At 47.7% G+C, this 60,948-nt stretch overlaps 1 protein-coding gene across 1 annotated transcript; it reads left to right on the top strand.

Annotated features, from left to right (window-relative positions):
* The first annotated feature begins 13,723 nt into the window (after positions 1–13,723).
* Positions 13,724–30,972, top strand: LOC144598196 (alpha-N-acetylgalactosamine-specific lectin-like). The gene is made up of 4 exons (XM_078408088.1): positions 13,724–13,778; positions 17,476–17,630; positions 18,355–18,483; positions 30,733–30,972. The coding sequence occupies exons 1-4, from the start codon at positions 13,724–13,726 to the stop codon at positions 30,970–30,972; spliced, it is 579 nt and encodes a 192-aa protein (XP_078264214.1).
* Positions 30,973–60,948: the final 29,976 nt, after the last annotated feature.

Genomic DNA, 60,948 nt, shown 5'->3' with positions numbered 1-60,948 from the left:
GAGATTGTGGGATATGGTGGGAGTAACTCAACATTACACCACTCTCACCCACTTGGTGTTCTCACTCCTCTCACTCTCGCTTCCTATTTCATTACATTTTAGACATACATTAAAAAACAAGGGAGTAACTAAGGAGAAGGCAGGACCAAACGGACAAAGGAGGAACTTAATGCTTGGAATTAGAAGATGTCAGTGAATTACCAAATGAGCACTTTGCACCAATATTCACCAAGGAGAAGGACCTGGAGATCAGTGTAGGGTATACCGATAGGTTCGGGCAGTTTAATATCAAGAGTGAGTAGGTGCTGTGTTCTTTGCAGAAGATTAATGAGGTGTGGGGTTTGAGGATGTAGCCGTGTCAGCACTCATATTACCCACACGTGCACTGTAGTTTATTTGTAATGACAAGGAAGGTCATGTCTACAAGCGGGCTGTCCCTGGCAATTTCAGGCTTGTTGCGGGAGCTCGGTCCTGGTCTTGAAGGCACTGCGACCTTGTGCTTCCCCCTCCACTTCTGCCTGACCTAAGCCTGATCTTTGGTCTCAATCACTGGGTTTGAACAGGTGGCGCTGGTGGCCCCAGGCTTACCCTGGGGGCTCCGTCCTTGCTCTGTGTGTGGGTGTAGTCCCTTGTACGAGGCACTGGCGTTCTCAGGCTTGCCACGGTTACTTAGTCTTGGCCTCAGAGGTGGTACTGGCTGACTCAGGCTTTTTCTGGCAGTTCAGTGTTGACCACACGTTTGTGCCGATGGGCTCGGATTTGTCCCAGTGGCTGAGCCTCCCTCCAAACCTGCAACAGGGGAGCATTTCTTACTAAACCTGATTGATTTAGAGCTCTGAGCAGGCGACAGAGGTGATTAATGATGGTAGAGCAGTGGATGTTGTGTACTTGAACTTTAGGAAGGCAGATGTTAAGGATCCTCATGGTCAGCTGATCCTGAAGATTCAGATGCATGCGATCCACAGTAACACTGTAGTCAAGTAGTTTAGAATGGTAGTCACATAGATCGAGTGGTAAATAAGCCTTAGGATATGCTTAACTTTCACAGGTCTGGTCTTTGATTTTCTGAATCAGGAAGTCATGTTGCAGCTTTCAATCACTGGCTCGGCTGCATTTGGAGTAATAGACAATAGACAATAGGTGCAGGAGTAGGCCATTCGGCCCTTCGAGTAATGCATGCAGTTGCATAGCTCTTTTGCAGGAAAGATGAAGAGGCTTTGGAGTGAGTGTAGAAGGGGTTTACCAGAATGCTGCATTGACAAAAGGCTATTAGCTCTAAGAAGAGGTTGTACAAACTTGGATTGTTTCCCTGGAGCATTTGAAATTTAGGTGAACCTAACGGAAGGCAACAAAATGATGTGAGGGACAGTCGGAATCTTTTTCCCAGGTGCAAATGTCAAAGAAGAGGGGGCAAGATTAAAGTCAGAGAGTGGTTTTTTTAAAAAGTAGATCACTGGAGCATTTTAGTTTAAAACATAATCAAATCATCTTTCATTGTTCAGCCGCACTTTGCTTTGTCATTTCCTCAAATGGTGTAGATGTCACTGAAAACAACATCCCTTTACTTTGTGGTTAGGTGACCCTTCCATCAAGAGGGGAGCAGGCAACACCAGCCACAGGTTGTCCTCCAAGTTATGTTTCCAAGTCAGGCTGATGTCTCTTCATCCTCACCAGGTTTAAACCCTGGAACATCCATCCCAACAACGTGGGAATAACTTCACAAGAAGAATGTAGTGTTCAAGGCAGTCTCTCCCCACCACCATTGTATGGACAACAAATGCTGGTCTTGCCAGAGACATTGTCAATAAATAACCAATAGTAAACCATAGCAAAGTCTAAACTGGCCCAGTCATGTTCACCCTTGGACTGCCCAACACAAACCAACATTTTAAACCACTGTAACTGGCCCAACTCTCAACCACTTTTCAAAGAAACCCAGTCTTGTGGAACTGCACCACACGGGTTGGGAGACTGCTGGAGTCCAGGAAGGACAGAGATACACAGCATGAGAACACACACTGAACAAACACTGCTACAAACTCCCGCAAGAACACCTGTGTCCTAGATGTCACCTCTGGGGGACAACTGTGCCCTTCATCAAAGGAAACAATCTCATGAACCTTCTCTGTCCTACAGTACAAGTAGATCCTTCCTGAAACCCCGAGCCCACAACTGTCCACGTACTCCAGCGACACTTTCACCGCCAACCAGTAAAAGTGCAGGACTTCCCTACTTAGACTCACAATAAAGGTCAACATCCCATCAGCTTCCCATTTACTTGCTGTACCTGCATGCTAACTCTGTGCTTCACGTCCTCTACTACGTGAATCCTTGGTAACACAACATTCAGTTCTCTCACTCTATTTAAGTGATATTTTGTTTTTTCAATCTTGCTTCAAAAATGGAAAAGCTCACATTGTCCCACAGCAGACTTCATCTGCCAACTCCTTGCCAACTCCACCACATCCCTCTGCAGGCTGTGTGCGCCCAGAACTTGCCAACTCGCTTATCTCCGGATCAACAGAAAGTTTCTCTCAAGACTCTCACACTAGATCCCTTCATCCCAGTCAGAACTGTAGATGAAAAATCGTTGAGTCCCAGCATTGGTCTCTGGGGCATCAGACCAGTTACTGATTGCCAATCCAAAACGCATCCATTTATTCCACTCACTCTTCCATCAGCTACCAATATAGGGTCAGAGAGAATATATAGTCTCTGGTCCTGTTGTGGTGGTAGGTGAACTATAGTGGGTCAAGGCTGCTTGGTAGACTGTTTTTAATGTGTTTCCCAACTAGCCTTCCAAAGCATTTCATAATGGTGGATGTCAAAACCACTGGACAGTTGTCATTAAAGCATAAGCTCTGGGTTTTCTTCAGCACCTGGATGATGGTGGACTTCTTGAAGCAGGTGGGTACCTCAGAACAGAGAAGGGAGAGTTTAAAGATGTTCGTGAATACTAGCTGACTAAGGACTAAGGACATGGCCAGGAACTCTATCTGGGCCAGTTAGTTTCTTCTGATCTTTTTGTTTAAACAATGGCCACGCTTGGACACACTTTCTTCTGTAGTTGATGTTGATGTTTCTTAAATGTTTCTTAAATGGCTCTATCTGTTATGAACTGTGGGTTAATTCTTTAATTGCCACACCATTGCTTCTCTCCTGTCAACATATTGTCCCAATCACCTGACCTACCAAAGCTGGCCCCTGCCACACAGCTTTGTAGCTTGCTCCCCCATCCCCTCACTCTCCCCCTCCCCTCACTCTCCCCTCCCCTCCCCTCACTCTCCCCTCACTCTCTCACTCTCCCCTCCCCTCACACTCCCCCCTCACTCTCCCCCTCACTCTCCCCTCCCCTCACTCTCCCCCCCTCACTCTCCCCTCCCCTCACTTCTCCCCTCCCCTCACTCTCCCCCTCACTCTCCCCTCCCCTCACTCTCCCCCCTCCTCACTCTCACCCCCTCCTCACTCTCCCTCCCCTCCCCCTCACTCTCCCCTCCCCACACTCTCCCCCCTCACTCTCCCCCCTCACTCTCCCCCCTCACTCTCCCCTCCCCACACTCTCCCCTCCCCTCACTCTCCCCCCTCACTCTCCCCTCCCCTCACTCTCCCCTCCCCTCACTCTCCCCCTCCCCTCACTCTCCCCCTCCCCTCCCCTCACTCTCCCCTCACTATCCTCACTCTCCCCTCCCCTCACTCTCTCCCCTCCCCTCCCCCCCTCACTCTCCCCTCCCCTCACCCTCCTCACTCCCCTCACTCTCCCCTCCCCTCACTCTCCCCTCACTCCCCTCCCCCTCACTCTCCCCTCCCCTCACTCTCCCCTCCCTCACTCTCCCCTCCCCTCACTCTCCCCTCCCCTCCCCTCCCCTCACTCCCTCCCCTCACCCTCCTCACTCCCCTCACTCTCCCCTCCCCTCACTCTCCCCTCCCCTCACTCTCCCCTCCCCTCCCCTCACTCTCCCCTCCCCTCCCTCACTCCCCTCACCTCCCTCACTCTCCCCTCCCCTCACTCTCCCCTCCCCTCACTCTCCCTCCCCTCCCCTCCCCTCACACCCCTCCCCTCACCCTCCTCATCCCTCACTCTCCCCTCCCCTCACTCTCCCCTCCCCTCACTCTCCCCTCCCCTCCCTCTCACTCTCCCCTCCCCTCACTCTCCTCACTCTCCCCTCCCCTCCCCTCACTCTCCTCACTCTCCCCTCCCCTCACTCTCCCCTCCCCTCCCCTCACTCTCCCCTCCCCTCACTCTCCCCTCACTCTCCTCACTCTCCCCTCCCCTCACTCTCCCCTCCCCTCCTCTCACTCCCCTCCCCTCACCCTCCTCACTCCCCTCACTCTCCCCTCCCCTCACTCTCCCCTCCCCTCACCCTCCCCTCCCCTCACTCTCCCCTCCCCTCACTCTCCCCCTCCCTCCTCTCACTCCCCTCCCCTCACCCTCCTCACTCCCCTCACTCTCCCCTCCCCTCACTCTCCCCTCCCCTCACTCTCCCCTCCCCTCCCCTCACTCACTCCCCTCCCCCCTCACCCTCCTCACTCTCCTCACCTCCTCACTCCCCTCCCACACTCTCCCCTCCCCTCACTCTCCCCTCCCCTCACTCTCCCCTCACTCTCCTCACTCTCCCCTCCCCTCCCCTCACTCTCCTCACTCTCCCCTCCCCTCACTCTCCCCTCCCCTCCCCTCACTCTCCCCTCCCCTCACTCTCCCCTCACTCTCCTCACTCTCCCCTCCCCTCACTCTCCCCTCCCCTCCTCTCACTCCCCTCCCCTCACCCTCCTCACTCCCCTCACTCTCCCCTCCCCTCACTCTCCCCTCCCCTCCTCTCACTCCCCTCCCCTCACCCTCCTCACTCCCCTCACTCTCCCCTCTCCTCACTCTCCCCTCCCCTCACTCTCCCCTCACTCTCCTCACTCTCCCCTCCCCTCACTCTCCCCTCCCCTCCTCTCAACTCCCTTCCCTCACCCTCCTCACTCCCCTCACTCTCCCCTCCCCTCACTCTCCCCTCCCTCACTCTCCCCTCCCCTCACTCTCCCCTCCCCTCACTCTCCCCTCCCATCCCCTCCCCTCACTCCCCTCCCCTCACCCTCCTCACTCCCCTCACTCTCCCCTCCCCTCACTCTCCCCTCCCCTCACTCTACACTCCCTCACTCTCCCTCCCCTCACTCCCCTCACTCTCCCCTCCCAAAGAGAGTGGGGGAAAGGGGGGCAGTTACAACCGGCCCTTTGAGGGCAACCATAATGCTGATGTGGCCGAGGTGAAAATGCTTTTTAAGGAAGTGTAGGAAAATAACTAGATGCTGGTTTAAATGGAAGGTGGACACAACATGCTGGAGAAACACAGAGGGTCAGGCAGCATCTCAGGAGAGAAGGAATGGGTGATGTTTCAGATCGAGACCCTTGTTCAGACTGATGTCAGGGGGGGGGGGGGGCGGGACAAAGATAGGATGTAGTAGGAGACAGGAATACTAGTGGGAGAACTGGGAAAGGAAAGAGAGGGACAGAGGAACTATCTGAAGTTAGAGAACCAGGGCCCACTGTCTTACAATAAAGGGGAGGACATTTAAAACTGAGGTGAGAAGGAACTTTTTCCACCCAGAGAGTTGTGAACAATGAGCCTTCCTCTTTCTCCTCAGTCACATTTTATCCCACATCACCATTCTGAATACTCTGGCAATAAAGGCTCGGGGCAGGAATTGGAGGAGAGATGATCATTGAGATGAACAGGTTGGACACGTGTGGGATGATCAAGGGGGTAAGTTGGGGAGGGTTTTATTGCAATGGTGTGGATAAGGTTCAAGAAGTTGCCAATTGATTGTGTGGATGAAGAATAGCTTATCTGTGAGTATCTGGAGACTGGCAGACTCAGTGGATTAAACAGCATCCACTATGGATCTGCCAAAGACATCAGCCCCATTCTGTAAGGTTAATGGTACCTCACTGTTCACATGCCAAGGAGTTCTCACCTGGGCAATGTCAGTCTCAGTCCTGGAGGACACTGATACACTCTTCATCCAGAAATTGCCATGATGGTCGTGAGACAAATTTACTGTTACTCCACCAGTCTCCCAGCCCGTGAGATACAGTTCCACAAGGCTGATTTTCAACATGATCTGCTGGTGGTTCAGCACTTCAACTCCCCCTCCCAGTCTGACCTTTCTGTCATGGGCCTCCTCCATTGTCATAGTGAGGCCCAGTGCAAATTGGAGGAACAGCACCTCATATTTCACTTGGGCAGTTTACACCCTAGGGGTATGAACATTGACTTAGAAACAGAGAAACATAGAAAATAGGTGCAGGAGGATGCCATTCGGCCCTTCGAACCAGCACCACCATTCATTGTGATCATGGCTGATCGTCAACAATTAATAACCCGTGCCTGCCTTCTCCCCATATCCCTTGATTCCACTAGCCCTTAGAGCTCAATCTAACTCCCTTAAATCCATCCAATGATTTGGCCTCCACTGCCCTCTGTGACAGAGAATTTCACAAATTCACAACTCTCTGGGTGAAAAAGGTCCTTCTCACCTCGGGTTTAAATGGCCTCCCCTTTATTCTAAGACTGTGGCCCCTGGTTCTAGACTCCCCTGAACATTGGGAACATTTTTCCTGCATCTAGCGTGACAGTCTTTTTATAATTTTATATGTCTCCATAAGATCCCCTAAACTCTAGTGAATACAAGTTTAGTATCCACTAAACTCTAGTGAATACAAGCCTAGTCTTTTCAATCTTTCCTCATATGATAGTCCCGCCATCCCAGGGATCAATCTCGTGAACCTACGCTGCACTGCCTCAATTACAAGGATGTCCTTCCTCAAATTAGAAGACTAAATCTGTACACAATACTCCAGATGTGGTCTTACCAGGGCCCGATACAACTGCAGAAGAACTTCTTTACTCTTTATCAAGGGATATGGGGAGAAGGCAGGCACAGGTTACTGATTGTGGATGATCAACCATGATCACAATGAATGGCAGTACTGGCTCGAATGGCCGAATGGCCTCCTCCTGCACCTCTTTTCTATGTTTCTATGTTAACTGGTCTCTGACCAGTCGTGTTCTGCAGGGATCAATGTGGACTTCAGTTGTTTGGGAATCACATCAACAATGTAGATTGCTCGATTATTAATACAATACAATACAATACAATATATCTTTATTGTCATTGTACCCAGGGGTACAACGAGATTGGGAATGGGCACCTCCCATACGATGCAATAATTTAAGTAATTAACAGCAACCCAACGAAACTAAACAATTGTAACAGTTTTTTAGACAGTTTGCAGACGAGACGAGAATTAATAGACTTGTGGATATTGAGGAAGATTGTAACGCAAGCAGCTGGATAGAGATCAGTTGGAAATATGAGTGGAGAACGAACCAGACCCATAAAGACGTTGGTCATCCCTTCCACAGATGCTGCCTGACCCGATGAGTTTCTCCAGCACTTTGTGATTGCTCAGGATTCCATCATCTGCCATCTCTTTCGTCTCTGAATAATTCCTTGAATCGATTGAACCAATTACTTCACCCTGGAGTGGGTAAATGTTATCTTCTGTGTTGATGTGAGGTTATAAACCCTGTGCTCCAGCGAAGGGAAGTTTAACCCAAAGGGGAGAGGTGTTGTTTATTGAGCGGTGCTGGGAACCAACAGGGAACCGGCAGGAGACACACAACAAGAAGCCCTGACTCATGAACAGCACAAGTATCTGTCTCCAGCTCTGTGTCGTTCAAACAAAGGTTATTGCTGAAAGAAAGAGCAAAACATAGAGATATGGTGGAGGAAAAGAGAGAGAGAGAGAGAGAGAGAAAGAGAGAGATAACTGAGAGAAAGAGAGATCAAGAGCAATTGGGAGAGAGTGATAATGGAAGAGTGAGAACACATGCCTCAGAAGGCAGTGGAGGCCAATTCTCTGAATGCATTCAAGAGAGAGCTAGACAGAGCTCTTAAGGATAGCGGAGTCAGGGGGTATGGGGAGAAGGCAGGAACGGGGTACTGATTGAGAATGATCAGCCATGATCACATTGAATGGCGGTGCTGGCTCGTAGGGCCGAATGGCCTCCTCCTGCACCTATTGTCTATTGTCTAAATAGAGGGAGAGTCATATCGAGGGAGGGAGAGAGGGGGGGAGAGAGAGAGGGTGGTGCAGCGTCCACGCCTAAATCCGGCTTGTTCGGCGGGTAGTTGAGGGTCATCGATTGGATGGTGTCGGTCCAGGAGAAGCCGTTCGAGGAGCTTGTACGGGACACAGAGGAGTGAGATGGGCCAATAATTCCTTGGGTTGTCCACAGGCTTGTTTGGTTTTGGTAGCACAATGACGGTGGCTTTCCGCCAGGTCTTCGGAATGGACTGACCAATGAGGCAAGATGAGTAAAACTCACGGAGCGAGGCCGGGCATTTCGGGCCGCAGTGGTTCAGGAATTCTGGGGGAATGTTATCAGGACCCTGAGCTTTTCCACATTTCAGTTGAGAGATGACAGAAGAAAGTTCTGCAGAGGAAAAGGGTGCTGACAGGTGCCCATCAGCCCCTGGAGCCCATCAGCACCTGGAGACAGGTGCCCATCAACACCTGGAGCCCATCAGCACCTGGAGACAGGTGCCCATCAGGTGCCCATCAGCCCCTGGAGCTTCCCAAAGGTCAGTGGGTTCCTGTTTGACAGAACAAGTATGGTTCTTGTCAGTGTCTTTGGAGTGGCCATTGGCCAGGAACTGGTGGGCGATGGAGTTGGCCGTGACAGGACAATGCTTTGGGCTTTGAGCAGAAGCAGTCACAGAGTCATTCTGCATGGAAACAGGCCCTTCGGCCCAGCATGTACATACCCACCGTCATGGTCCCGCCTGCTCCATATTTCTACACTATTCTGACAATGTCTGTCGCCCCAGGCAGTGTGTTCCACATTCTTACCACCCTCCGGGTGAAAATGTTTTTTTCCCATCAGACAAAGCTATTCCACTCATCATTTCAATCAGGTTGGCCCTCAGTCTCCACCACGCCAGGGAAAACAAGCCAGACTGTCTAGTCTGCTCATAGCTGCAGCTCTCTGACCCAGGCAACATCCTGGTTAATCTGCTCTGCACTCTTGCATTCATGATGAACTGTTGTAAATGCGTGTGTCAAAGATAAATCCATCATGAAGTATGTTATTTTTCCCCATATAATGGTTCTTGTCAGTGTCTTTGGAGTGGCCATTGGCCAGGAACTGGTGGGCGATGGAGTTGGCCGTGACAGGACAGTGTTTTAAAGGTTGTTGTTGTTGGGGATTTTGAAAATTGTATGGAAGCTGAGTAGGTTATAGTTTGGTTAACCCTGGAGCTCATGTACTGGGGAGAATGATGGGAAAATGGCCAAGATAGAATGTAGTTAAAATAGCTAAAGCTGAAGCATTCTGCTGTGAAGCAGGCTTCCTTATCAGTCCAGGTTCTTATCTGTTGCAATCTTGCATCACAGCTGCTCTGCGTCACTGTGTGTAGCAGGCTAGTCTCCCAAAGGTGAAACCATCTCTTTTAAGAGGGGACTCCATTTGGCAAGTAGAACCTGGAGGTTTATGATATTTACATGTTAGATATATGGGAAGGTTTCTAAATAACAAAAAACCCAAGATTAAAGTTAACTTTGGGGAAAGACAAAGATGAAAGATTACAGAGACCTTGATTAATGATGGTTTATTTCAACTCCTCCACCAATCATTGCGTTATGATGGAATAAAGGGGGGAGAGGAGGGTGGTGGAGGAGGGGGAAGGGGGAAAGGTGAGGGGAAGGGGAGAGGGGATGGGGAGGGGAGGAGGGGGAGGGGAAAAAAGGGGGCCGGGGGAAGGGGACGATGGATGGGGTGGAGAAGGGGAGCGGAGGGGGCAGGAGGGGGGAGAAGGATGGGGAGGGGGAGGGGAGGGGGGGGGGAGAGTGGAGAGGGAGGGGGAGAGTGGAGGGGAGGGAGGGGAGGGGAAGGAGAGGGTGCTGCACCAAAGCAGGAGAGGTTTGGGCCCAACTTGGTCTAGTGATGGTATAAACATTCTGCGGTTACTGTTTTTGAAGCTGCTTAGGTTGCTCACACCGCTTCCCGATGTACATCTCTAATAAACCGACTTGTTCGATGGACTCACCATTGATCTGAGTTGTTTTATTTTGTGTCTGTGTCTATCTGAGTAAAGTCAGATATGGGGACGGGTAAAGTACAAAATCCCCTCTTCCAGTTCTAAAATATTTATGTTGAAATATTGTCGGCTCAAGTTGCAAAGTACTGGTCAGTGAAGTCAAAAGCAAAGCTGACGGTGAAGAATGTGCTGGACCAGATTATGGTACCCACAGTGAATGGCAGAGCAATAACTGAAACAGTAGTGTGGTGTTGGAAGTTGGCAGACAGCCTGGGTCGGAACAACTACATTAAATCGATCAGCAACTTACTGACGAAGGGTGGCCCTGAAACAAGTGGAGGAGGGTCATGGAACCGATTGAGAGACCGAGAGAACAAAGGGGAGGATGAACCCTCCAAAGAGTCGTGTGTCTGAACCCGGTCAAACTGTGGCTCAGTGTGGGGATCTGGCACAGAACTGGAGCTCTTTGTTCTGTGTTTGGACCAAGGCTGAGATTCAGAGCCGAGTGATCTTGGTGAAACCGACGCTGAGCGTGGGCAAGTCGATTATTGGAGGGGAAGTGACACTTGCCCGCACTGTGGACAACTCCTAATGATTGGGAGCAGCCTGATTGGTCATCAGCTGGACTGGATTTGTCCAGCTTTATTGTGGGGTCCAATTTATCGGCCAATACCTGGTGAAGAATTTGGAGAGGAAGGGAAGTTTGGAGACAGGGTGGTTGGAAGGAAGGTCAAGGGATGGTTGTTGAGTGGAGGGGTGAAGATGCCGGTTTGAAGATGAAGGGAACTGGTCCTGAGTTTGTCCTCTGGATGGCACCAGTGGGTTTAGCAGCACTAAAGACTAAAGCACTCATAATGCAGATAAGTGAAGGCATTGGCAATGTCCTGGATGCAGCCTTAAAACCCCAAATGCCGACTATATCTTTGCTTCTGCAGATGCTGCCTGACCTGCCAAGTTCTTCCCACAGCTTTTTATTCATCCTGGAGAGTTTGTTTAGAAAACCGTCTCCAGACCCCTCACGACAACAGACATGGTGCTGAAGTCAACAATTGACTTCATAATTGCTTGTTCCAGCTGCAGATTAACTTTCTGCATCTGGTGAACCAACACGCCTGGACCCCTCCACACCACACAACACCTGGACCCCTCCACACCACACCTGGACCCCTCCACACAACACAACACCTGGACCCCTCCACTTCACACAACGCCTGGGCCCCTCCACACAACGCCGGGACCCCTCCACACAACACAACGCCTGGACCCCTCCACTCCACACAGCGCCAGGACCCCTCCACTCCACACAATGCCTGGCCACTCCACACAACGCCTGGGCCCCTCCACACAACGCCGGGACCCCTCCACTCCACACAGCGCCAGGACCCCTCCACGCCACACCTGGGCACTCCACTCCACACAACGCCTGGACCCCTCCACACCACACAACGCCTGGCCACTCCACACAACGCCTGGACCCCTCCACACAACGCCTGGGCCCTCCACGCCACACAATACCTGGACCCCTCCACACAACGCCTGGCCCCTCCACACAATGCCTGGGCCCTCCACACAACAACATTCACTGGCTTCTCACCACGTGAAATCTTCTGTCTTGTTATTTCTCCAATCAAACAGCACAACTCCCATTATCCAACAGTTCACTCCAAGTATAACATTTACACAACCATTGTAAGGTAATTCAGGAGACTTGTCTGTGACCACAACAATCACTGTGGGTACAGGTCTATTGGTTACATGGACAAGATTTATGACATAAGTTGCATCCAATACAAAGAACCAACACGGAGCAAAGATGACAGTCACAGTCTGTTCCTTGAAACCTCAGAGACTGACCCTCTGAGTGACCGTGGTTCAGGACACTTTTCCTCCCACCGTGTCCTGTTCACTGAGCCGGCTGCCTCCATCTGTCATGTGGTTTCTTTGTCCTGATCTGAGCCTCAATATCCCTTGTCATCCAGGTTTTCTACTTTTGCCTTCATTGCACTGCAGTCAAACTGGGATATTCTCATCCTGAGATCATCTGATCTCACGTTGAAAAGTCTCCGACATTACAGACATCCCATTACCGGCTAACGGCCTGGCAAAAACAACCTTTTGCAAGTTCCACTTCAGAGCCCACAGAACTGATGGAGATGCAACTCACCTTTGATCCTGAAGGAACCCCAAAGAGAGGAAGGAAGATCTGGGGAACCCAAGGGCGGCACGGTAGCGCAGCGGTAGAGTTGCTGCTTTACAGCGAATGCAGCGCCGGAGACTCAGGTTCGATCCTGACTACGGGTGCTGTACTGTAAGGAGTTTGTATGTTCTCCCCGTGACTTGCGTGGGTTTTCTCCGAGATCTTCGGTTTCCTCCCACACTCCAAAGACGTACAGGTATGTAGGTTAATTGGCTGGGTAAATGTAAAAATTGTCCCTAGTGGGTGTAGGACAGTGTTAGTGTACAGGGATCGCTGGGCGGCACGGACTTGGTGGGCCGAAAAGGCCTGTTTCCGGCTGATTATATATGATGATATGATGATGAAGTGGAGAAGGCTGAGGGTGGGCATGATTGAGGTTTAAAAATTATGTGGAGAATTGAACCAGTAGATAGGAAGAATATTTTACTAGTATCAGAGATGTTTAAAACGAAAGGACATAGATTTAAGGCACGGGTAGGAGTAATTATTTACACCTAGAGGGTGTTAGGAATGTGAGGTGCCTGAAGGGATTGTCACCAGTCCCCCTACCATTTACAGCTTGGGGGTCACCCTTGACCTGGAAACCTAATGAGCCAGCCCATTGATTCTGTATCTCGGGGCAGCTCAGAGGCTGGGGAAACCTCAGCAAATGATTCACCTTTGATGCCAAATGCTTCCCATCAGCTACAAGTTGTGAGATCAGGAGCATTGTGGAATCCCTCTGCTTTCCTGCTTGAGTGCAGTTCCAACCCTCTGGAGAGCATTCATGATATTGCAGCCCAGTTCAGTGGCAGACCCCTTCCCACCCTGAAGATTCCCTCTCTCCAGCACAGGCAAACCATGGCTATTGTGTGTCCCATCCGCAAAATGGATTCAGTGAAGTAAATAAGATTTTTTTTTCCAGTGTCTGTAGTCACAGAGACTACAAGAGACGATGTTGTGGAAATTTGGGACCTTCACAAACTTCTCAATGTGTAGAAATGATTGTCTAATGAATCAGAGGTGAGGTGATGAGATGATTTCCCTCAGTGAGTGTCTCCCACTTGGCTGAGGTGATGAGGAAACAGATGCTGCTACATGTCACTCCAGTTACTGAGGTCTCAGCCAAGCAGCAGGAGCACGGTCTGCAGGGTGGAGATCAGAGATCAGTGGCAAATGGGCAAAGGGGACATGACACCTTGTTCTAATCTGTCAGTCAGTGATTGGTCATCAGGAGTTTTACGTAGATTGCTGCAGCCAATTGCATTGATTCCAATGGTTCCAAAAGCCTCCAAGATGCCAGAACTACAGGTATATAAGATGCAACAGCATTGGAAACCTCATCGACACAGAGAGCTGGGAGAGAGAGAGGTGGGAACGGCAGCAGGAGATGCCCACCTTCACTGTGAAACTTGACACTAATCATCAATCGTTTTCTTGTGTTTCAGGTTCGAGGAAGGAAACATGATGCTGATGTGGGTTTTGGTGCTGACTGCACTGCTTGCCAGTGATGTGGCAGGTAAGGTCCATTGGTTCCAGGAGCGTTGGAAATATAATAATAATAATAAATGTTATTTGTCATATGTAGGTTGGCACAGGGTCAACGGTACAATGAAATGTATTTGACAAGACAGCGGGTCACCTCAGCAGTAATATTCCAAGGATAAATAAGATTAAAAAATGACATTAGTAAGGTAAAAAGACAATATTAAAAATAGGTAAAAAGGCAATATTAAAAATAATCAGCGTATATAATTTGAAATGTGTTTATGAGTTCAGAAGCCTGATGGTAGAAACTGTTCTTAAGTCTGGTGGTAAGCGCAGCCATACACCTGTATCGTCTGCCTGACGGTAACAAGGAGAACAGCCTGTGTGCTGGGTGGCTGTGGTCCTTGATGATGCTGCGTGCCTTCCGCAGGCACTATACAGTGGCGTGATGAATGAATGCACAGGCACTGTGTTGGGACTGTGGAACATGGGAGTTTGTGGACATTGGGTCTGGTTGGGATGTGGTAGGAAATGTCTCTTGTCTGAGATACTCATCTCAGAGCTGCTGAGTGGGAAGGTGAGTTGGAGACTCTCCTCCACATCAGGAGACAGAGATTTCTCCACGGTGACGTTTCACAGCAAAAAACAGGAGGAGGAAGATAAAGTATAAATAAAGTATAAAGTACCTTTTATATGTGACTCTCTGTCAGGAACCCAGGGGATGCGGAGGAGAAGGTTCTGCAGGCACTGGTCCAATGCCATGGGTGCAGTGTACTTGCCCGCTGTGAGGGTGAGGATGGAGGCTGAGTGCTGGCAATGGTACAGGGGGAGTGAGTCCTGGGGCTGGGGAGTGAAAGAGGCAGAGAATGGTTGGAGATACGAGTGATTTGATCATTAGACTGACACGCACTTAAATGCAAAAGCATTGCTATTGCTGGCATTCTGATGAAGTAATATTACAATATTACTAATATTATAACTACAGCCTGTTTCATATCTCAAACGGCAATACCCATCCCTGGAATCAATCAGGTGAAACTTCATTTCACCCCCCCTACAGCACAGATATTCTTCTAGAGGTCAGGACCCCACATCTGTGAACGATATTCCAGGTGCAGTCTCCACTGGACCCGATGGACCTGCAGCACCATTATTTCCCCGGTGATGGACGAATAAAGGAATATATTATTATTATTATGATTTCTCCAATAGTTGTGCTTAGCTGGTTTCTTTAACCTCCTCCTTGTTGCCCCAGCTGTTGTTCCCTTCTGTTTATGTGAGGTTTTCTGTGTCTTTTTCAGAAAAAAAGATTTATTCTTAATCGTCAGTTTCTCTGATGTCAATCTGCAAGGGATGTTCATAGATATTGATCATCGGAGTTAACTGGACTTAGATAGAGATCTTAGAGCTAGCGGAATCAAGGGATACTGTCCGGGGAGAAGGCAGGAACGGGGTACTGATTGTGGATGATCAGCCATGATCTCATTGAATGGCGGTGCTGGCTCAAAGGGCCGAATGGCCTCCTCCTGCACCTATTGCCTATGTATCTATGAATGTATCTTTTTGTCATTTTCTGTAGTAATATTTATTCCGTTTTTGATTTTCCCACATTATCCATCTCAAATTCTACTTTTCTTTTCGTTCTGAAAACCTTGGTTTATTTTTGGTGAAATTTGTTTTTAATTTTCAGGTCGTGGAAGTAAATTTGGAATTGTTCCCAATTCCCCAGTTTTCTTCTGAACTTTTTGTTTGAACAATAACTTTGGTTGTGCCACATTTTCTTCTGTATTTTAGTGTCTTAAATGGATCTCTATCTCCAATAGTTGTGTTGAGCTGATGTTCATTTCTTTCACAAGGATGCTACATCTGTTGGCATCCGTTTATTTGAGATTTTGGGGGGGTTTCTTCTGAAGAGACATCAACAAAGTTTTATTTTTTAAATATCACTGTCATTTGCTTATTCCCCAGTATAATTTCTCCTGTCTCAATCTGCAATGGATACACATAGATATTGATCAACTTTTTCTTGTTACTCGATATACTTTACGATATCTTTTTTCTAATTTTCCCACACAATTATTCTCAGATTCTATTTAAATTTTCCCAATCAAAACCTTGCTTTATTTATAATTAAATTTGTTTTTATTTGTTCAGGTTGCTGAAGAGCATTTTGAATTGTTCACAATTCACACCTTTCTGCTCTTTTGAAAAAAATACAAACCTTTTGTTCTGATCTTTTTGTTTAAACGATGGCCATGCTTGATGTTTCTGAAATGGCTCTCTATCTGTTATGAACTGTGGGTTAATTCTTTAATTGCCAACCATTGCTTCTTTCCTGTCTTACCTGCGAACGTATTGTCCCAATCACCTGGCCTACCAAGGCTGGCCCGTGCCACACAGCTTTGTAGTTTGCTCACCCTAGTTGTAAGGCATTGGTCTGGATTTGAACAAGACGAGTGGCATCTTTAACATAAAATTTAATTACATTATAATCACTTTACCTGATAGGCTCATTAAGCACAACATTGTTAATTAACACTTTCTTATTGCACAACACTGGAGCTTTCTTGGTCCCTAAACAGGATGACCTAGAAAGCCATCAGGTATACACTCAGTGAGTACATTCTCAACATATTTACCGTTAATTTTTCCCCCCGATCCATATAAAGATAAGAATCCCTACTAATTATGCCATTACTCTTCCTAAATTTGCCTCTAATTTCCTGATATGTACCCTAGACTACCAGACCACAGTGACCACGGACATATCCAACCAATGTCTTCTGCCCATTGCCATTTCTCAGCTCCACCCAAACCGATGCTGTGTCTCCATTTTCTGAACTAAGGTCCTTACTCTTCACTGACTTTATCCCGTCACTTATTGTCAGGGCCACCTCTCCTTTTTCATTTTGTCTATCCCTATACCGAGCTTAACCTAATATTTAATTCCCAAACTTGGTCACGTTGCAAGCACAAGGGAATGACACCCATTGACTTGTGTTTGTGACACAAATTTGTCTGAGGAAGGTGGACTGAGGGAGGGGAATGGGGGGGGTGTGGGTGGGGGAGATGGGGGAGGGGAGATGAGGAAAGAAGAGTGGACATTAAATTATGTCTATGATCACAACGAGTGGGTCAGTGGGTGGTCTAAGTAATTTTAATTTAGTGTTAATATGAATCACAAAGTGTGGCCTGTGAAAAACAGAGCTATCTGCCGGTTGTGGAATAGATGGACTTCAATGCACACTAACTTGGTTCTCTGCAAGTGGACACGATGGTGAAGAAGATGTTTGCCCTTAGTGAAGATTAAGGTGTTGGTATTCATGCAACACCTGTACAAGATGTTGGTGAAACCCCACCAGGAATCTGTGCACAGCTCCGGTTCGCCAGAATACAAGAAGGATGTGGTTCATCTACAGATGATGCAGTTAAGATTCACAATGATGTTGCCAGCTGGGCTTGGGTTATACGAGAAAGGTTTATAAATTCACGAGGGGCATCGATAGAAGGTGTGGGGGGAGTCAAACACTGGAGGATGTTATTCACAATGAGGGTGCCAGAGGTAGTGGGGCAGGCTGGTACATCTACAATGTTACAAGGCCACTTGGACGGGTTCATGGATCGGAAAGGATGAGAGGAGAGGGGCCAAATGCAGACAAACGGGACTCGCTGAGGAAGGCCCTTTGGTCGGTGAGTTGGTTTAAATCTGAATTCTCCTTAACTGACAGAGACGACCGATTCATTGGGACCGGAGGAGACTCAGCAAGACCTTGAAATGCGCGGCTTATCCGAAGGGCCGTGTGCTGAAAACTGGTTTTATTTTCCTAAATTAACATCCTGTTATCAGTTTTTCAGTCACAAAAGGACCTGGTCAGATGCTGAGGTAAGTCCCTGAAACTAGTGGTTGTTCTGGGAGGCCAGGGGAACATTGCTCTCTGCTGATTCATTCCCATGAACTCACAGCACAGCCTGTCGTTGATTACCTGCGATGAGGCCCTGTGTTCCAGGCTGCCCTTCACTGCGGCCTGTCGTTGAATACCTGCGATGAGGCCCTGTGTTCCAGGCTGCCCTTCACTGCGGCCTGTCGTTGAATACCTGCCATGAGGCCCTGTGTTCCAGGCTGCCCTTCACTGCGGCCTGTCGTTGAATACCTGCCATGAGGCCCTGTGTTCCAGGCTGCCCTTCACTGCGGCCTGTCGTTGAATACCTGCGATGAGGCCCTGTGTTCCAGGCTGCCCTTCACTGCGGCCTGTCGTTGAATACCTGCGATGAGGCCCTGTGTTCCAGGCTGCCCTTCACTGCGGCCTGTCGTTGAATACCTGCGATGAGGCCCTGTGTTCCAGGCTGCCCTTCACTGCGGCCGTGGGCTCCCGTTTCTATCGCTCCGACCGGTGGGTGAAATATTGGGATTCGGGGGAAACTCCACATCCAGGAGTTAACTCAGAGCTGGGGTTGGCATCAGAGAGATTAAAGAACAAGAACTCTGATTCAAATGTACAAAGTTGCCCATTTCCAATATTAATCCTAATTATTTATTTGGAGGCATGTGAGAGGATGAAACGTATTAATTCACAGATAAAATATTTTGATACTAAACTATTTTACAGGCGTTCTGCAAACAGCAAACACATTACGGGCACCTGGCTACTGTGACCTCGAGTGAACACAACACATTCATTACCAACATGAGCAAAGGGAAGCCATACACCTGGATTGGCCTAAACGACAGAAGCCAGGTACAGTTAGCAACCCCCCTCCCGGCCCGGGCGGCCGCCATTGGTGGAGTGGGAGTAAGTGGCCGCTGGCTGGGTGAGGTCACGTGGGGCGCGGGGCGGTGACGTCACCTTGTCCCGTATTTGGGAGTGAGGAAGTTGGCAACCGCTAGGTACAGTTAACAACTCACCTCCCGGCCCGGGCGGGCACCATTAACCAAGATACTTGGTCAAAACAATGATTGCAATGGCTGACTTTGTTCCAGGATTTAGTTTCATAGCTTCTGACAACAGAGAAGTCCGTTCAGCCCATCTAGTCCACGCCAGCTCCCAGTACAATCCCATCATCCCCATCCATGCAGTCATTTCATTGTAACCTACTTCCTCTCACATAAACCGGAGCACTCGCTGGGAAACAGGGTGAATGTACAAACGCACCCGGATAACACTGGGCGTATCTGTCTTTCTCTGGGAGATCTTATTTTGTATTTGTGTTCAATGACCATCTTTTCCTCATTTTCTGAGTTACCATTTCTCCTCTTCCCTGACCTTCACTCTCAGATCCTGTCACTTTCATCTCAAGGATTCTGTTACGTCCATGAGATTCCCCCACCCTGCCATTCCATAGTTTAAACTCCCATCCACTGCCCTACTTGTGCCGGCTGCTCGTATTCTGCTGTCACTTCGGCTCATGTACAGCTCCTCCCTGTACAGTTCAGTGGCAGCTTACTCAGCATTCCAACAGCAATGACCATTGATTTGTACCCACAGGAAGGGACTTTCACTTGGATTGATGGATCTCCATCAAGTTACAGACAATGGATTGGTAATCAACCTGACGATCAGCAAGGCAATGAAGATTGTGCGCACATTCATCGTAAGTGCAACCGTGACAGAAATGTTGTTTTGCTGGAAGTTAATTTCAGACACAGTATTGACCTCTACAGACCCGCTGGTACACAGAGGGGTGAACCAGCCCCATGGGTCCTGTGCTGTGCAGAACTGGACTGACTGCCCAGCAGTGAGTGGAGGATATATGGGATGTAATGCTGCAGTCAGGGGAACAGACACTGACTGTAACTGTGCAGGAGGAATGTACAAGGGGGGGGAACACTGGAGTTAGAAGGAGATACAGTGAGATACGACACATAAAGAAAGAACTGAACACAGACAGGAAAGTGAAAGGAATGTCCTGAGATTCATTTCAAAGTGAATTAAATGCAGGAACATTCTGCTCAACCTCTGTATATCCGGTTGGAGTGGACATGCTGTCCTGTGAGACGTTCCATGACACTGTTTGACAAAAGACTGAGAGGCAGTGGAGCAGTGAACTGGTCACAAAACAGAGTGGCCATGAAGATCCAACAGGCTGGGGTTTGTTCTCCACAAGAGAGAAGATTGAGGGGTGACCAGCCAGGGGCCGATCCCACTGTGAAGGATTTGTAGGGGGATGTCGAGAGGATGTTTCCTCGAGTGTGAAACTAGATTTACTGGTCGTAAATGTAAAATAGCCACCGATAAATCAAAGTGAGCAGAGGGACAATCTTCTTGACCAACGACCTCACTGTTTCCTCTCCACACGTGCCACCCGACCTATTGGGTATTGCCAGCATTCAGTTCAGATTCCCAGTGTCAGCTCCATTTGCTTGTAGACTAACAGGTCAATGTTTTTCCCTTTTCCTGCTTCTAGATATTGGAGATTGGAATGACATGCCGTGTGATAGAAAATTTGGTTTTGTTTGTTCCTACAAACCGGGCTGACATTAGAAGACCCCAGAATGGTCCACTCAACCTCCCAGCAGTGGATCCAGTGCTTTGATTTCTTTGTAGTCGCTCTCACTGTCTGTGGTGACTGTACACGCTTAGCTTCTCAGCCAATAATAAAGAGACCTGCATCATGAGCTGTGTGTTTGGTGCTGTGTGAGTCCAGTTTCCCACAGCCTTCCTGACCCACTGTTGCTTGTTCCCCACCTCTGCACTCAGTGCTGCGCTGAGGAGAAGGTGGCACACACTTTGCAAAATGAACGCTTGCCCTTCGACCGCACCTGGTGTGTCGGGTCCCGGACACGCACCTGGGAGAGAAATAACGGCTGTGGAGAGGATCCACGGGGAGTTAGTGGAATAGTTGCAGGGAGAGAGAGAGCTCTCACAGTCCTGTGGGTGGGCTGCAGAAGATCAACTGGGCCCAGAAATTCCTTCGCACATCTGTAAGGAAACCTGTGCTGTGTGTTTATAAATCAGCTCACCCGGGTGTCGGGCAATGTCCCCATGGTTCTGGCTGGAGCCCATATTCGGGTTGGGGTCCCACCGTCTGCACCCTGGCAGTTGCCCGGCCGAGCCCACGGGTGGGACACAGCCTGCAGGTGGAGCTGAGCCCACGGGGACACAGCCTGCAGGTGGAGCTGAGCCCACAGGTGGGACACAGCCTGCAGGTGGAGCTGAGCCCACGGGTGGGACACAGCCTGCAGGTGGAGCTGAGCCCACGGGGACACAGCCTGCAGGTGGAGCTGAGCCCACGGGTGGGACACAGCCTGCAGGTGGAGCTGAGCCCACGGGTGGAGCTGAGCCCACGGGTGGGACACAGCCTGCAGGTGGAGCTGAGCCCACGGGGAGACAGCCTGCAGGTGGAGCTGAGCCCACGGGGACACAGCCTGCAGCCACCACAGACCAGCAGAGCAGCGGTGATGGACATTGTCAACATCGTCTGGCCAGGCTGACCACTGTCACCCCAACCAGTGCTGCCGCCAGGACAATGGGCCTCCCACACCTTACCCCCTTGATCATCCCACACGTGTCCAACCTGTTCATCTCAATGATCATCTCTCCTCCAATTCCTGCCCTGAGCCTTTATTGCCAGAGTATTCAGAATGGTGATGTGGGATAAAATGTGACTGAGGAGAAAGAGGAAGGCTCATTGTTGTTTCAGGGGAAGCTGTCTAATCATATTAGCTGTTGATATAAGTTGACCAAATGAACCACTTCAATCCAAATGCATTCTGCTGCTAAACCCGGGTTTCATGCAAGATGTCAGGACCATAGTTATGTCTGTGGGAAAATGGGATGAATGCTGCAGGACAAAATGTCTCTTGAGTAAAACACAAAGTGCTGGAGGAACTCAAGGGGCCAGGCTGCATCTTTGGGGGGAAATGGACAGATGGGACAGTTCTTCAGACTGATTGTCGTAGGTGGGCGTGAGAAAGCTCTGCTCCACCAGCCTGTTGTGGTTGAGCCACCACATTCTTTCTCTTCATGTGAAGATGAAGCTGCAGTGTTCAGACCCTCATGTGTGTTTCCACTTCACTCTCAGTGTGTCCCACTGAGCTGCTGAATTACACTGAGGTCACATTCAGAATATTGTGGTCAGTTCTCGGCACCATCTCACAGAAAATATGTTGTCAAGCTGGAAAGGGTGCGGAGAAGATTTACGAGGATGTTGCCATCACTAGAGGGGCTGAGCTGAGGGGAGGGGTTGAGCAGGCTGGGACTTTATTCCTTGGAGCGCAGGAGGATGAGGGGTGATCTTAATAATAATATATTCCTTTATTCGTCCCACACCGGGGAAATTTACAGTGTTACAGCAGCAAAGTGGATAGCAAGACACTATAAATAAAAGTAAAGACAAGGATAAATTGTCATCAGTTTCCTGTGTGTTCTTAGCTGTTATTGTTGACTCATCTGCTGGGAGCAGTGCTGGTTGTGCAGTCTCACAGCAGCGGGAAGGAAGGACCTCCTATATCTCTCTTTCATGCACTTGGGATGAAGAAGCACACAGTCTCTGGCCCAGAGTAGGTGAATCACAAGAGAACATTCTGTAGCTTTAAGGTTAAAATATTTAATAGGAATCTGAGGGGTAACATTTTCACACAAAGAGTGGTGGGGTTATGGAACAAGCTGCCAGAGGAGGCAGTTGAGGCTGGGACTATTTACCTTTAAGAAACTGTTAGGTACATGGACAGGACATGTTTGGAGGGATATGGGCCAAATGCAAGCAGGTGGGACTAGTGTAGCTGGGACATGTTGGCCGGTGTGGGCAAGTTGGGCCATAGGGCCTGTTTCCAAACTGTATCACTCTATGACTGGTGTAGCTGGGACATGTTGGCCGGTGTGGGCAAGTTGGGCCAAAACTTGTTTTGAAGTTTCGCTTGGTGACTTGTTGGTGACTTGTTGTTGTGGCTACAATGGCTATTTTGGGCTCAATAGGGGAATTTGATGTTGCACAGGGCGACTGGGTGCAGTACACCGAGCGCATTGAACATTACTAGCCAACGACATTACAGATGCAGGAAAGAAGAGGGCTATCTTGCTTTCTGTGTGTGGAGGACCAATGTACAGACTCATCTTGAGTTTACTTGCTCCACAGAAACCTGGGCAAGTTGTGATTGTGTCAACAGTCACGAATCACAAGGTCCCGAAACCGTGGGTCATCGTCCAGCGTTACAAATTCAACTCTCGTCATCGTCAACTGGGTGAGTCAGTTACTGATTATGTGGCAGAGTTACATCACCTCATTGAACATTGTGCTTATGGTTCGACGCTCAATGAAACGTTACGTGATCGTTTGGTGTGTGGGATTGATGATGGCCGCATTCAGCGTCGATTATTGTCGGAAGCCACGCTGGATTTCGACAAGGCACTCGGTATCGCCACCGCTATGGAGACGGCAGACCGCAACACGGCTGATCTCCATGACGGGATACAAAAGCCCAGCGAAGCGATAAATATAATCGCGAAATCAAGGGGGCCTCACAGTGGTCAGTCCAAGTGGGGAACCATAAGAGGGTCTTTGTGTTATCGCTGTGGTGGCTCTCCCCACGCTGACCTGAACGACTGTCCAGCGAAACAGGTGGAGTGTTGCAACTGTGGGAACAAAGGACATTTCTCACGGGTGTGCAAGTCGAGTGGGAAAAATGCTCAGCGTGGAAGGGAAAAACAGCAGAAAAAGCAGTCAGCTGGAAAAACGGATAAAAGCCACCAACTGACCGAGGAAGGTGATGTGTATGGTCTTTATCATACTGACAGTGAGAAGAAGAAAGTTACTCCTTTCACTGTGGACATGTGTGTGGGGGGAAAGACTATCCCCATGCAAATCGACACCGGAGCTGGAGTTACGCTTATTACTGAAGAGACATGGAAAGACCAGTGGGGAAAAGGTGAAAGGTTACGCCTTCATGATAGCACCGTGGTTCTCTGTACTTACACTGGAGAGAAAGTGGAATTGTTGGGAGAATGTTCGGTGCCCGTCTCTCACAACCAGCAAACAGTGACGCTCAAGCTGCTGGTAGCGAAGGGGACGGGACCAAGCCTACTTGGCCGTGATTGGGTGAAAGTTCTGCCACTCAACTGGGAGGAGGTGAACCAGGTCAACGTGAACGACCGTCTGCAGAGCCTCCTCTCCAAAAACAGTGACCTCTTCAAAGCGGAACTCGGGATGCTCAAGGGCTTCGAAGTCGACATCTACATCGACCCGGCCGTACCACCGAAATTCATCAAGGCTCGACCAGTGCCACTGGCCCGTCGTGATCATGTTGATCACGAATTAGATCACCTACAGGAGGAGAAAATCATAGAACCCGTTCAACACTCGAAATGGGCGGCACCGATTGTCTCCAATGACAAGGCAGACGGTAGTGTGAGAATCTGCGGAGACTACAGGTTAACGGTGAATACAGCAGCTCGATCTGATACGTATCCGATACCTCGGATTGATGAGTTGTTTACGAAGCTGGTGAAGGGGAAGCAGTTCACCAAACTTGACCTGTCGCACACTTACCTGTCGCACACTTACCTGTCGCACACTTACCTGTCGCACACTTACCTGTCGCACACTTACCAGCAGTTGGTTTTGTCGTCCAGATGCCATGAACTGGTGATGATAAATACCCATGGCGGTTTGTTCCAATACACCAGAATGCCGTTTGGCATTTCAACAGCACCGGCTGTATTTCAGCGTACGATGGACAATCTTCTGGCGGGGATTTCTGGAGTTGTTGTGTATCTGGACGATCTGCTCGTCACAGGTAGTTCCGAGGAAGAACACCTCGACAACCTCGAACAAGTCCTTCGCAGGCTCCAAGATGCAGGCCTACGACTGAAACGTGAAAAATGCACCTTTCTCGTCAATGAAGTCCAATACCTGGGCCATAAGGTGAGTGCTGAAGGGCTGCAGCCAGTGGATGAACGAGTCAAAGCCATCGATGAGCTGGCTCAACCGAAGAACGTCAGAGAACTGAAGGCGTTCCTTGGGATGCTGAACTATTACGGCAAATTTCTGCCTAATCTCGCAACCATGCTCGAACCGCTTCATCAACTGCTGCGTAAAACGGTTCGATGGCACTGGGGATCAGCTCAGCGGAAGGCGTTCGTACAAGCTAAGCAAAGCCTGAAATCGTCCAAAGTTCTGACGCACTACGACAGCAGCAAGCCGCTGGTTGTCTCCTGCGACTCCAGCCCTTACGGAGTAGGGGCAGTGCTGTCACACGACATGGAAGATGGCACGGAAATGCCAATATGTCAGTATGAATAATGCTGAACGCAACTACTCGCAGCTGGATAAGGAGGGTCTAGCCATAGTCTACGGCGTCAAGAAGTTCCACACATACTTGTACGTACAACGATTCGTAATCAACACCGACCACAAGCCGTTTCTAGGGTTGTTCAGTAACAACAAGGCCATTCTGCTAATGGCTTCGCCGCGAGTGATTCGCTGGTCGCTAACACTGGCAGCGTACGATTACGACATCGCGTACAAACCGGGCTCAGCCAACGCAGACGCACTTAGCCGACTCCCATGACGAGCGACGGTATCGCAAGCGCCAATACCAGGAGAAATCGTCCTTCTGATGAGCGAGTTGGAGAAATCGCCCATCACTGCGTCGCGGGTTCGCACCATGACACAGAGGGATCTGATTCTGTCTTGTGTTCGCGAATACATCATGAGCGGGTGGCCAGACAAACCACCAAATGATGATTTCAAGCTCTACTTCAGTCGCAAAGTGGAGCTGAGTGTTCACGAGGGTGGTCTTCTCTGGGGTAGTCGTGTTGTACTACCACACCAATGTCACTCGCAAATGATCGAGGAAGTGCATGATGCCCATCTGGGTATTGTGAAGATGAAAGCGATCGCTCGAGGTTGTGTGTGGTGGCCTGGAATCGACAAGGACTTAGAGCACAAAGTCCGAGCGTGTTCAGAATGCCAAATGCATCAGCAGGATCCGCCCAAAGCACCATTGTATTCATGGGAGCATCCTAGTCAACCATGGTCGCGAGTTCATGTCGATTATGCCGGCCCGGTACAGGGAAAGATGTTGCTTGTTCTCATCGACGCATATTCAAAGTGGATTGAAGTGCATATCACAAGTGAATCAACCAGTGACGTCACTATGGCCAAGCTTCGCTTCGTGTTGGCGACACATGGCCTTCCACATACACTGGTTTCTGACAACGGCCCATGTTTCACTAGCGAAAAGTTCGCAAAGTTCATGAAAGCGAATGGTATTCGTCATACCATCCAGCAACCAATGGTCTCGCAGAGCGCGCCGTGCAGACGGTGAAGGCAGCGCTCCGCAAGATGTCGGGACCGCTACAAACGCATGTCGCTCGATTCCTCATCTCGTATCGTTCAATGCCGCAAACTTCTACAACGCAAACGCCGGCTGAAATGCTGAAGAAAAGGAAAATTCACACGCGATTCAGCATCGCGGTGCCAGATGAAAGAGCGACCATTGGGGACAAACAATTCTCGCAAAAGTTGCACCACGATTCGCGCCAAGCTCGCGAATTTTAGGAGGGAGAGAGCATGCTAGTGCGCAACTACGCGAGAGGGAAGAAATGGGTACCAGGACGCATCACAAAGAAGCTAGGTCCTGTCTCGTACCAGGTCAAGGTTAATGGGTACCAGGACGCATCACAAAGAAGCTAGGTCCTGTCTCGTACCAGGTCAAGGTTAATGGGTACCAGGACGCATCACAAAGAAGCTAGGTCCTGTCTCGTACCAGGTCAAGGTTCATGTCAACGGGGTAGAAATCTGGAAACGTCACGCAGACCAGATTCTGAAATGTGAAATCGACTCTCCCACAACCAACGAAACGGGAGATTGGATAGATTCCGACAGGGGTACGCCCACAGTGAGCGATGAAGACATCAACGAAAGAAGCGTTGCACAGGAAAACTTCAACGAAAGCAAACACGAAAGAAGCATTGCACCTGAAAACTTCGACGAAAGTAACCACGATGACGCCGTCGAGGACGCGACATCAGAGCGCAACGAAAAAACCAATTCAGGGCGTAAGCAGTACCCAAAGAGAAATAGAAAGCGACCGGATTATTACTGTTTCTGAAAACGGACTTGACTCTACGGACTTGATTATACGGACTCGGTTATATGGACAATGTAAACGCCACGAAAATTTGGTTATCATTAATAGAAAGCATTGTAGCTTGAATACTCTTTCGGCATTACATTGAAGATGATACTCATATTCAAAAGATGAATTGGTTATGTAAACTTTGATTTGGATTGTAAATAGATACCATAATGATGCATGTTTTTGGACTTACTTAAATGGGGTTTTGTTATAGAAAAATACTTTGGAAAAATAATGTATAAAGATCATTATGATAAAAAAAAAAGTATCTCAATTCTAAGGGGGGAGATATGTGATGTATACATGCAACAATATGGTAAAGCTGCTATGTGATGTATACCTGCAACAATATGGTAAAGCTGTGCCTGCGCAGCTGCAAAAATATACAGAGAGTTAAAATGGCGATCTTGTGTCCAGACCTGTGATGTTTTGGTCTCCCACTCAATGCGTGCTTTAGAGAATGATACTGAGTAAAATGTATCATTATCCACTTTGGTGGTAAGAATAGGAAGGCAGATTATTATCTGAATGGTGTCAAGTTAGGAAAAGGGGATGTACAACGAGATCTGGGTGTCCTAGTGCATCAGTCACTGAAAGGAAGCATGCAGGTACAGCAGGCAATGAAGAAAGCCAATGGAATGTTGGCCTTCATAACAAGAGGAGTTGAGTATAGGAGTAATACTATAATAACCTCACTATAAATGTGAGGTTATCCACTTTGGTGGCAAGAACAGGAAAGCAGACTATTACCTGAATGGTGGCCAATTAGGAGAAGGGGAGATGCAACGAGACCTGGGTGTCGTGGTACACCAGTCATTGAAAGTAGGCATGCAGGTGCAGCAGGCAGTGAAGAAAGCGAATGGTATGTTGGCATTCATAGCAAGGGGATTTGAGTATAGGAGCAGGGAGGTTCTGCTGCAGTTGTAGAGGGCATTGGTGAGACCACACCTGGAGTATTGCTTACAGTTTTGGTCTCCTAATCTGAGGAAAGACATTCTTGCCATAGAGGGAGTACAGAGAAGGTTCACCAGATTGATTCCTGGGATGGCAGGACTTTCATATGAAGAAAGATTGGATAGACTCGGCTTGTACTCGCTGGAATTTAGAAGATTGAGGGGGGATCTTATAGAAACTTACAAAATTCTTAAGGGGTTGGACAGGCTAGATGCAGAAAGATTATTCCCGGTGTTGGGGAAGTCCAGAACAAGGGGTCACAGTTTAAGGATAAGGGGGGAAGTCTTTTAGGACCGAGTTGAGAACGTTTTTTTTCACACAGAGAGTGGTGAATCTGTGGAATTCTCTGCCACAGAAGGTAGTTGAGGCCAGTTCATTGGCTATATTTAAGAGGGAGTTAGATGTTGCCCTTGTGGCTAAAGGGATCAGGGGGTATGGAGAGAAGGCAGGTACGGGATACTGAGTTGGATGATCAGCCATGATCATATTGAATGGCGGTGCAGGCTCGAAGGGCCGAATGGCCTACTCCTGCACCTATTTTCTATGTTTCTATGTAAAGAAGTCCTTCTGCAGTTGTACAGGGCCCTAGTGAGACCGCACCTGGAGTACTGAGTGCAGTTTTGGTCTCCAAATTTGAGGAAGGATATTCTTGCTATTGAGGGCGTGCAGCGTACATTTACTAGGTTAATTCCCGGAATGGCGGGACTGTCATAGACAATAGACAATAGACAATAGGTGCAGGAGTAGGCCATTCAGCCCTTCGAGCCAGCACCGCCATTCAATGCGATCATGGCTGATCACTCTCAATCAGTACCCCGTTCCTGCCTTCTCCCCATACCCCCTCACTCTGCTATCCTTAAGAGCTCTATCCAGCTCTCTCTTGAAAGCATCCAACGAACTGGCCTCCACTGTCTTCTGAGGCAGAGAATTCCACACCTTCACCACTCTCTGACTGAAAAAGTTCTTCCTCATCTCCGTTCTAATGTTGAACGACTGGATGTTGACAACAGTCATATGTTGAAAGACTGGAGCGACTATGCTTGTATACACTGGAATTTAGAAGGATGAGAGGGGATCTTATCGAAACATAAGATTATTAAGGGGTTGGACACGTTAGAGGCAGGAAACATGTTCCCAATGTTGGGGGAGTCCAGAACCAGGGGCCACAGTTTAAGAATAAGGGGTAGGCCATTAAGAACGGAGATGAGGAAAAACTTTTTCAGTCAGAGAGTTGTAAATCTGTGGAATTCTCTGCCTCAGAAGGCAGTGGAGGCCAATTCTCTGGATGTTTTCAACAGAGAGCTAGATAGTGCTCTTAAGGATAGCGGAGTCAGGGGGTATGGGGAGAAGGCAGGGACGGGGTACTGATTGAGAATGATCTGCCATGATCACATTAAATGGCGGTGCTGACTCGAAGGGCTGAGTGGCCTACTCCTGCACCTATTGTCCATTATCTATTGACTGTCCACCAGTGAGTGGAGGATATATGGGATGTAATGCAGGTTATGGCTCGAAGGGCCGAATGGCCTACTCCTGTACCTATTGTCTATTGTCTATTGTGGACAATGGGACTGGTCGGGATGTGGTAGGAAATGTCCCTTGTCTGGGATACTCATCTCAGAGCTGCTGAGTGGGAAGGTGAGTTGGAGACTCTCGTCCACATCAGGAGACAGAAATTTCCCCACGGTGACGTTTCACAGGAAAACAGGAAGAGGGAGATGTGACTCTCTGTCAGGAACCCAGGGGATGCGGAGGAGAAGGTTCTGCAGGCACTGGTCCAATGCCATTGGTGCAGTGTACTTGCCCGATGTGAGGGTGAGGATGGAGGCTGAGTGCTGGCAATGGTACAGGGGGAGTGAGTCCTGGGGCTGGGGAGTGAAAGGGGCAGAGAATGGTTGGAGATACGAGTGATTTGATGATCAGACTGACACACATTGAAATGCAAATCCGTTGCTGTTGCTGGAAATATGAAGGGATAATTTTGTTTGTTTCAATGAGATAATCTCTCCATTCTGATGAAATAAGAGTATAACTACAGTCTGTTTAATATCTCCTCAAATGGCAATACCTGTCCCAGGAATCAGTCTGGGTAACCTTCATTTCACTGCCCTGTAGCACGGACATTTCAGAGTCACGAGTCAACAGCGTTTTATTGTCAAATGTCCTGAAATGGAATAATGAAATCCTTACTTGCACCACACTAACTAATGTGTGAACTATAATACTCTGTAAAACCCATGATAAACAGCAAAGACAATTCAGTTAATTTACTAAATGAACAGACAAATAAACAAACAATAATGGTGCCGTCAAAAATAATGCCCCAAAGTCTCTCTATTTCAGAGCCTATTTGTACGTTGTGTTGAGTCGCCTGGTGGTTGTAGGGAAGAAGCGGCTCCTGATCCTGGACTTCATGGTTTCCCGACTCGGATCAGTCTTGTTTAAACAATGGCCACGCTTGGACCACACTTTCCTCTGTAGTTGGTGTTTCTTAAATGGCTCTCTATCTGTTATGAACTGTGGGTTAATTCTTTAATTGCCAACCATTGCTTCTCTCCTGTCTTACCTGTGAACGTATTCTCCCAATAACCTGACCTACCAAAGCTGGCCCGTGCCACACAGCTTTGTAGCTTCAAGTCAAGTCAAGTTTATTTGTCACATGTACATACACGATGTGCAGTGAAATGAAAGTGGCAATTCATTTTCTGAGTTACCATTTCTCCTCTTCCCTGACCTTCACTCTCAGATCCTGTCACTTTCATCTCAAGGATTCTGTTACGTCCATGAGATTCCCCCACCCTGCCATTCCATAGTTTAAACTCCCATCCACTGCCCTACTTGTCCCGGCTGCTCATATTCTGCGGTCACTTCGGCTCATGTACAGCTCCTCCCTGTACAGTTCAGTGGCAGCTTACTCCGCATTCCAACAGCAATGATCATTGATTTGTACCCACAGGAAGGGACTTTCACTTGGATCGATGGATCTCCATCAAGTTACAGACATTGGACTCATAATCAACCTGACAATCATCAAGGCAATGAAGATTGTGCGCACATTCATCGTAAGTGCAACCGTGACAGAAGTGTTGTTTTGCTGGAAGTTAATTTCAGACACAGTATTGACCTCTACAAACCCGCTGGTACACAGAGGGGTGAACCAGCCCCATGGGTCCTGTGCTCTGCAGAACTGGACTGACTGCCCAGCAGTGAGTGGAGGATATATGGGATGTAATGCTGGAGTCAGGGGAACAGACACTGACTGTAACTGTGCAGGAGGAATGTACAAGGGGGGAACACTGGAGTTAGAGGGAGATACAGTGAGATACGACACATAAAGAAAGAACTGAACACAGACAGGAAAGTGAAAGGAATGTCCTGAGATTCATTTCAAAGTGAATTAAATGCAGGAACATTCTGCTCAACCTCTGTATATCCGGTTGGAGTGGACATGCTGTGCTGTGAGACGTTCCATGATACTGTTTGACAAAAGACTGAGAGGCAGTGGAGCAGTGAACTGGTCACAAAACAGAGTGGCCATGAAGATCCAACAGGCTGGGGTTTGAGGGGTGACCAGCCAGGGGCCGATCCCACTGTGAAGGATTTGTAGGGGGATGTCGAGAGGATGTTTCCTCGAGTGTGAAACTAGATTTACTGGTCGTAAATGTAAAATAGCCACCGATAAATCAAAGTGAGCAGAGGGACAATCTTCTTGACCAACGACCTCCCTGTTTCCTCTCCACACGTGCCACCTGACCTATTGGGTATTGCCAGCATTCAGTTCAGATTCCCAGTGTCAGCTCCATTTGCTTGTAGACTAACAGGTAAATGTTTTTCTTTTTTCCTGCTTCTAGATAATGGAGCTTGGAATGACCTGCCATGTGGTGTAAAAGCTGGTTTTGTTTGTTCCTACAAACCGGGCTGTCATTAGAAGACCCCAGAATGGTCCACTCAACCTCCCAGCAGTGGATCCAGTGCTTTGATTTCTTTGTAGTCGCTCTCACTGTCTGTGGTGACTGTACACGCTTAGCTTCTCAGCCAATAATAAAGAGACCTGCATCATGAGCTGTGTGTTTGGTGCTGTGTGAGTCCAGTTTCCCACAGCCTTCCTGACCCACTGTTGCTTGTTCCCCACCTCTGCACTCAGTGCTGCGCTGAGTAGAAGGTGTCACACACTTTGCAAAATGAACGCTTGCCCTTCGACCGCACCTGGTGTGTCGGGTCCCGGACACGCACCTGGGAGAGAAATAACGGCTGTGGAGAGGATCCACGGGGAGTTAGTGGAATAGTTGCAGGGAGAGAGAGAGCTCTCACAGTCCTGTGGGTGGGCTGCAGAAGATCAACTGGGCCCAGAAATTCCTCGGCACATCTGTAAGGAAACCTGTGCTGTGTGTTTATAAATCAGCTCACCCGGGTGTCGGGCAATGTCCCCATGATTCTGGCTGGAGCCCATATTCGGGTTGGGGTCTCACCGTCTGCACCCTGGCAGTTGCCCGGCCGAGCCCACGGGTGGGACACAGCCTGCAGGTGGAGCTGAGCCCACGGGTGGGACACAGCCTGCAGGTGGAGCTGAGCCCACGGAGACACAGCCTGCAGGTGGAGCTGAGCCCACGGGGACACAGCCTGCAGGTGGAGCTGAGCCCACGGGGACACAGCCTGCAGGTGGAGCTGAGCCCACGGGGACACAGCCTGCAGGTGGAGCTGAGCCCACGGGGACACAGCCTGCAGGTGGAGCTGAGCCCATGGGGACACAGCCTGCAGGTGGAGCTGAGCCCACGGGTGGGACACAGCCTGCAGGTGGAGCTGAGCCCACGGGTGGGACACAGCCTGCAGGTGGAGCTGAGCCCACGGGTGGGACACAGCCTGCAGGTGGAGCTGAGCCCATGGGGACACAGCCTGCAGGTGGAGCTGAGCCCACGGGTGGGACACAGCCTGCAGGTGGAGCTGAGCCCACGGGTGGGACACAGCCTGCAGGTGGAGCTGAGCCCACAGGTGGGACACAGCCTGCAGGTGGAGCTGAGCCGACAGGTGGGACACAGCCTGCAGGTGGAGCTGAGCCCACGGGGACACAGCCTGCAGCCACCACAGACCAGCAGAGCAGCAGTGATGGACATTGTCAACATCGTCTCGCCAGGCTGACCACTGTCACCCCAACCAGTGCTGCCGCCAGTAAGGCATTTGACAAGGTTCCACATGGAAGGTTGCTTAAGAAGGTTAAATCGTTGGGTATTAATAGTGAGGTTGCAAGATGGATTCAACAATGGCTGAATGGGAGATACCAGAGGGTAATGGTTGACAATTGTATGTCAGGTTGGAGGCCAGTGTCTAGTGGAGTGCCCCAGGGATCTGTGTTGGGTCCACTGTTGTTTGTCATTTACATTAATGATCTGGATGATGGTGTGGCAAATTGGATTAGTAAATATGCAGATGATACTAAGATAGGTGGTGTAGTTAGTAATGAAGTAGATTTTCAAAGTCTACAGAGAGCCTTGGGCCTTTTGGAAGGGTGGGCTGAAAGATGGCAGATGGAGTTTAATGCTGATAAGTGTGAGGTGCTGCATTTTGGTAGGACAAATCAAAATAGGACGTACAGGGTAAATGGTAGGGAATTGAGGAATGCAGTGGAACAGAGGGATCTGGGAATAACTGTGCATTGTTCCCTGAAGGTGGAATCTCATGTGGATAGGGTGGTGAAGAAGGCGTTTGGTATGCTTGCCTTTATAAATCAGAGCATCGAGTATAGAAGTTGGGATGTAATGTTGAAATTGTACAGGGCATTGGTGAGGCCAAATCTGGAGTATGGTGTGCAGTTCTGGTCGCCAAATTATAGGAAGGATGTCGACAAAATGGAGAGGGTACAGAGGAGATTTACTAGAATGTTGCCTGGGTTTCAGCACTTAGGCTACAGAGAGAGGTTGAACAGGTTGGGTCTTTATTCTTTGGAGCGTAGAAGGTTGAGGGGGGACTTGATAGAGGTTTTTAAAATTTTGAGAGGGACGGACAGAGTTGACGTGGGTAGGCTTTTCCCTTTGAGAGTGGGGAAGATTCCAACAAGGGGACATAGCTTCAGAATTGAGGGACAAAGGTTTAGGGGTAACATGAGGGGGAACTTCTTTACTCAGAGGGTTGTGGCTGTATGGAATGGGCTTCCGGTGGAAGTGGTGGAGGCTGGCTCGATTTTATTATTTAAGAGTAAATTGGATAGGTATATGGATAGGAGGGGATTGGAGGGTTATGGTCTGAGTGCAGGTAGATGAGACTAGGTCAGGGAGAATGGTCGGCGTGGACTGGTAGGGCCGGACAGGCCTGTTTCCATGCTGTAGTTGTTATATGTTGTTATATGTTATATGTGATGAGGCCCAGCAGTGGGAGCCCAGCAGTGGGGGCCCAGCAGTGGGGGCCCAGCAGTGGGAGCCCAGCAGTGGGAGCCCAGCAGTGGGGGCCCAGCAGTGGGGGCCCAGCAGTGGGGGCCCAGCAGTGGGGGCCCAGCAGTGGGGGCCCAGCAGTGGGGGCCCAGCAGTGGGGGCCCAGCAGTGGGAGCCCAGCAGTGGGGGCCCAGCAGTGGGGGCCCAGCAGTGGGGGCCCAGCAGTGGGAGCCCAGCAGTGGGGGCCCAGCAGTGGGGGCCCAGCAGTGGGAGCCCAGCAGTGGGGGCCCAGCAGTGGGGGCCCAGCAGTGGGAGCCCAGCAGTGGGAGCCCAGCAGTGGGAGCCCAGCAGTGGGGGCCCAGCAGTGGGGGCCCAGCAGTGGCGGCCCAGCAGTGGTGCCCCAGCAGTGGGGGCCCAGCAGTGGGGGCCCAGCAGTGGGAGCCCAGCAGTGGTGCCCCAGCAGTGGGGGCCCAGCAGTGGGGGCCCAGCAGTGGTGCCCCAGCAGTGGGAGCCCAGCAGTGGGGGCCCAGCAGTGGGAGCCCAGCAGTGGGGGCCCAGCAGTGGGAGCCCAGCAGTGGGGGCCCAGCAGTGGGGGCCCAGCAGTGCTGCCCCAGCAGTGGGGGCCCAGCAGTGGGGGCCCAGCAGTGCTGCCCAGCAGTGGTGCCCCAGCAGTGTGGCCCAGCAGTGGGAGCCCAATCATGGCGGTGGAGCAAGAACCTTCACTCATCTAGAGCCTACACTACGCTGATCTACACAGCAAGTCTGCTTCTTGAAGGGAAGATATGGACTAAAAATGAATAATTTGTGTAATTATCTGTGTAATATTCTGTGTGTGTTACTAAAAGCTTAATGTTTTGCATTGGAAGCTCTGAAATATATATGTACATATATGTGGATTGCATACAGTTTATACATGTAAGTACCTGATAAGAAGTCAGCGTCGAGCTACCGACAGGACGCTGCAAGCAGCTGAGGGTGGTGAATGAAGGCCAACCTCTGTGTCACACTAAACTCACAACAAATGCTTGTCCCTTTAACAAATGTCCTCAGAGGAGATTAGGAAAGACACAATAATGTCTCCCTCTGTCCTGCCCTCCCAACATTCTCCATGATCAACAACTTATTCAGTCTCTGCCTCTTTCCAGTTCCAGTGAATATTTACTCCAATGTAAGCAGTGTCTTTCCCCTGGTGATGTTGTGTGCCCTGCTGTGAATTTCCACAAATCTATTTCTGCATTCCAGCATCTGCAACAGTTCCCCCCCATGGACAGGCCAACCTTGCTCATGTTTCTAAATCATCTCTGCAGATGCAAAAACAAGCTGCTGGAGGAACACAGTGGTCAGGCAGCATCTGTGGGGGCAAACATAGAATCAACGTTTCAGGTCTTTAAACCTGCATCAACACCCCTGGGCATTGGTAAAGTCTTCCTCTGGTCAGCACAATCAGTGCTTCAGTCTTTAGTGCTGGTAAACCAAGTGGACCCGTTGGGCCCAAACCTCTCCTGCATTGGTGCAGCACCCTCTCCTCCCCCCTTCCCTCTTCCCTCCTCCCTAACCCTCCCCCCTCAACCTCCTCCCTCCTCCCTCCCTCCCCCTCCCACCACCCCCCCAACCCCCCCACTCCATCCCCCTCAACCCCCCCTTACACTCCCTCCCTCCCTGGAAGATAGATTGAAACTTTAAAATGTGAATAACTTTAAAAACATAACACCGATTTCAATTAAACTTCTTCCATTAGCACCAAAGGGACGACGTTGAGTAAGGTGGGCCTTACATTGTCACACTATCTCGCATTGTATTGGCTGTAGTTCAGGAACAAACAAACAACAAACGAGAGTTTTAGTGTCTAGATAAACCCACTGGTGCCATCCAGAGGGCAAACACAGGACCAGTTCCCTTCACCTTCAGACCGGCATCTCCACCCCTCCACTCAGAACCATCCCTTCACCCTTCCTGCAAACTATCCTGTGACACGAGAATCGTGCCCGAACAGTCTGTGTCCATAGTGCTGTGTGTACCCCCATAGTGCTGTGTGTACCCCCATAGTGCTGTGTGTACCCTCATAGTGCTGTGTGTACCCCCATAGTGCTGTGTGTACCCCCATAGTGCTGTGTGTACCCCCATAGTGCTGTGTGTACCCCCATAGTGCTGTGTGTACCCCCATAGTGCTGTGTGTACCCCCATAGTGCTGTGTCCATAGTGCTGTGTGTACCCCCATAGTGCTGTGTCCATAGTGCTGTGTGTACCCCCATAGTGCTGTGTCCATAGTGCTGTGTGTACCCCCATAGTGCTGGGTGTACCCCCATAGTGCTGTGTGTACCCCCATAGTGCTGTGTGTACCCCCATAGTGCTGTGTGTACCCCCATAGTGCTGTGTCCATAGTGCTGTGTGTACCCCCATAGTGCTGTGTGTACCCCCATAGTGCTGTGTGTACCCCATAGTGCTGTGTGTACCCCCATAGTGCTGTGTGTACCCCCATAGTGCTGTGTCCATAGTGCTGTGTGTACCCCCATAGTGCTGTGTGTACCCCCATAGTGCTGTGTGTACCCCCATAGTGCTGTGTGTACCCCCATAGTGCTGTGTGTACCCCCATAGTGCTGTGTGTACCCCCATAGTGCTGTGTCCATAGTGCTGTGTGTACCCCCATAGTGCTGTGTCCATAGTGCTGTGTGTACCCCCATAGTGCTGTGTCCATAGTGCTGTGTGTACCCCCATAGTGCTGGGTGTACCCCCATAGTGCTGTGTGTACCCCCATAGTGCTGTGTGTACCCCCATAGTGCTGTGTGTACCCCCATAGTGCTGTGTCCATAGTGCTGTGTGTACCCCCATAGTGCTGTGTGTACCCCCATAGTGCTGTGTGTACCCCATAGTGCTGTGTGTACCCCCATAGTGCTGTGTGTACCCCCATAGTGCTGTGTCCATAGTGCTGTGTGTACCCCCATAGTGCTGTGTGTACCCCCATAGTGCTGTGTGTACCCCCATAGTGCTGTGTCCATAGTGTTGTGTGTACCCCCATAGTGCTGTGTGTGACCCCATAGTGCTGTGTCCATATTGCTGTGTGTACCCCCATAGTGCTGTGTGTGACCCCATAGTGCTGTGTCCATATTGCTGTGTGTACCCCCATAGTGCTGTGCCCATGACAGAAAGGTCAGACTGGGAGTGGGAGGGGGAGTTGAAGTGCTCAGCCACCGGGAGATCAGGTTGGTTAAGGCGGACCGAGAGCAGGTGTTGAGCGAAACAATCGCCGAGCCTGCGTTTGGTCTCGCCGATGTAGACAGGTTGACATCTGGAGCAGCGGATGCAATAGATGAGGTTGGAGGAGGTGCAGGTGAACCTTTGTCTCACCTGGAAAGACTGTTTGGGTCCTTGGATGGAGTTGAGGGGGGAGGTAAAGGGACAGGTGTTGCATCTCGTGCGGTTGCAGGAGAAAGTGCCCGGGGTTGGGGTGGTTTGGGTAGGAAGGGACAAGTGGACCAGGGAGTTACGGAGGGAACGGACTCTGCGGAACGCAGAAAGGGAAGGGGATGGGAAGATATGGCCAGTGGTGGGGTCCCGTTGTAGGTGACGGAAATGTTGGTAGATGATTTGTTGGATACGCTGGCTGGTGGGGTGGAAGGTGAGAACGAGGGGGATTCTGTCCTTGTTGCGAGTGGGGGGAGGGGGATCAAGAGCGGAGCTGTGGGATGATGAAGAGACCCTAGTGAGAGCCTCATCTATAATGGAAGAGGGGAAGCCCCGTTTCCTGAAGAACGAGGACATCTCTGACGCCCTAGTGTGAAACACCTCATCCCGGGCGCAGATGCGGCGTAGACGGAGGAATTGGGAGTAGGGGATAGACAATAGACAATAGACAATAGGTGCAGGAGTAGGCCATTCAGCCCTTCGAGCCAGCACCGCCATTCAATGCGATCATGGCTGATCACTCTCAATCAGTACCCCGTTCCTGCCTTCTCCCCATACCCCCTCACTCCGCTATCCTTAAGAGCTCTATCCAGCTCTCTCTTGAAAGCATCCAACGAACTGGCCTCCGCTGCCTTCTGAGGCAGAGAATTCCACACCTTCACCACTCTCTGACTGAAAAAGTTCTACCTCATCTCCGTTCTAAATGGCCTACCCCTTATTCTTAAACTGTGGCCCCTTGTTCTGGACTCCCCCAACATTGGGAACATGTTTCCTGCCTCTAATGTGTCCAATCCCCTAATTATCTTATATGTTTCAATAAGATCCCCCCTCATCCTTCTAAATTCCAGTGTATACAAGCCCAATCGCTCCAGCCTTTCAACATACGACAGTCCCGCCATTCCGGGAATCAACCTAGTGAACCTACGCTGCACGCCCTCAATAGCAAGAATATCCTTCCTCAAATTTGGTGACCAAAACTGCACAAAGTACTCCAGGTGCGGTCTCACCAGGGCCCGGTACAACTGTAGAAGGACCTCTTTGCTCCTATACTCAACTCCTCTTGTTACGAAGGCCAACATTCCATTGGCTTTCTTCACTGCCTGCTGGACCTGCATGCTTCCTTTCAGTGACTGATGCACTAGGACACCCAGATCTCGTTGAACATCCCCTCTTCCTAACTTGACACCATTCAGATAATAATCTGCCTTTCTATTCTTACTTCCAAAGTGAATAACCTCACACTTATCTACATTAAATTGCATCTGCCATGTATCCGCCCACTCACACAACCTGTCCAAGTCACCCTGCAGCCTTATTGCATCTTCCTCACAATTCACACTACCCCCCAGCTTAGTATCATCTGCAAATTTGCTAATGGTACTTTTAATCCCTTCGTCTAAGTCATTAATGTATATCGTAAATAGCTGGGGTCCCAGCACCGAGCCTTGCGGTACCCCACTGGTCACTGCCTGCCATTCCGAAAGGGACCCAATTATCCCCACTCTTTGCTTTCTGTCTGTCAACCAATTTTCTATCCATGTCAGTACCCTACCCCCAATACCATGTGCTCTAATTTTGCCCACTAATCTCCTATGTGGGACCTTGTCGAAGGCTTTCTGAAAGTCGAGGTACACCACATCCACCGACTTTCCCCTGTCAATTTTCCTAGTTACATCCTCAAAAAATTCCAGTAGATTTGTCAAGCATGATTTCCCCTTCGTAAATCCATGCTGACTCGGAACGATCCCGTTACTGCTATCCAAATGCTCAGCAATTTCGTCTTTTATAATTGACTCCAGCATCTTCCCCACCACTGATGTCAGACTAACTGGTCTATAATTACCCGTTTTCTCTCTCCCTCCTTTCTTAAAAAGTGGGATAACATTTGCTATCCTCCAATCCACAGGAACTGATCCTGAATCTATAGAACATTGAAAAATGATCTCCAATGCTTCCACTATTTCTAGAGCCACCTCCTTAAGTACTCTGGGATGCAGACCATCAGGCCCTGGGGATTTATCAGCCTTCAGTCCCATCAGTCTACCCAAAACCATTTCCTGCCTAATGTGGATTTCCTTCAGTTCCTCCATCACCCTAGGTTCTCCGGCCCCTAGAACATTTGGGAGATTGTGTGTATCTTCCTCAGTAAACACAGATCCAAAGTAACGGTTTAACTCGTCTGCCATTTCTTTGTTCCCCATAATAAATTCCCCTGCTTCTGTCTTCAAGGGACCCACATTTGCCTTGACTATTTTTTTCCTCTTCACGTACCTAAAAAAACTTTTGCTATCCTCCTCTATATTATTGGCTAGTTTACCCTCGTACCTCATCTTTTCTCCCCGTATTGCCTTTTTAGTTAACTTTTGTTGCTCTTTAAAAGAGTCCCAATCCTCTGTCTTCCCACTCTTCTTTGCTATGTTATACTTCCTCTCATATCATATCATCATATATATACAGCCGGAAACAGGCCTTTTCGGCCCTCCAAATCCGTGCCGCCCAGCGATCCCCGCACATTAACACTATCCTACACCCACGAGGGACAATTTTTACATTTACCCAGCCAATTAACCTACATACCTGTACGTCTTTGGAGTGTGGGAGGAAACCGAAGATCTCGGAGAAAACCCACGCAGGTCACGGGGAGAACGTACAAACTCCCTACAGTGCAGCACCCGTATCCGGCGCTGCATTCGCTGTAAAGCAGCAACTCTACCGCTGCGCCACCGTGCCGCCTCTCCTTAATTTTTATGCTGCCCTTGACTTCCCTCGTCAGCCACAGGTGTCTATTACTCCCCTTAGAGTCTTTCCGCCTCTTTGGGATAAATTGATCCTGCAACCTCTGCATTATTCCCAGGAATACCTGCCATTGCTGTTCTACCGTCTTCCCTGCTAGGACCTCCTTCCAGTCAATTTTGGCCAGCTCCTGCCTCATGCCTCTGTAATCCCCTTTGTTATACTGTAATACCGACACTTCCGATTTTCCCTTCTGCCTTTCCACTTGCAGAGTAAAACTTATCATGTTGTGATCACTGCTAAACTGGATTGGTCTAAGCTCTCAGATGAGGATGTGATGTTATACTATGGGAGAACTGATGTCCTTCTAAGTAATGTATATCTACCCAGAGATGCGATTATGTGTACTGATGTGAATTGTAATAACAGCGCTCACTGTAAGGACCTCTGTGCTATGTATAATTGTATTGTGGGTGCTGTGTAAGAAGCTAGTAGGCCATGCTTTACTCACTCTGATAAAAGACACAGCATTAAGCCAGGGTAGAATAAACATGTGGCTGCTCATCATGCTGAAGCTAAGGATGCCTTTAAGGCTTGGGTCCTGGCAGGTAGGCCCAGAGAGGGGCCTGTCCTGGATCACAAAAAGCTTAGTAATGCTCGGTATAAATATGCAGTTCGTTATATCAGCAAACACGAACAATTAATGAGAGCAGACTCTATGGCTGATAAGCTCCTTGGTAACGATGTTACTGGCTTCTGGAAGGAGGTGAGAGCTCTGAACAGAGGCAGTACATCGTTACTATGTACCATAGAAGGAGTCTCAGGAGCCGACAACATAGCTGATTTGTGGAGGCAACATTACTCTGAGCTATTCAATTGTATTAAAAGTGATCCCGACAAAGTGGGCAACATTGCCAACAGTGACAAAGTGGGAATCACAGCCAATAAGGTCTATCAAGCAATCACACAGCTAGCTGATAACAAAGCTAGCGGCTTAGATCAGATCACTGCAGAGCACCTCAAACTTGCAAGCCCGAGGGTTGCTGCCCTTCTTGCAATCTGTTTTACTGGCCTTATGAATCATGGTCTGTTACCGGACTCCATGTTGTCCGTTACTCTGGTGCCTGTCATCAAGGACAAAGCGGGCAAGGTGGGGAGCTTGGATAATTACAGACCGATTGCTCTAGCCAGTGTGTTATCCAAAGTCCTGGAAAGAATTTTATTAGATAGATGATGTTTTTATTTGGGTACTACAGACAACCAGTTTGGCTTCAAGGCTAAGCATGGTACTGATTTATGTATCTATGCCCTGAAGGAAATGGTTGAAATGTATAGAAGGCAGAATTCCTCTGTGTTAATTGGTTTTATTGATGCCTCTAAAGCTTTTGATCGAGTCAACCATCATAAGCTGTTCCAAAAACTGAGTCAAAGAGGAGTGCCTAACAGTGTAGCGACCATAGAGAATGGTCCAGGTCGTCGAACCCTCGGATTGGCCAGCGAGGTCACGTGGGAACGCGACCATGGGGATTGGTCCAGGAAACGACATCGCTGATTGGCCAGCGATGTCAGGTGCGCGTTTGGCGCCCGATTTAGGCAGTTCGGCGAAGTCTTCAAGGAAGACAGTAAGTTTATATTGGTTGTCCTGTAACTTGTTGTTTTGACTCTGTATTCGTGTATTGCGGCTGCAATAAACTTCGTCTACAACTAGCAAGTTTCGGACTCGCCATATTGGTGACCCCGAACGTGATCTGGACGATCACCAACTGAGCAGGAACCCGACGCCTCGTTGACGATGACCGAGCAGGGCGCACCGGAGTCAAGCGCGGCAGGCGTTCATCTTCCGTTATTTTGGACGTACGCACCGCAAGCTTGGTTTATCCACGCCGAGGCTCAATTCCACATAAAGAAGGTGTCGGACGATTCCACGAAGTACTTCTACCTCGTCAGCGCTCTATCGCCGGACACAACCAAGCGCATGATGCGGTTTATCATAAATTCACCTGCGGAAGACAAATATGAAACCATGAAGAAGGCATTACTGCGAACCTTCGGGTTAAATAAGCATGGTGGTGCGGCAAAACTTCTGCACCTACCGGAGCTTGGAGACCAACTGCCTTCCGTCCGCATGGCCGAAATGATGGTGCTAGCCGGTGAGCATACGGATTGCCCGATGTTTGAACAGGCATTCCGCGAGAAACTTCCCGAGGATGTCCGACTGCTGCTTACGGATTGTTCTTTTAAGGACCCCGAAGCATATGCAGCGAAAGCGGACGCGCTCATAGCGGGAAAAAACAAGGCAAGTGATTCCATCAACAAAGTCTCGACATCGGTGACCACGCCACAGCGACGGCAAGATGGCGCCACGTCTCCCGCCAATTCTCCGAAAGCCCGCCAAAAAGATCCGCACAAGCGCGGCTGGTGCTATTATCACCTACGATGGGGTAACGAATCCCGCAACTGTCGTTTGCCTTGTACCTTCGCGGGAAATGCCTCGGCCGATCGTACATAGGGGCAGTTACGATTGGCCAGAACCGGCGCCTCTATGTCCATGATCGATTCACGGACACAGAATTTTTGGTAGACACGGGAGCCATCGTCAGCATAGTGCCGCCGACCGACCTCGAAACCAGATCGGGTAAGACAGGTCCCACCCTCATCGCGGTTAACGGCAGCCCAATTCGCACTTTCGGCACACGGAAGATGTCCCTTGCTTTAGGCCTCCGCACGTACGAATGGCCATTCATCATAGCCGACGTCAAACAAGCGATCCTGGGCGCAGATTTTCTCTGGGCTTTTTCACTGGTTCCTGATGTCCGCGGTAACGACCTCCGACCCGCTGCTGAAGACGAGCACATCGCTCCGGCAATCGCCTCCTCGCCCAGCCCTACTGTCCAGGCCGTCGTCGCGGCCCCCGACTCGTATGCTGCGATTCTGGCAGAGTTCCCAGAGCTGCTCGTCCAACGTTTTGACGCACCTTCGGCTAAGCACGGTGTGGTCCATCACATCCGCACCGAAGGCCCTCCCGTTTTCGCTCGGGCCAGGAGACTACCGCCAGACAAACTGGTGGTGGCACGGGCGGAGTTCAGGAAGATGGAGGAAATGGGAATTGTTCGTCAGTCTGACAGCCCGTGGGCCTCGCCGTTACACATGGTCTCCAAGGCATCTGGGGGGTGGAGGCCATGTGGCGATTATCGGCGTCTCAATGCTGTCACCACGGCTGATCGCTACCCCATACCGCACCTACAGGACTTTTCATCTGGACTGGAAGGAGCGGTGGTGTTTTCCAAAATCGATTTGGTGCGAGGATACCATCAGATTCCGGTGCGACCGGAGGACATACAAAAAACTGCAACTATTACTCCGTTCGGGTTGTTTGAATGGTTGCGTATGCCTTTCGGTTTAAAGAACGCGGCACAGGCTTTCCAGCGACTGATGGACCGCGTGGGCAGGGGTTTACCCTTTGTGTTTATTTATTTAGACGACATCCTGGTAGCCAGCCCCTCAGTGCAAGAACACCAGGCCCATTTGCGGACCGTGTTCCAGCGGCTCCAAGACCACGGGCTCATTATTCAACCCTCCAAATGTCAATTCGGCCTGCCTGCTCTCGATTTTCTAGGACACAGAATTACCCCTGCCGGCGCCTCCCCTTTGCCAGAGAAGGTGGAGGCTATCCGGGCTTTCCCCAGGCCCACCACAGTAAAAGGGCTGCAGGAGTTCGTAGGCATGGTTAATTTCTACCATAGATTCGTTCCGGCAGCGGCGCGAGTCCTGCGCCCACTTTTCCAATGCCTTGCAGGTAATCCGGTAGAGTTGTTGTGGTCCCCGACCGCAGAGTCGGCTTTTACGGCAGCTAAGGCAGCCTTGGCAGACGCCACCATGTTGGTCCATCCGAGCCCCTCCGCCCCCACGGCCCTGACGGTTGACGCCTCTGACGTGGCGGTGGGCGGGGTTCTGGAGCAGCAGGTTGGTGGCCGTTGGCAGCCTTTAGCGTTTTTCAGCCGGCAACTAAATTCGGCCGAGCTGAAATATAGCGCATTTGACCGAGAGCTTCTAGCTCTCCATTTAGCTGTCCGTCATTTCAGGTATTTCCTCGAGGGCCGCCCATTTGTGGCATTTACGGACCACAAGCCATTAACATTTGCTTTTTTGAAATTGTCTGACCCATGGTCGGCCCGCCAGCAGCGGCACCTGACTGCTATCTCAGAATTTACCACAGATGTCCGTCATGTCGCGGGTAAGCTTAATGCCGTTGCTGACGCCCTGTCTAGACCTGCTTTACCCCCTATTTCGGCGGTGGACTGCGAGGTGGATCCCCAGGAGCTCGCGGAGGCACAGCTTCTGGCGGATACCGTTTCGGCTTACCGGTCCACCACTTCGGGATTGAAGTTGGCCCAGGTAGCTTGTGGGTCGGAGGGCACGAAAGTCTGGTGCGATGTTTCTCTTCCTCGCCCCAGGCCGGTAGTACCGCCCTCCCTTCAGCGCCGGGTTTTCGATGCCATTCATGGGCTGGCGCACCCGTCCATCCGCTCCACCTCTGCCTTGGTGGCAGCGAGGTTTGTCTGGCATGGCCTGCGGAAACAGGTAGCGGGGTGGGCACGTTCCTGCGTGCCCTGTCAGACCGCTAAGGTCCAGCGCCACGTCCAGCCCCCCGTACAGGATTTCGAAGTCCCGGCTTTTCATTTTTTCCACATCCACGTGGATTTGGTCGGGCCTTTGCCTTCCTCCCGGGGCTACACCCACCTCCTCACGGTGGTGGATCGGTTCACCCGGTGGCCGGAGGCTTTCCCATTGTTTGATATCTCGTCAGCGTCTTGTGCTAGGACTTTGGCCCTTCATTGGGTAGCTCGTTTCGGGGTCCCGGCAGTTATTACAACTGACAGAGGACCACAGTTCACTTCGTCCCTCTGGGCCGTGCTGGCGGAACTGTACGGGTCCAAGTTACAACCCACAACTGCATATCACCCCCAGGCAAATGGACTCGTAGAAAGGTTCCACCGCCAACTTAAGGCGTCCCTCAGTGCAAGGCTTGAAGGCCCAGACTGGGTAGACCAACTCCCTTGGGTTCTGTTGGGCATCCGGACGGCTCCTAAGCCAGATCTCGGTGCGTCGTCCGCAGAGCTGGTATATGGCTCGACCCTTCGAGTACCTGGAGATCTGTTTCCGGACACTTCAGCCCTGCTCCCTACAGTCCCATCAGCGTTAGCAGCTGTCCGGGAACGGGTGGGCTCCCTGGCTCCAGTGCCGACTTCACGTCATGGGTGTCCCATGGTACATGAACCGTCTTCCCTGAAGGACTGTGAGTTTGTTTTTTTGCGTAAAGATGCCCATCGCGCCCCGTTGCAGAGGGTCTATCAAGGGCCGTTTCGGGTTTTACGTAAGGGAACGGCTACTTTCACCTTAGACATGGGCGGCAAGAGTGAACTCGTCTCGGTGTCCCGGCTCAAACCTGCCCATTTGGACCCGGATCAACCAGTCCTGGTCGGTCAAACCCCTAGAAGAGGCCGACCTCCGTTAGTTCCGCCCAGTCCACAAACCCCCATTCCGACAGTTCCTCCGGGACCCCCAGTTTCGGCAGTTCCCCTAGGACCCCCCGTTTCGGCAGTTCCTCTAGGACCCCCCGTTCCGGTAGTTCCTCCAGAACCTCCCGTTCCGGCTGTTCCACCAAGTCCGGAACCTCCGGCTCCTGTGGTTCAGGCTGTCCCTCTCCGTACTCATTATGGTCGCGAAATCCGGCTCCCTGCTAGGTTCCGCACCTCGGGTTCTGGGGGGGGTCATGTAGCGACCATAGAGAATGGTCCAGGTCGTCGAACCCTCGGATTGGCCAGCGAGGTCACGTGGGAACGCGACCATGGGGATTGGTCCAGGAAACGACATCGCTGATTGGCCAGCGATGTCAGGTGCGCGTTTGGCGCCCGATTTAGGCAGTTCGGCGAAGTCTTCAAGGAAGACAGTAAGTTTGTATTGGTTGTCCTGTAACTTGTTGTTTTGACTCTGTATTCGTGTATTGCGGCTGCAATAAACTTCGTCTACAACTAGCAAGTTTCGGACTCGCCATAACAGTATAATTAGGGTCCTGGCATATTGGTATGCCAACCAGAGCATGCAGGACAAATGGGGTAATGCAGTCTCTGTAACATTTGGTGTTGGTAATGGGGTTCACCAGGGGGGGCTACTCTCATCAGCCCTCTTTAATGTGTACATGAATGATTTATCTGACCAGCTTAGAGGCTGTAAAACAGGATGTATGATTGGTAACACCCTGGTAAACCATCTCATGTATGCCGATGATCTGGTGGTTTTTTCTCCTAGCAGTGCTGGGTTTCAGCAGATGTTGAATATATGCTCTGAGTATGGTGTCCAATTTGACGTGAAATACAATGCTAAAAAGAGCGTTGTCATGATTTGTAAAGTAAAAGGGGACAAAGATCTAGTCTTCCCATCATTTTACCTGTCAGGGCAGGTTCTATCTGTCTGCTGTAAAGCTAAGTATCTGGGACATGTCATCACAGATCAAATGTCTGATGATGAGGACATGTATAGACAGCGCCACATGTTATATGCACAAGCTAACATGTTGGTTAGGAAATTCCACTGGTGCTCAGGAAATGTCAAGATAAACCTGTTTAGAGCGTACTGTACTCCTCTTTACACTGCTCCTTTGTGGATAAAGTTTAATAAGTCAAGCATCCATAAACTTAAGGTTGCCTATAATGACTGCATGCGCATATTGCTTAGAAAGCCAAGGTGGTGCAGTGCAAGTGAACTGTTTTGTAGTGCAGGAGTCAATACGTTTCATGCCCTGTTGAGGAATCTCATGTTTAAATTTATATGCCGATTGAATGGTTCTCAGAATTCCATCATTGTGCTGCTGGTAAATCCTGGTTTCAGTGCCGTGAGATACCTGGCACCTATGTGGAAACATTGGTATTGTTGCCTTTTCTCATTTAATTTAATTTTATATGTATATACTGTGTACTGTATGTGTATTCTAATGGACCATGAGTCTGTGTGCAGTTTTGGTCTCCAAATTTGAGGAAGGATATTCTTGCTATGGAGGGCGTGCAGCGTAGGTTCACTAGGTTAATTCCCGGAATGGCGGGACTGTCGTATGTTGAAAGGCTGGAGCGATTGGGCTTGTATACACTGGAATTTAGAAGGATGAGGGGGGATCTTATTGAAACATATAAGATAATTAGGGGATTGGACACATTAGAGGCAGGAAACATGTTCCCAATGTTGGGGGAGTCCAGAACAAGGGGCCACAGTTTAAGAATAAGGGGTAGACCATTTAGAACGGAGATGAGGAAGAACTTTTTCAGTCAGAGGGTGGTGAAGGTGTGGAATTCTCTGCCTCAGAAGGCAGTGGAGGCCAGTTCGTTGGATGCTTTCAAGAGAGAGCTGGATAGAGCTCTGAAGGATAGCGGAGTGAGGGGGTATGGGGAGAAGGCAGGAACGGGGTACTGATTGAGAGTGATCAGCCATGATCGCATTGAATGGCGGTGCTGGCTCGAAGGGCTGAATGGCCTACTCCTGCACCTATTGTCTATTGTCTATTGTCTATTGTCTGCTTAATAAGATTTTAATAATAAATAATAATAACTGCCTCCTAATGGCTCTTTTACCTCTAGTCCCCTTATCAGATCAGGATCATTACACAACACTAAATCCAGAATTGCCTTCTCCCTGGTAGGCTCCAGTACAAGCTGTTCTAAGAATCCATCTCGAAGGCACTCTACAAACTCTCTTTCCTGGGGTCCATTCCCAACCTGATTTTCCCAGTCTACCTGCATGTTGAAATCTCCCATAACCACCGTAGCATTACATTTTTGACACGCCAATTTTATCTCCTGATTCAACTTGCACCCTATGTCGAGGCTACTGTTTGGGGGCCTATAGATAACTCCCATTAGGGTATTTTTACCCTTACAATTCCTCATTTCTATCCATACTGATTCAACATCTCCTGATTCTATGTCACCCCTTGCAAGGGAATGAATATCATTCCTTACCATCAGAGCAACCCCACCCCCTCTGCCCACCTGTCTGTCTTTTCTATACGTTGTGTACCCCTGAATATTCAGTTCCCAGCCCTGGTCCTCTTGTAGCCATGTCTCAGTGATCCCTACAACATCATACTTGCCCATGACTAACTGAGCCTCAAGCTCATCCACTTTATTTTTTATACTACGCGCATTTAAGTACAACACTTTAACTTCTGTATTTACCTCCCCTCTCACATCGGTCACAAATGGCTCTGCCCTTAATCTCTTTTCCCCTCTAGAACTTCTGTTCCCATTCTTCCGAGAGTCTTTTGCAATATCTCCTGTATTCCCTTTAACCTCATCTTCATATTCCCAATTTGTTAACCCCTCCCCCCCACTACTTAGTTTAAAGCCACAGGTGTCACACTAGCAAACCTGTCTGCCAGAATGTTTGTCCCCCTGCTGTTAAGATGCAACCCGTCCCTTTTGTACAAGTCACCCCTAGCCCAGAAGAGATCCCAGTGGTCCAGAAATCTAAATCCCTGCTCTCTGCACCAGCCCCTCAGCCATAAATTCATACCCTCTATCTCTCTGTTCCTGGCCTCACCAGCACGAGGTACCGGTAGCCGTCCAGAGATAACCACCTTCGACGTCCTACTTCTCAGTCTTTTTCCTAACTCTCTAAACTCCCGCTGTAGCACCTCCTTCCTCTTCCGCCCGATGTCGTTCGTGCCCACGTGCACAACGACTTCAGGTTGATCGCCTTCCCTCACTAGGATTTTCTGAAGCCGGTCCGTGATGTGCTGAACCCTGGCACCAGGGAGGCAACAGACCATCCTCAAGTCCCTCCTGCTGCCACAGAATCTTCTGTCCATCCCTCGGACGATGGAGTCACCCACCACTACGGCTCTTCCTTTTTGCAGGAGACTTTTGCAGGAGACTTTTTGCAGGAGACCGGGTGGGAAGAAGTGTAGTCCAGATAGCTGTAGGAGTCAGTGGGTTTATAGTAGATGTCAGTCACTAGTCTGTCTCTTGTGATGGAGATGGTGAGGTCCAGAAACGGGAGGGAGATGTCAGAGATAGTCCAGGTATATTTAAGGGCAGGATGGAAATTAGTGGTGAAATGTATGAAGTCAGTGAGTTCTGCATGGGTGCAAGAGGTGGCACCAATGCAGTCGTCGATGTAGCGGTGGTAGAGTTTGGGGATGGGGCCGGTGTACGTCTGGAACAGGGATTGTTCGACGTACCCGACAAAGAGACAGGTGTAGCTAGGGCCCATGTGAGTGCCCATAGCTACACCTCTGGTTTGGAGGAAGTGGGAGGAGTCAAAGGAGAAGTTGTTATGGGTAAGAACCAACTCTGCTAGGCAGAAGAACCTCTTTACTCCTTTACTCAAATCCTCTCGTTATGAAGGCAAACATGTCATTAGCTTTCTTCACTGCCTGCTGTACCTGCACGCCAACATTCAGTGACTGGTGTACAAGGACACCCAGATCATGCTGCACTTCCCCCTGACCTAACCTGACACCATTGAGATAATAATCTGCCTCCTTGTTTTTGCCAAATGGATAACCTCACATTTATCTATATTATACTGCATCTGCCACGCATCTGCCCACTCACTCAACCTGTCCAGGTCACCCTGCAACCTCCTAACATCCTCTTCGCAGTTCACACTGCCACCCAGCTTTGTGTCATCCGCAAACAAGCCCAGTCGCTCCAGTCTTTCAACATACGACAGTCCCGCCATTCCGGGAATTAACCTAGTGAACCTACACTGCACTCCCTCAATAGCACGAATGTCCTTCCTCAAATTTGGAGACAAAAACTGCACACAGTACTCCAGGTGTGGTCTCACCAGGGCCCTGTACAACTGCAGAAGGACCTCTTTGCTCCTATCCTCAACTCCTCTTGTCAAGAACGCCAACATGCCAGTGGCTTTCTTCACTGCCTGCTGACCCTGAATGCTTACTTTCAGTGACTGATGAACAAGGACATCCAGATCTCTTTGTACTTCCCCTTTTCCTAACTTGACAGTATTCAGATAATAATCTGCCTTCCTGTTCTTACCACCAAAGTGGATAAGAAGCAGACCATCAGGCCCTGGGGATTTATCAGCCTTCAGTCCCATCAGTCTACCCAACACCATTTCCTGCCTAATGTGGATTTCCTTCAGTTCCTCCGTCACCCTAAGATCTCTGGCCACTAGAACATCTGGGAGATTGCTTGTGTCTTCCTTAGTGAAGACAGATCCAAAGTACCTGTTTAACTCGTCTGCCATTTCCTTGTTCCCCATAATAAATTCACCTGCTTCTGTCTTCATGGGACCCACATTTGTCTTAACTATTTTTTCCTCTTCACACACCTAAAGAAGCTTTTACTATCCTCCTTTATATTATTAGCTAGCTTACTTTCGTACCTCACCTTTTCTCACCGTATTGCCTTTTTAGTCATCTTCTGTTGCTCTTTAAGGAGTCTCAATCCTCTGGCTTCCCACTCTTCTTTGCTATGTTATACTTCTTCTCTTTTATTTTTATACTGTCCTTGACTTCCCTTGTCAGCCACAGTCGCCTCTTACTCCCCTTAGAATCTTTCTTCCTCTTTGGAATGAACTGATCCTGCACCTTCTGTATTATTCCCAGAAATACCTGCCATTGCTGTTCCACCGTCTTCCCTGCTAGGGTCTCTTTCCAGTCAACTCTGGCCAGCTCCTCTCTCATGCCTCCATAGTCCTCCTTGCTCAACTGCAACACTGACATGATCACTGCCTCCTAATGGCTTTTTTACCTTGAGTTCCCTTATTAAATCTAGTTCATTACACAACACTAAATCCAGAATTGCCTTCTCCCTGGTAGGCTCCAGTACAAGCTGCTCTAACAATCCATCTCGGAGCCACTCCACAAACTCTCTTTCCTGGGGTCCATTACCAAGCTGATTTTCCCAGTCAACCTGCATGTTGAAATCTCCCATAACCACCGTAGCATTACATTTGCGACATGCCAATTTTAACTCTTGATTCAACTTGCACCCTATATCCAGGCTACTGTTTGGGGGCCTGTAGATAACTCCCATTTGGGTCTTTTTACCCTTCCAATTCCTCATTTCTAACCATACTGATTCTACATCTCCTGATTCTATGTCACCCCTCGCAAGGGACTGAATATCATTCCTTACCAACAGAGCGACCCCACCCCCTCTGCCCACCTGTCTGTCTTTTCAATAGGTCGTATACCCCTGAATATTCAGTTCCCAGCCCTAGTCCTCTTGTGCCATGTCTCTGTAACTCCCACAACATCATACTTGCCAATATCTAGCTGAGCCTCAAGCTCATCCACTTTATTTTTTATACTTTGCGCATTCAAATACAACACTTTAATTGTGGTATTCACCTACCCTCTCACACCGGTCACAATTGGCCCTGACCTTATCCCATCTAGAACATTAATTCGGGAGTGTATTGCAACTTTCTTGTATTCGCTTCCCCTCTAACACCATATTTATACTCCCAATTTGTCACCCCCTCCCCCCACTACTTAGTTTAAACCCTCACGTGAAGCACTACCAACCCTGCTTGCCAGAACGTCTATGCTATCAAATGTTCTCATCCACTGCCTGCAAATGACAGGCAATTTTTGCAGAGGCCAATTACCCTACAAACCCGCACATCTTTGGGTGTGTGAGGAAACTGGAGCACGCAGAGGAAACCCACATGATCACAGTGAGAATGTCCAAACTCCACACAGACTGCAGCTGAGGTCAGGATTAAATGCAGGTCTCTGCTGTGTTGTCTGTGCTGCCCACTATTATATTCAGGGAGCGTCTCAGTAAATGAAGTTGTCGTAATGTTGTAAAAACCTTTGGATGGAACTTGCTGGTCATCACTGCTCTGGCCTCTGTGACTCTAAACTCTCCCCAAAATGAGTGGCCCTTTAACTACAGTCTACAGAGGTTATCAACAAAGACACAGTATTATCTCAAAATATCATTTGGCAGCAAATCCCAGTTCTATCAGCCATGCTCATAGCACAAGATGGAAATGAACACAGCTCAGATATCAGAGACAATAAACAAAACAGCTGGTCGCAAAATTGAGTTACACTGAACAGGATATGCAAATCACCTCTCCTTCAACAATCTGAGATCCATCTTGTTTTTATTAAACCAGTTCATGCTCTGAAAAGTGCTTTTGTTTTCACATAACTTCTGCAATGGAACCGTGTTGTAAAGGTACTGAAACAAATACACTTGGAAAATTTACATTGGAAATATACATTAATGACTTGGATGAAGGGATTAAAGTACCATTAGCAAATTTGCAGATGATACAAAGCTGGGTGGCAGTGTGAACTGTGAGGAAGATGCTATTGGGTTGCAGGTATTTATTCACAAAATGCTGGAGTAACTCAGCAGGTCAGGCAGCATCTTGGGAGAGAAGGAATGGGTGACCCTTCAGACGTCTCGACCCGAAACGTCACCCATTCCTTCTCTCCCGAGATGCTGCCTGACCTGCTGAGTTACTCCAGCATTTTATGAATAAATACCTTCGATTTGTACCAGCATCTGCAGTTATTTTCTCATATCTCTCATACTATGAGGTTGCAGGGTGACTTGGACAGGTTGTGTGAGTGGGCCGTTGCATGGCAGATGCAGTTTAATGTGGATAAGTGTGAGGTTATCCACTTTGGTGGTAAGAATAGGAAGGCAGATTATTGTCTCAATGGTGTCAAGTTAGGAAAAGGGGACGTACAACGAGATCTGGGTGTCCGAGTGCATCAGTCACTGAAAGGAAGCATGCAGGTACATCAGGCAGTGAAGAAAGCCAGTGGAATGTTGGCCTTCATAACAAGAGGAGTTGAGTATAGGAGCAAAGAGGTCCTTCTGCAGCTGTACAGGGCCCTGGTGAGACCACACCTGGAGTACTGTGTGCAGTTTTGGTCTCCAAATTTGAGGAAGGATATTCTTGTTATTGAGGGATTGCAGCCTAGGTTTACTAGGTTAATTCCCGGAATGGCGGGACTGTCATATGTTGAAAGACTGGAGCGACTGGGCTTGTATACACTGGAATTTAGAAGGATGAGAGGGGATCTTATTGAAACATATAAGATTATTAAGGGATTGAACACGCTAGAGGAAGGAGACATGTTCCAAATGTTGGGGGAGTCCTGAACAAGGGGCCACAGTTTCAGAATAAGGGGTAGACCATTTAGAACGGAGGAGAGGTAAAAATTTTTCATCCAGAGAGTTGTAAATCTGTGGAATTCTCTGCCTCAGAAGGCAGTGGAGGCCACTTCTCTGGATGCTTTCAAGAGTGAGTTAGATAGAGCTCTTAAGGATAGCGGAGTCAGGGGGTATGGGGAGAAGGCAGGGACGGGGTACTGATTGAGAATGTTCAGCCATGATCACAGTGAATGGTGGTGCTGGCTCGAAGGGCCGAATGGCCTCCTCCTGCACCTATTGTCATTGTCTACATCCCTTACTCACAATTTCTCCGTCTCCACCACATCTGCTCCCAAGTTACAATTTTCCACTCTGGGAAGTAGGAGATGTCTTTCTTTAGTAAATGTGGTTTCCCCTTTGCTTTTGTGGATGGAGCCCATCCTTTGTCTCCTTTTGTTACTCTTTAGGCTCCTTTTCATCTTTAGCATTTGTCCTCCCATCTGCCGATCATAAACCTCCCCTTACCTGTACCCACCTATCACTCCCCAGGCTTTGATCTGTTCCCACATCATTTACAAGTTTCTTCCCCCTTCTACAATTAGTCTGAAGAATGATCCCGACCCAAAATGTTGCTTCTCCGTGTCCTCCCAAGATGATGCCCGACCCCTAAGTTACTCCAGGATACGGGAGAGAGCAAACAAAACCACTGGCACTGACGGATACAAATCACTGCATATTCTGCAAACATCAACAACAAACATTGGATCGCTGTGATGAGGTTGAACCTGTCACCAGTGTGGTGAAGGATGGGCCTGGCACAGATGCTGTGGAATGTGCCAGTCAGCTGCACACAGCCGCACCATTGTGGAAAGGTTCTTCCAGACCAACACCTTTGACCACACGTCCATTGACAGGGTTCAGCAAGGAACATTCCGCAAGCACTGCAGGGCAAGTACTCGATAGATCCGGTGGCGTGGTTCCCTGATGAGACTGCCCAGCTTGTCTGGCGAAATGCCTCATCATCAGAACTCACCAACAAGCACCAAGACCCTGCTTGGCTAGTGGTTAGAGGGGCCCTCCCAGTCAGATCCTTCCTGCACCATCGGGATCCTACCAGCGCACGCTGCCCTCGGGACGGCTGCTACAAACAGACGGTTGCCCACCTCTTCACAGAGCATGGATTTGCGAAGAGAGTCTTTTTTTTTTTTTTTTTTTTAAATAAAATTTTATTGGGGATAGGTACATAACCTGTTTACATCTTTACAGTCATACATTTTTGAATTGATAATATTGTCAATTATTATTATATACCTTTTACCCCTTTTTTTTAATTTATTTTATATAAACTAAATAAAGCTAACGAAGTAGATGAAGTGAAGAAAGAAAAGAGAGAGAAGAAAACTAAAAACAAAAACCAATTTAAAAGAAAAAATAACTAAAAACAAAAAAAAAAATAAAAATAAGGAAAAAATTAGTTAAAGAAGAATGGAAAAATTTATTAAAATAACAAAAACTTCATTCGAGATATATTCGTACATTCCAAAGTATAGCATTTCATTCATTCTTTAGTCCGAGTGCTAGTCAGGTTCCTGTGCTGAACTATTCTGACCCTTTAAGTAATCAATAAAAGGAGACCATGTTTCAATGAATAATTCCTGTTTGTCCAACAGGGAAAATCTGATTCTTTCCACGTTTAAGGTCTCCGTCATTTCTATAATCCACATTTTAATTGTGGGGGCCGTAGGGCCTTTCCAAAATTTTAGAATTAATTTTTTTCCTGTTATTAAACTATAATCAATAAAGTTTTTTTGTGTTGTTCTGAATGTTTTATTTAATTCTAATTCTAATATTCCGAGTATAATTAATTTTGGATCTGGGTCCAATTGTGTGCTGGTTATTTTAGATATTATACTAAAAATATTTACCCAAAATTTTTTAATTTTTATACAGTTTGCAAACATATGAGATAATGTAGCTTCTAAATGTTGACATTTATCACATTTAGGTGAAATATGTTGGAAAATTTTATGTAGTTTTGTTTTGGAATAATGTAACCTATGTAATACTTTAAATTGTATTAGAGAATGTCTGGCGTTTAGTGAACACTGATCTATATGTTGCAAACTTTCTTCCCAAGTATCTTTCGTTATTACTTGATTTAATTCTTTTTCCCATTTTTGTCTATATAAATCCGTAGAAGGCATGTCACTGTCTAATAAAATATTATATATATAAGATATTAATTTTTCTGTATTAGGATGTTTGTTCCAACATTCGTCAAGAATTTCTGAATTTCTAATTTGAAAATTTTGGGAGTTCGACTTTACGTAATCTCTAAGTTGAAGATATCTGAAATAATCATTTCCACGAAGACCATAAATCTGTTGCAACTCCTGAAATGTCAGAAAGGTGCCTTCCTTATAAAGTTGTCCCATATTTTTAATTCCATAATTCTTCCACTGTGTAAAACCCCGGTCTAACCATGAAGGCTTAAACAAAGGATTATTCACAATTGGAAGAAAAAGCGATAAATTATCTAGTTTTAATGTCTTTTTTAATTGTTTCCAAATTCGTATAGCACTAAATATTATAGGGTTTTCCCTATAAATTTTTTTGTTTAATTTAGACGTGGCAAATAATATCGAACCAATATCAAAAGGCAAACAATCTTCCTTTTCCATTTTTAACCAGTCTGGTTGAAGATCTATTTCTTCCAACCAGAAATTCATATTTTTAATATTAACTGCCCAGAAATAAAACAAAAAATTGGGTAAAGCCAGGCCTCCATTTATTTTTGATTTACACAAGTGTCTTTTATTTATCCTATGATTCTTATAATCCCAGATGAAATCATTAACAATAGAGTCCAATTTTTTAAAAAAGTTTTTTGTCAAATATATCGGAATTGTCTGAAAAAGGTATAATATTTGCGGTAAAAAAATCATTTTTATGGCATTAATTTTGCCTACCATTGAGATGGGGAGTGTTTTCCAGTATTGAATATTCTTATGTAGTTTGTTCAGTAACGGGGGGAAGTTTGCTTTAAATAATGATGTATATATCTTAGTTACATAGATACCTAGATATTTAAATTTTTCATTTACTATTTTAAATGGAAATTGTTGTATTATCTGTTTGTTATGTTCCCTTATTGGCATAATTTCGCTTTTATTCCAATTTATTCTGTATCCTGAAAGTGATCCAAATTGGGTTATTAGCTTTAATAAGTTTGGAATACTAATTTCTGGTTTTGTGATGTAAATTAATACGTCATCTGCATATAGAGAAATTTTGTTCTCTGTGTCCTTTGTGTTATATCCATGTATTTCCGGATGCCCCCTAACTCTTTCTGCCAGTGGCTCAATAGCAAGCGCAAATAATAATGGGGATAACGGGCATCCTTGTCTACAACCTCTAGCTAGGCTAAATTTCGATGACAACCTTTGGTTTGTAAATATTCTAGCCGTGGGATTTGTATATAACAGTTTTATCCATGTACAGAATTTCTCCCCTAGCTGCATATTTTCCATCACCAAAAATAAATAAGACCATTCAACCTGATCAAATGCTTTTTCAGCATCTAGTGAGATTATTGCTAGATCTTCATTAATAATTCTCTTGGAATATATAATATTAAATAATCTTCTTAGATTATAGTATGAGTATCGTTTCTGAATGAAGCCTGTTTGGTCAGGGTGTATTAATTTATTCATCACCGTACTTAATCTATTCGCTAGTATTTTAGTTAAAATTTTTTGATCTGTATTTAAAAGTGCAATTGCTCTGTATGATCCCGGGTCTTCCGGATCTTTATCAGCTTTAGGAATCAGTATTATTATAGATTCATTTAAAGTATCTGGAAGTTTCTGTTGAGTATATATATACTCATACAGTCTATGTAAACGTGGGCTAAGCAAATCATAGAATTTTTTATAAAATTCGGAGCCTAAACCATCTGGTCCTACTGCTTTACCGTTTTTTAAAGAACCAATAGACTCCTCAATATCCTTTATCGTAATCTCCCTTTCTAATAATTCTCTATCGTTTGAATCTAAACCTTTTAAATTACATTTTTTTAAAAAGTCTGCTATTCCTTCTGATTGTGCTACGGTTTTAGTTGAATAAAGGTTCTGATAATATTGAAGAAATCTATCATTTATGTCCTTGGGCATTTTTAATAATTCTCCTGTCTCTGTTCTAATTTTATGAATTATTTTTTCCCCTTCCATTTTTCGTAATTGACGTGCTAATAGTTTTTGTGGTTTGTCTCCAAATTCAAAATGTAATTGTTTTGTTTTTTGATAAAGTTTTATTACTTGTTCTGAATACATTTTATTTAATTTATATTTCAATACAGCAATTTTATTATGTTTTAAAGTAGATGGCATTCTCGCATTTTCTATATCTAGTTGTTTAATTTCACTTTCCAATGTATGTTGCTTAATCCTGTTCTCTTTATTATAAAATGCTTGAGCAGAAATTAATGTACCTCGAACATACGCTTTAAACGTTTCCCACATAAGAGAAATAGGTGTGTCAGGGTTGTCATTTACCTCCAAAAATATTTGAATCTGTTTAATAATATATTCCTGGGATGACTTTTCGTTCAAAATTTGTGGGTTAAATCTCCAATATGCTTGTTTCTCGGACATTCCATTTAGTTTAATCATGAATGTTACAGGTGCATGATCCGAAATTATAATGTTATGGTATTTTGAATTATAAATAAATGGAATAAACGTAGAGTCAACTAAAAAATAATCTATTCTTGAGTATGTTTTGTGTACTGGTGAGTAAAATGAATATTCCCGTCCAGTTGGGTTTTCTATTCTCCAGACATCCTTAATATTAGTGGTATTAATAAATGAATTTAAAAATACACTTGATTGAGATTTTATTTTTTTTTGCATTGATGATCTATCTAAGTATGGATCTAATGTACAATTGAAGTCTCCTCCAATTATTAATTTATATTGTGTGAATTCAGGAATTTTATTAAATGTTTTATTAAAGAACATAGGGTTATCAAAATTAGGCCCGTAAACATTAAGAAGAATCACTTTTTCTCCATTTAATTCTCCAACTAATATAATATATCTGCCATCAATATCCACTATTGTTGAGGAGTTCTTAAAAGGTATTCCTTTACGAATTAGTATTGCAACTCCTCTAGACTTGTGGGAAAAGGAGGAGTGATATGATTCAGCAATCCACTTAGCTTTAAGTCTATGTTGAGATTCCTTCTTGAGATGTGTTTCTTGAAGAAATATTATATCAGTTTTGATTAAATTTAGATGTGCCAAAACTTTACCTCTCTTAATTGGTTCATTGATTCCCTTGACATTCCAACTACAAAATGTTATTCCCTGACCCCCACTTGTCATATTAATGTCTTGCATATTGTTTCTAAGGTGGTCTATAACCGATCAGAAGGTACAACACACAGAACCTGACCCTGCTCCCGAACCTCAAATAGATGAATTTAAAATCATATACAACGCTCTTCCGAACACATCTCCTTGTATTTGTCTTATTTTCCCATTCTAACATTAAGTTACAAAAATATTTAAAAAGAGAAAAGTGATAGAGTTGATTAATATAGGGTGAAAGAAAAGAAACTACCTCTACAATTAGTGTAGTTAGTGATAGCCACACTAACGTGGCTAGAATTCTAAAGACTTCCGTAGCCTTTGTAAAAAAAAAAAATTCTAGCTCCGTGCGCAAAGAAAATAAAGGGTTATTTCTAACATTCATATATCTTCTTTGGGAGTAACAAACTTATTTACATACCCATACATACACACACACGATATACCCCTATATATATATATACATACCCGTATGTATGCATACATAAGCACATAACCTCTACATATCTCTACATATCATATTAATTTTTCCACTAAATCTATCATAAATTTAATTTTAAATTGAAAAGTAAAGAGAAAAACGGTCAAACTTTATTATGACTTAGGCTAATTTACCTCTTGCATATCTTCCTAAATAATATAATTGTGTAATTCATTTCTATGTTAATCGAAGACTATTGATTATTCATCATTGTTATCAATCATATACAGTATTAAATTTATATGATTTATGTTAATGTTAATAATTTTATTAATAATTTTTAGTGGTAATATAGATATTTAATAAATATTGGTTATTACATATATAGTTATATATGAGTATACAGATAATAATAATGATTAGTAAACAGAAAAAACAGAAAAGATCACGGTTTTCTCCAATGTCCTCCATCCATTTCGGTTTCCGGATCTCCTCAAAGCTCTTGAAAAAACTTTAAAGGTCTTTTTAGATCTGGCGGGACTCCTAAAGGGTAATGTGAATTCTTCAGTCTGTCATGTTTCCGACTTCTTTAGCATATTCCATTGCTTTTTCATGGTCTGTAAAAAAGTGTACCTTGGACTTGTAGGAGACTCTTAGTCTTGCGGGATAAAGCAAGCTGTATCTCAGATCAGGTACCTTCTTCAAAATTCTCTTTGTCTCAATGAACTGCACTCTTTTCTTGTGAACTTCTACCGGATAATCGCGGTAAATACTGAATCTCGCACCTTCAAAAAGGAGCTGTCCGCCTCGAACCATTTTCCTCATTATATCATCCAATTCATGATCCAATTGCACCTTTACAATAATTTGTCTTGGGTGGGCATCATCCTGTATACGTTTTTGCTGCACTCTATGGGCTCGACCGAGTAAAGGTTTATGATCCAATTTTAAGGCTTTATGTAAAAGGTCTGCCACAAAATCCCGAGTACCCATTTCTTTCTCACCTCCTTCTTTCACCCCTACAATCCTTAGATTCTTACGTCTTTGCCGCCCCTCCAAATCGGTACATTTCTCATTTAATTTGATCACCATATCTGAGAGGCGTTGGTTTTCAGTAAGGAGTCGACTTGCCATTCCCTCATTTGACGTCGCCCATTTCTCCAGTTCGGTTAACGCTATTTGATGTTGACCAAGTTCATAATGAACGGGGTCCATCTCCGTTTTAACCTTCGTTTCCACCAAAACCAGCCTGGCTTCCAGTACTTCCATTTGCGCTTTGACCTCTTCCTCCCTCGTCCTCTTCCAACTTTCCAGCATGAGCTGAACGGTAGAAAGCATTTCTGTTTTAAATTCCGACCTAAAAGAGTCAAGTTTCTCACCAAAGGTTTTTAATTCGGCAGCAAGAAAAGTTTTAAAATCCTCCATTTCGGACTTTTTCATTCTCTTCGAAGGGTCTTCCTGGGCCCTCGTTGTAATTGCGGCCGAGGCCTCTAAAGGGCCTTCCTCTTCCATCTGCGGTTTTTTACCGGCTTTTTTTTGTGCCCCACGGGGGGGGGGGCTGCGTTGTAACGACATATCTTAAAGTCGCGCGCCTGATGACGTCACGCAGGCAGCCGTTCAGATTGCGATCGCTGCAGGTAAAACCCAATTTTCTCCCGTTTTTTTTTCCCTCGGCACGGAGCTAGTTGGCGCTGGACTCAAGCCTCCATAGCGCCACCGGAAGTCTGATGCGAAGAGAGTCTGCAG

Source organism: Rhinoraja longicauda, chromosome 1 (genome assembly GCF_053455715.1).
Source record: "Rhinoraja longicauda isolate Sanriku21f chromosome 1, sRhiLon1.1, whole genome shotgun sequence".
In the NCBI taxonomy this organism is placed as follows: Eukaryota; Metazoa; Chordata; class Chondrichthyes; order Rajiformes; family Arhynchobatidae; genus Rhinoraja; species Rhinoraja longicauda.
Note: the sequence above shows the minus strand (reverse complement) of the source record. Positions and strands in the feature narration are given on the sequence as shown.

Coding starts and splice junctions, on each gene's coding strand:
- LOC144598196 (XM_078408088.1), top strand. CDS start 13,724: ATGATGCTGATGTGGGTTTTGGTGCTGACTGCACTGCTTGCCAGTGAT. Junction 13,779..17,475: donor GCTTGCCAGTGATGTGGCAG/GTAAGGTCCATT, acceptor CTTAACTGACAG/AGACGACCGATTCATTGGGA. Junction 17,631..18,354: donor GGACCTGGTCAGATGCTGAG/GTAAGTCCCTGA, acceptor ACTATTTTACAG/GCGTTCTGCAAACAGCAAAC.